At 37.7% G+C, this 72,089-nt stretch overlaps 1 protein-coding gene, 1 long non-coding RNA gene and 1 other non-coding gene across 5 annotated transcripts; 1 reads left to right on the plus strand and 2 right to left on the minus strand.

Moving 5' to 3' along the window:
• The first annotated feature begins 30,583 nt into the window (after positions 1-30,583).
• LOC145080631 (small nucleolar RNA R71) lies at positions 30,584-30,690 on the plus strand. Its single transcript, XR_013695226.1, has one exon. It is a non-coding gene; the product is annotated as a small nucleolar RNA R71 (small nucleolar RNA).
• Positions 30,691-47,131: 16,441 nt separating this feature from the next.
• LOC145067738 (uncharacterized) lies at positions 47,132-48,649 on the minus strand. Of its 3 annotated transcripts, XR_013688878.1 has the most exons (4): positions 48,282-48,649; positions 48,131-48,209; positions 47,709-47,781; positions 47,132-47,384 (listed from the first exon to the last, which is right to left on the minus strand). It is a non-coding gene; the product is annotated as an uncharacterized LOC145067738 (long non-coding RNA). The 3 variants fall into 3 exon arrangements; XR_013688877.1 differs by lacking the exon at positions 48,131-48,209; XR_013688876.1 differs by having other exon boundaries at positions 47,709-48,209.
• A 2,500-nt stretch (positions 48,650-51,149) lies between these two features.
• LOC145052329 (uncharacterized) lies at positions 51,150-51,926 on the minus strand. Its single transcript, XM_079000138.1, has one exon. The coding sequence runs from the start codon at positions 51,924-51,926 to the stop codon at positions 51,150-51,152; it is 777 nt and encodes a 258-aa protein (XP_078856264.1).
• Positions 51,927-72,089: the final 20,163 nt, after the last annotated feature.

A 72,089-nucleotide genomic window follows, 5' to 3' on the forward strand; every position in this document is an offset into this window, starting at 1 on the left:
GAATTGGGTATCAACATAGTCTTGAACTCCTTATCAGGTTGTTATGATCAGTTCATCTTGACCAGTCATTTCAACAACAATGAGACTACTTTGTCTCAATTAGACAACCTTCTACGAATAGCTAAAGCATGGATGCAAGGAAAAAGTGTTGCCTCCACTCTTGCTAGTGCTCCTGTTCTGGCCATTGGTCAAGGGAAATTGAAAAAGTTGAAAGTTCCTCCAAAACAGAACTGGAAAGGAAAGTCTCAAGATGGGTCGTCAAGCAATGGACCCAAACGTAAATCCTGTCCTAGTGCTCCCCTTATATCTGATCCCAAAGAGGCCACTTGTTTTTACTTCAATGACAAAGGGCATTGGAAACGAAGTTTCTCAAAGTATCTTCAAGACATTAAAGATGGCGATGTGAAGCCATCTTCTATAGGTATATACACTATCTTATCTAACAACTCATCATCTTCTCGTTCTTGGGTCTTTGATACAGGATGTGGATTTCACATTTGTTTTGATTTGAAGGGGATAAGAAGAAGTGAGGACATGGAGCATGGTAAAATAAACTTGATCATGGGAAATAGCCGATCTTCACCTGTCACCAAGATTGGATTTAATATTCTAGTGCTTACTGATAGAGTTAGTTTAGATTTATTAAATTGTTGCTACTCATCAGAAATGACACATAACATTATTTTTGTTCATGCATTATTCAAAAAAGGTTTTAGATATTCTTTTAATGATGAGAATGGTTCTATTTATGCTTATAAAAATGGTATTTTTTTTTTTATTTTGAAGCTTTACCTTGTGATGGTGTGTATGAAATTGTGTTGTGTGTAGACAATTTAGGAAATAGTGTATTTCAAATTGATTCATCTAATGGTATAGACAAAGCATGCTTGTGGCAATGTCAGCTTGGACACGTTAACAAGAAAAGCATCACCCAACTCTAGAAGGATGGAGTGTTGGGATCATTTGACCTAAGGTCAGATGATACATGTGAATCTTGTCTTTTGGGTACGATGACAAAATCACCTTTCACTGAATCTTGTGAAAGAGGTGAGAGTTTGTTGGACCTCATAAACACAAATGTGTGTGGGCCCTTTAGATCTACCACAAGGGATGCTAATCGATTCTATGCGACTTTTACTTATGATTATATAAGATATGGTTATATCTACTTAATCAAGCATAAGTCATAAACCTTTGAAACGTTCAAAAGGTTTAAACAAGAAGTCAAGAATCAATTGGGCAGGAAGATAAAGATGCTTAGATCTGATAGAGGTGGTGAGTATCTTAGTATCGAGTTCTAAGACTACCTCAAGGAATGTGGAATAGTTTCACAATTGACACCTCCTAGGACACCACAACTTAATGGTGTGGCTGAGAAGCGCAATCGAACCTTGTTGGACATGGTTCGTTCCATGATGATTCAAAATTCTCTTCCAATTTCGTTCTGGAGGTATGCCTTAGAGACTACCGCCCATATTCGTAATCTTGTCTCAACTAAGAAGGTTGCCAAAACACCTCACAAAATATGGACAGGTAAGGTTCCCTCGTTGGCACATATCAAGGTTTGGGGTTATGAAGCTTTTGTTAGACGATAGACTCACGAGATGCTTGAACCTCGAAGTAAGAGATGTACTTTCATCGACTACCCACATAAGTCCTTTGGATATTTGTTCTACAGACCTAGTGAGAATGTGGTCTTTGTAGCACAAAGGGGAGTCTTGAGAGAGAGAGAGAGAGAGAGAGAGAAAGAGAGAGAGAGAGAGATCATATGCAAAGAGGATAGTGGGAGTACCATTGATCTTGAAGAGATTCAAGAATCGAACGATGAAGAAACCTTTGAAGATGCTAGGGTTCAACCAGAGGAAGAAATTCCAGTTGAACCAGTTGACGATTCATTACCTCTTAGGTGTTCCAGTAGAGTTAGAATTGTTGGGTTTTGAGCATTCTAACACTCCTAAGTGTACATGCAACCCTAAATACCTTGGATCTATGTTTTCTCTATTATACATGCAAATAAGAACTTCCAAGGTATTATCCTAATCTAGCATACAAAACAATGACTATAGCAAGATAGAATACATACCTCTTTGGTGTAGAAAGTCTTCATGAAGCTTGAGTGCCTAGTGCCCCAAGTGTGACACCTCAAATGGTTCACACAACACCAAATACAAATGGAATGACTTGAGAGAATTCTACACTTCATGAAAATCGGCTAGCCCTTTCTTACTCTCTCTAGTGGCCGATTTTTCCCAAGAATGTGATCTTTATATAGTGTTACAATTAGGGTAAACCCTAATTGTCATGACTTTCCATTTCCTTGGATCCATGGGTTCAAATACACCATGGAGCATCCATGGACCATCCTATGGGTTTTAGCCCAACTTGATTATCCATGGAGCTTAGCCCACTATACAAGTATGGATGATTTACACAATCAACCCATATATTTAATTAGTCTTCTTTTGATCACTTAATTAATCCTAGATTAATTCTTGATCAATACTAATTAAATAATCTCATTATTCTTATTATTAATATACTAGAACTTATAATATATTAATAACTATGAGTGTCTTATTTCTCTCATTTAGTCTATCCAAGTGCATGATGCCATGCAACCCAAATGGACCATGCCGGGTCGAGTCAAGTCTTACCAATTATAGTTATGGACTTAGACATTAATCCAACAGTCTCCCACTTGGATAAGTCTAAAACTATTATTGCGTATGACTTCAGGAACCAACTGGCAATCGTAGCTCTCAAAAGCTTCTGTCGAACTCTGACCTTGTCGATGAACTCTGACCTTTGTCGATGACTTGTCCATTAGATAAGGGATCATATATTCCTCCATTCTAGATATCATATGGACTGAGACATGGATTATAATCATTCTCTCTGTCCATTTGTTGTTTCCCGATTTGCGATTTATGACGACTGACTAATTGAACAAATCAAATCAGTCCTGGCCCGGCCGAGCACTTCCATTTGTCATCATCAAATCATCGAGGGGCCCACAGATATCGCTTTTATCCCGAAGGTAAAAGGAATGGAGACACTTCGACTCATATGGCTTGTTCTACTACTTGTTGAATCATACACAAAGGCACGTTTTATAACACCGAGTTACCGTATGCGTTTTCGTGCAATCAATGTACAACTAACTCATAGTAACAACTCATATCTCTAGGTTTGAAGAATATAAGATATTATCGTCTCATGATCACTCGTGATAAAATCCATGAAGTGATTCCAATGAGCGCGGGTTGAATCCAATACTCAGAACTTATGAGCACTCATGATTGTTGTAGCCTTGTCCAACACCTTAGACCTCTACAACCCATCATGACAGTCTTAATTCATATCTACTTCCAACATATGACCGACTGTGGATGGTTTGAATAACTTAGTCATTCCAGAAGAATAACCTAGTTTATTCGGGAAGTCAAAACATGCAAAGTGAAACACAATAATAATTGAATCCAATATGGTATCAACCCTTTGAACATAAATAAAACACCTTTTATTTATCACCATATGATTACACATTATTCATTGTATACTGTTTCAACTATCAACTTTATTCTTGAATTTAAAACAGTAGTTGTCCCATGCTCCAAGCATGTACACTATGTTTTCTTAAACACTAGTCATGCCACACACCAAGTATGCATACTATGTTTGTCTATGATCTTTACTTTGTGAACTAGATCAATTGAACATAACTTCAATGATTCTCTTTTCACACTCCCAAATCCTTACCGCAAATACAAGAATTCCAAATTCATGCCATTTACTGAAATCTGTTAGATTCTAAACTTATATGCATTGATCCTCTTGTAATGATTATGCAGAAAGTCAGAAAGACTTGACAACAAACATTATAGAGCATTCAAAAGGAGATCAACTCCTTTGGAAACATCCTTCTTGCATTAAGTTTCCTTAATCTTACACAGATTGAAAATTCTAACTTTGAAACATTTCCAGAATCCATTTTGACTATCACTTCTGAACAAGAGTTGCCTCCTTCCAGATTATGTCAGTATGGTCCTTCCAGAATTATCACTATACTTCCAACTGTCCTTGAGCAACCAATCTTTGGTAAACGTTAGATTGTCCTCGACAATTGTTTAATCCTTTTAGTCATATCCAGTTCTAAACCTTTTCCCTTCTTAATGCCCTAGGCATTTGGAAAATTTTAGAAAGGATGAATATAGCACATGTAATCGATCTTATATCCGAAGCATATGGGAATCGATTAATGATGTCTCACATAAAGAGTAAACCAGTCTTTTGCTATAATATGTCCATTTCAATTTGCCAAGTTCTCATAATTCAGATTATGAAAAGGGATGCCGTAATCATAATCGAATTTTAGAACGCAAATAATGGATCCATATACAGAATTTCCTTATGTTGAGCCATTCCAACATGAAATTCATATATATCCTTGACTAAATGATTGAAACCTCACAATGGATCCATATACAGAATTTCCTTATGTTGAGCCATTCCAACATGAAATTCATATATATCCTTGACTAAATGATTGAAACCTCACGATCTAAGCTTATAGATTTGAGATGAAGTATAATTTCCTCTCCCTTAATTATAGCAAAACAACTTTTCCCAATTGAAACCTTTTGTTTTCTATAATTAACATTGCTAATCTTGCAATACTTATCATAATTATCATGCTCCCACTAACATGATGATTATTAGCATAACACTTATGCTCCCACTAGCTCTGACATGTATTCAGAAATCAGTTGACTTTCTTCCAAAGTTCAGATTTCGGATACTAGATTGTTTTGATAAGACTTTATCAAAAACATACACCTTCCCTTAGATAGCACACTTGTGTGTCTAATCAATTATGAAGAGGTATGCCGTAATCATAATGGTTAGACCTTTTTGCCACTTCTCACAAGTCCAGGTTAGTGTGCCGGTAAACCACACACGCTCCACTAACGACTTTGAGAATGCACATATCACAATTGCTATCTAGCTAAAATCTACTTAGTGAAAGTGTTTCCTCACCATCATTTTCATGAATCGGAGAGAAACCTTATGACACTTAGATTTGCTGGTGTATGTGTTCTTATCCATGTGAATTGTCATAACCATAGTCACAGGACAAGGGTAATGACAAATCCAAACTCATATGGACTGAACTCAATCTTAATTTCTTGCCACCTAGCAGCTCAAGGGCCTGCCATTGCTTCCAAGTTGTTGTGCAACAAATTGAGAACTCTAAGAACTCATATGCAAAGCCAACTTTAACTGGAATGGGCACAGAATATGTCAACATGATAGGTTATAAACCTCAAGTCGTGTGCTAGTAAGGAACTTCAGGTTTTATTCTTGATTAGTTCTTGAGACTTTCAAGACCTTTAAGACTCCCACTGTCCTCTTGACCTATAAGACTCCCTTGTCAAATATCCAAGAGATAGTGCAGATTCTAACCAAGACGAACACTTTACACAATTGGCCTTAGTTGGTCTTTGTTTTATCCAAAACATCACAACTTACCAATTTCAAATGTACAAGAGTAGAAAACTTTTACTCTTACATTTGACAAGTGTTTTAAACCTTCTTTAAGACATGTCACTCAAGTTACAATCTTGGAGTATGACTCTAAGACTTGTATTGGAACGAAGTATGACTCATCTTCTTGATTTAACCATTTCAACAATTCAAGATCCCTCTTCTTAGTCATAAGAATGCACTAAGATTTCCTTAGAGAACTAATTTTGATATGGTTTCTTAATCATTAAGATGATCACAAAACTGATACTAAAGTACTCTCCCATCTTTTCAGATTTGAGAAACTTTTATCCTTCTGCCTAATTTGATTATTCGCTCTGTCATACATTGGAACCTTTTTCCAATGTCTCAGAGTTACACTTAAGCTTGTAAGTATAATCATATTTACTGAGCTTTTGTAAACTATGACGAATAGTCTTATCAAACTTTTGTGGTGGACTTAATCAGTGCACAAGAATGTGTACTCGATCCTTTAGTCCTTTACTTGACTCACACATCCATGTGAACAAGTAATTAGTCTTAATTTTTCCAAAACTTGAAAGTTCTCATTCATCATGCTATACAACTTGCCTGATTCCAAGTTTCGGTCCAATTGAAACTTGGGTGATGAGAATCTTTCCTTATTTGGTAAATCTAGACATTACCACAAATGAAAGAATTAATTTCATATTTCCACTCTTGCTCTTAATGGAATCATATAAGCAACAATTTTTCCTCAAATGCCATTGTAAGGATATTTTAAAATAAATAAAATCAAAATTTTTTCTTTTATTTTAAAACTTTGCGGAAAAACTTATCCTTACAATCCATATGAAAACTTGTTGTTATCTATTCCTTAAGCAATATCTCGTAACTCCTAAGAAGTAGCTCAAGAATCCGATTTTTCAAACTATGCGATAGAAATCCATCTATGCGATCAGATTCAGCATATTCTTTCTTTAAGTTTCTTCACTTTTCTTTGATTCTTAAAACATCACCATGTGACCCAGTCACATCATGTATCAAGAATCTCAGAATAGAAACTTAACAGAGTTAGATAGTGGAATTTACCTAAAGTAGAGTCAAACTTATTGACTTTAACATCCTTAGGTAAATTTGGCAGCTTCGCAACCAATGCCCCTTTCTTTGGCAATACAAACATATGGACCCTTTGATAATGGTACACGGGACTATCACATACTTAGCTTTTCTCTTTACCATTTGGTCAACCGAGTTGACTATGGCCGATCCCTTTCCATTGGGAAGAGAATGCTTTTCTGGATTTCATGTGTCACTATTCTCAATGTCCATCAAGTTTTAAGGAAGTTGATCTTAATAAATAGATAAGATCATTAAGGGTCTTGTCATAGTCTGTTTCATAGGTGTCCCAAAGGAACTCACTATGTGACTTAGAAAGTGATTGAACCACCAACTTCCTCAAGACTTTGACACCCAACTCTCCCGGCTTGTCAATATGTGACTACATCTCCAAGATGTGTTCACACCTAGACCTTGCCTTGCCAATAGGGCTTGAGTGACCTTAAACTTTTCAAGAACTTGTGGGTTAGGGAGATTAGTTTGAGGAGGAGAAAGAAGTATGATATCCATGGGACATCATCTTCATTAGGAAACCTTGTTTCAAGAGATTTGGGAAGATCATAGGTGTCTAAACCAGACATCTTTTGGGAGATATTCAAGATAGTTGATTTTAAGTCCTTAATATGACACCCAATATGAAATATTAAGGCTAGGACCCAACAAACTATTTTATAACTTAGAAGAGGTATGTCGTAATCCAAGCTATAAAATATTTGAAGGTAGGTGAATGACGATTCACCAATTTCCACCAAGATAAACGAAATGTATTATTAGGTTTTAATTGGTTTTGAAACTCCTAGATCTTTGAGATTCATTGAACTGTTCAAAGGCATGTTTCAATCTCGAGTGTGCCCTTCAGGTTTTGTGACTGGGATGCCGAGGATCACAAAACAAGGTGTGAAGTAACCATGCAAATCACTTGGTACCCTTAATAAATTACCCCTCAATCGATGTGCCGGTTAACCACACACGCTCCATCGATACTATGATAAATATTAAGTCACCCTTTACCTACCTTGTTAAGTCCAAGTTAGTGTGCCGGTTAACCACACACGCTCCACTAACGACTTAGACAAAGTGTAAAGTGTAATTTCATGGATTAGCACCTTATTCACATTTTTCCTAAGTAACTAAGATTGGGTATTATTAAGAGTTTAGTTACTTAGTATTTATCATTAATACTTTTAATGAAGGGAGAGTTATAGTCTTGTCAAACCCGTTCGGCTAACGACCCTCCACCAGTCAAGCAAGCGGTGGGTGAGAGTGGACACCCATTAAGTTGCCATTTTATAGGCAACAACCTTATACCCACCTTATAGACCGGCTTCGTGAATGAGGCGTACTAGCGGTAAGACTGACTTTACTCTTATACATATATATATTATTAACTTATAATATTATAAAGTATAAGGGTTGGATTTTAACTTTTAAAATTCTAAGGGCTAACTTGGAATTAAAGTATACATAAGGAAAACTTTTCAAATTCCAAAACTTGAGGGCAAGTTTTGAAACTATTCAAAACTAATTAATTCCATAACTTATGTGTTTAAAGTAGTTTTAATCCAAAAACTCTTCAAGTTCCATAACTTGAGGACAAGTTATGGAAGACTTTAAACTAATAAAAGAATTAACTTTTTCTTTATTTTATAACTTATGGATTTAATTATGGTTACATATTTTTCTTTAATGAAGTGACTCTTGAACTTCCATAACTTGAGGACAAGTTATGGAGTCATAAAAAATTATTCAATGACACAAGACTCTTCATTTTGTAACCATTGCCAACTTTTATGAATTTTATGAGTCTTTAATGTGACTCTTCATGTAACTTGAGGACAAGTTACACAAACACATTTTATACTCAACTCTTAGATTAAAATGGATTGAAAACAACTATTTCAATTAACTTTTCTATTAATCTAAGCAACTCATAAGTACAAGATAATTCAAATCAAACTTTTTCATGTAATTAGTCTAAACCTTAAACTAATACAAAACATGAATCTATTGACAATTATCTTTGAAATTGGATTAGCATGAACATTACCACATCAAAAACAAGTTTATAAGTTCAAAAACAACTTAGGGTAATGTTCCTAGTCCATTTCTAGCCAAAAACGTCGAATATATGATGTCTGGGGCTCCTACTCGGCGAGTGCATGAACCTACTCGGCGAGTAGGATGATTTTACTCATGGACTCGGCGAGTTCATCAGTGGACTCGGCGAGTCCAGTGCCCAGAAAGCCAGAAAATCGAGTTTTTCAGCATTTTTCAGCAATTTGCATCAAGTATAAGAGAAAGCAAGCCTTGTCTCTGATACCACTGTTGGGTTTTGAGCATTCTAACACTCCTAAGTGTACATGCAACCCTAAATACCTTGGATCTATGTTTTCTCTATTATACATGCAAATAAGAACTTCCAAGGTATTATCCTAATCTAGCATACAAAACAATTACTATAGCAAGATAGAATACATACCTCTTTGGTGTAGAAAGTCTTCATGAAGCTTGAGTGCCTAGTGCCCCAAGTGTGACACCTCAAATGGTTCACACAACACCAAATACAAATGAAATGACTTGAGAGAATTCTACACTTCATGAAAATCGGCTAGCCCTTTCTTACTCTCTCTAGTGGCCGATTTTTCCCAAGAATGTGATCTTTATATAGTGTTACAATTAGGGTAAACCCTAATTGTCATGACTTTCCATTTCCTTGGATCCATGGGTTCAAATACACCATGGAGCATCCATGGACCATCCTATGGGTTTTAGCCCAACTTGATTATCCATGGAGCTTAGCCCACTATACAAGTATGGATGATTTACACAATCAACCCATATATTTAATTAGTCTTCTTTTGATCACTTAATTAATCCTAGATTAATTCTTGATCAATACTAATTAAATAATCTCATTATTCTTATTATTAATATACTAGAACTTATAATATATTAATAACTATGAGTGTCTTATTTCTCTCATTTAGTCTATCCAAGTGCATGATGCCATGCAACCCAAATGGACCATGCCGGGTCGGGTCAAGTCTTACCAATTATAGTTATGGACTTAGACATTAATCCAACAAGAATGCCACCTGAGCTTTATGGTTTCCATATTACTGTAGATGGTGATACATTTATCAGTGATAGTAAACTTGTGAATTTGGATGAACCTGCTAACTACAAGGAAGTAATGGCAGCCCCTAAGGTAGCCAAATGGAAAGAGGTAATGGACAGTGTAACATCCCGAAATTCAGGTAAAGCTATTTAACCCTTCTCCTTTTCCCAAGTTGTCAAGTTAAGCCCCTTAAGTAAATATTAGGCTTGTGAGTACGCTGGGTGTACTGAGGAGCACGTTGCGCATACTCGTGCGCTTATTTTGGATACGGACTCGCCTGGGTACGCTGGGCGTGCCCAGGGTTACGCTGGGCGTAGCGAGCCCAGGTGTAAACCCTAATTTGGGGCTTGTGCACTACAAAAGGAATGCTATGGCCTGGACCTCAGCCTCCATTCCAGACAGTGAAACCCTAAAAGAGTGCCCTCCTTCGTTTCTAGCTAGAGTGTTGATATTCTAAGCTTCTAAGTGTCATTTCAAGGTGATGGAAGAGAAGAAGAGGCTATTTTGGAGGCTAGAAGCTTGTGGGAAAGAATAGATTTGAGCTTTTCAGTGGTTGGAGCTTCTTCCTGAGGTAAAAAGCTCAAATCTTGTCTTGTTATTTGTGTTGTGTTCTTCTTGGACAATTTCTAGGGTTTTTGGTCCCAAGATGGAGACTTTATGAGCAAATGGTCTTCATTGGTCTAGATCTGTCATATTTCAGGACTATAAGTGTTGTATGCTCATAAAAATGCAATCTTGGACGTAAATATGGAGCCATGCATGAGATCTAGACCTTTAGAGGAAAAAGGAAAGGTGTTTGAGGGTGTAGGGACCTTTACAGCCATGCAAAGGCTTAAAGGTTCCGACTTTATGGAATAAGTGGTTGTAAGAGAGTCAGATCTGGAAGTTGAAGGAGTGTCTTAACCGTTTAAGACCAAAATCTATGAAATGGCTGGATTAGGACTTACGTTGGGCGTAACTCTCAATATGCGCAGTATAAGGGTTGGAAGCCCCGATTGTGGTTCGCTGGCGTATGCCCCGCGTACAGCCTTCTGTTGAACATCGTTGACTTTTAGGGTTTTGGTCAACCTTTGGACTTTTGGGTCAGGGAGGGGTAAAATGGTCTTTTACCCTTCTGTGGAAATTGTAGAATGGATTTGATCTAGCCTTTGAGAGCCGTTATTTATTTGAGAGTATTGTTATGTGTTTAGGCGGGGGCTAGACCAGTGTGATCGAGTGCGAGACTATCCGAGATACCGAGGTGAGTCTTCTCACTATACTGTACCTGGAAGGGTACCTATGTGTGACCGGAAGGTCTTGTATGTTATGAGATATATGTGTTATATGTTGATATGTGATATGTATGTGTTATGCTATGTATGATAAGGACCAGAAGGTCAAATTGATATGGACCAGAAGGTCAAGAGGACATGGACCGAAAGGTCATTAGGTTACGGACCAGAAGGTCGATACGGGTAGGACCGGAAGGTCTAACGGGATTCAGGACAGAAGTCCCCTGAGACACTTGGACCGGAAGGTTCCACAGAGTTATGGCCTGGAAAGGCGTATGTGTTGTATGTGGTATTTTGGGGAAATCACTAAGCATATGCTTACAGTTTTGTGTGATGTGTTTTAGGTACTAGTGATGATCGCGGGAAGGCGCCGGCTTGATCAGTACACACTTATGAGGACTTTTTATGTTATGATCTTGGGATGTAATGTTATGGATTGTTCTGTGATACATTAACATTTTTATAACGGTTAAATGAAGTGCATTTTTAAAATGTGAAAAGTTGTTTTGAAATTTATGTCGTTACAGACAGCGAGATTAAGTCCATGTATGACAACTGAGTTTGGAATTTGGTTGATAATCTACCAGGTCGTAATATAGTTATGTGCAAATGGATATTCAAGAAGAAGACTGACATGGATGGAACGATCCACACTTTCAAGGCTTAACTGGTTGCGAAGGGCTTTACTCAAACCCCAGGGTTGACTACGATGAGACCTTCTCACCAATGGCTAATATAAAATCTATTAGGATAGTGCTCGCCATAGCTTCATTTCATGATTATGAAATTTGGCAGATGGATGTCAAAACTGCTTCCTTAATGGGAACTTGGCTGAGGATGTTTACATGAGTCAGCCAGATGGTTTTGTTGATGCACATTTTCTCAATAGAGTATGTGAGCTTGAGAAATCGATCTATGGATTTAAACAAGCGACTCGCAAATGGAATCTTTGCTTCGATGAGAAAGTCAAGGAGTTTGGTTTCTCTGGAAATGTAGATGGTTCATGTATATATGTCAAAGCGATTGGGAGTATATTAACCTTCCTGGTACTATATGTTGATGACATACTTCTTATAGGAAACAACATTTCAACTTTAAAAGAGGTTAATTCGTGGCTTAAAAAGTGTTTTGCTATGAAGGACCTAGGAGATGTTGCTTATAGTCTAGAGATAAGGATTCTGAGAGATAGGAGTAAAAGACTATTTAGACTTAGTCACGTACATACTTGGAAAAGGTGCTAAAATGTTTTAGTATGGAAAATTCCAACAAAGGAGAATTGTCTATACGGAGTAATACCAAACTGAGTAACACTCATAGCTCGAATGCCAATGCAAAGATAGCAGAAATGAGTAAAGTTCCATATGCTTCCGTTGTTGGATCTATCATGTATGTTATGACATGTACTCGCCCTAATGGGGCCTTTGCTTTGAGCATGGTCAGTCGTTATCAGGGAAATCCAGGTAGAGCTCATTGGATAGCAATTAAGAATATTCTCAAGTATCTGTGAAGAACTAAGGACTCGGTCCTAGTACTTAGTGGAAGTGATACATTGAGAGGAACTAGGTATAGTGACACCAGCTTTCAAACAGATAGAGAAAACTTTCGTTCGTAATCTGGTTGGGTGTTTACCTTAAATGGAGGAGTGGTAGCCTACAAAAGTTCTGAACAAGAGACAGTGGCTGATTCTATTTGTAAATCAGAGTACATAGCGGTGAGTGAAACACCAAAGGAGGCAATTTGGTTGAAGAACTTCATCGATAACCTTGGAGTTGTGCCAGTCATCAAGGAGCCAATGGAGATTTTTTGTGATAACGAAGGAGCGGTTCCCTTGACAAAGAAACCAGAGATCATAGAAGATTAAGAAATATCAATGGAAATAACATATCATCAGACAAAGGATTGAAAAGGTCACCTCCTAGTAAAGAGGTGTAACGCCCTGATTCTCAAAGTATTGATTTATGGTTAATTTTCATGATTTCAAGGTCTACTCGACGAGTTGGGTGCCCTGACTCGTCGAGTAGCAGCGGGTGGTACACGTGTTTAAGTGACTTAATCGCCGAGTCCAAGAAGGGACTTAATGAGTAGCAGCTGGAGGATGAAACCCTAATTTACAGGGTTTTCCACCCTATTTAAGGTATCATTAGCCTCCTTTGGCCTCCTTGCAGTCCCTTGAGAGCTCAGCAAACCCTAATTCGTGTGAATGTGCTCCATTTGTGTGTTTTAAGCTTTCGAAGAGGATTTTTGTTGAGGAAAAGATTGAAGATCAAGTGACTATTAGCAAGGAACGTCTGGGAATCAGTTATCTACCTCAGTTAGCATCAATTGAAGGTATCAAGTCGTTATCTTGACCTCATTTCCTTCTAGATCTCATTTGAGTGAAGATTAGGGCTTTTCTAGGATATTATGAAGCCATTCTTGGGTATGAGCTCAGATATGAAGTTGTAACTTCAGATATGAACTCTCTTTTGTCTCTAAGTCCATAAAGCTCTCAGCTTTGGCAAGTATGAACTCCTCCTTAAGTGTAAAACTCCATTGCAAGCTTGGTTTTGTCATTATAAGACTTTAGAGCCATGCATGCACGTAACGTTTGCAACTTTACATGATAACCATGCATTGGGAAGCTGGATTTGCAATATGGAATCTTAAGATGGCTTAATAAGCACATGTTTGGATATGGACTAAATGGATTCGACGAGTTGCATGGTTAACTCGGCGAGTCCGATGAAGATTGTTATGAACTCGGCGAGTCAATTAGGGTTTTCCTAGCTTTTGGCACGCATGAACTCGTCGAGTTGCAGGGAAACTATATGAGTCGGACAAGGAGTTTACAGCCGCAAACATTCGGAACTCAGCGAGTGGCTGGTTGTACTCGATGAGTTGAGGTCAACATGGACTGTTGACCTTGACCATTGACTTGGACTTTGAGCAAGGTTAGAATATTTGACTTCTAGGAGCATTTTGGGAAATTGGAAATTATGAGTATGGTTCTATGGTGAATATAGGTGGTGGAGTTGTGACAGTGATCCGAGAGTGGAGCTTATCATTTCATCGCGTCAGTTGCAAGGTGAGTTATCCTCACTGTACCCAAGGGTCTAAGGCACCAAGGCCGGCCCCTTGTTTTGTTATTGGGATTATTATTTTTGTGATATGTTAGTTCGGTATCCTGGTAGATGGGATGGTTATATGCTAGTATGATTTGTTAGATCAGTATCATGGTAGATCGGATGTGGTTATGCTTAGTGACCTATAGTTGGTCTGATTATCTGCATGGTAGTTGTTATGCCAGGTAGGTAGATCTATAGGACTACCTGTAGTATTATGTGATTATCTGTATGTGAATTAGTTGTGTTATATGCCGACATATTATGGGGGATGGATTGAGGCGAAATTGCTCCGTGCGGTAACCAATAAACCCAGGAGCATTCTAGATATGAGTTGAGGGAGACTCGTACTGTGGGCTCGATGGCAATCCAGATGTGAGTTGTGGACCCGGAAGGCAATCCAGACTCACATTGTGGGCCCAGGGGTAATCCAATCTTTAAGGTTGTGGACCCAGTACATGTTGTTAGTTGTATATGTGTTATGTGAAGTGTATCTGTATGTTGGCATTCAACCCCAATGGTTGAGGGCATGGGGTATTCCATCCTGATGGATGATTGGACCCATAGTATGTTGTTTGTTATTGTATGTGTATTATTGTGTATATGGGTATTTTGGGGGTAATTCACTAAGCTTTCGGGCTTACAATTTTGGTTTATTGTTTCAGGTTCAGCGGATGACCGCGGAAAGGCGAAGGTGTGACCGTACACTTCCTCGATTGATGATTATGATTTCTGGGAACTCTGATGTTTAAACTATTTTGAAAAAAAAATGTAATAATTGAATGGTTTTAAATGATTTAAAAAGTTTTAAATTGGCTCGGATTTTATAGATGTTACAAGTTTGTATCAGAGCCTTGGTTTGAGTGAATTGGAAGAACATTCGTGTGAATCCAGTCTCAAATCAAGGAAAGATTTTCAAAATGATTTTAATTGGTTTTCAAAATAAGTAAAAGATGATGTAAAGTATACGGTTAGCCGGAGCCAGTAAGTAGACCCCAAAATACCATACGGTTATTTAATATTGTGATATGATTGAACAGTATGCTAGTACTAGGCTAGGGATCTTCAGGAATTGCATGATAGAATTGCCTGATTACATGATGCCTGCTAGCCTAGGGTTTTCCTTATATGAGATTGATATCATTACTGTAGTTTTTTGTGTATGCATCACAGTTATACATAGTTAAGATCTTATAGCCTGAGAATATTTGATTTGGCCTTGTGTTCTGTTCTGATTGGGGGCTTAGGGTAGGATTGGATATTCGAAAGTCTATAGGGTACAACGTTATGTATGGCTAGCATACACTAGTGCTACAAGGTTAGTGGAAGTTTCATGGATTGGTGGGTTGTGTGGGACCGGTAGGACAGTTATGAGACAGTTAGCCTTCCCCTAGGAGTGATGTTGAGCGACCATCAGGGGTATGTATATTGTTATGGTGTTGTGGTGATACTTGAGACAAATATGGGTAGGTGTGGAAGGTAGTATGGGTGCGTACTACTGAAAGTATAGGACCCATACGCGTAGCAAGGAACTCATAACCCCTGGGGTTTAGTTGGAAGTTGGTTCCCTGTTATGTTATAGATTATTCGAGACATCTTGAGACCGGATCCGGGTTAGGATCGGAAGCTGGCAGCCAGGATAGGCCATTATTGTCAGAGGATCGTGTCAGGGAGATCATCCGGGAGGAGGTGATCGAGATCATTTGGGGGACAGATTCTAGAGATGATTGTGTCTTTCAAGACTGCCATGGTTGAGTATTTTGACAAGAGCCATGTAGCCATTGTTGAGATGGCTACCACAGCAGCTTCAACAGCTGTAACGAGGGTAGGGGAGCTGGTCGAGCTTTCTAGTATCGGGACTTGTTGTTGGGACATATTCTGATGAGCAAAGGACTGCAGTTACTTGAGATCAGGGAGATGATCTGTAGTCGTTATATTCTGCGGGTTGAGAAGGAGAGACTAGCACATGAGTCCCTAGATTTGAGGCTCGGGGGTTTGCTCGAGGCCGGAATGTGAGTTGCAGGAACTGCGGTAAGGAGTGATGATTATGTTCAGCTAGGGTTTTGTAGCTGGAAGTGGAATGGTTGATTGATGGATTGGATTGTTGTTTTATAGGGCAAGAATTGTGCCCTTTCAGTTTTTTCTGATCTCGAAGCATTGAGCGGGCTTGTGACCCAGGATTAGGTTGTATTCCAGCTCGAGTTAGTTGGTTACAACAATTGGCAACATTATTTTAGCGCCGGTGAGCGCAGATGGGTCGATGTGGCATAAGAAATTATAAGGTCCAGTTTGCCTTGGATCTCTTGTATCAGGCGGTAAGGATTGATTATGCGACCTATTGCACTTTTGGGATTGTAGACTATGTCTTCGGAGTAGTTTGTAGCCCGATTTAGGGCATAGGTTGTTTCAGCTACTGCAGTTCAGCTGTGGACGTTTGAGCGGGTAAGTGAGTTAGGGTGCGAACCTAAACAGAATGATTTCTAGAGCCCGAGAGCAGGTAGCTTGTTTGGAAAACCTTGGGAAAAAGGTGTATTATGTAGGAGGTCCGCGGATAGGGCCCCGCAGAAGGGTTATTAAGCATTGTCAGTATTCAGTGGTTTTAGCAACCGTTAGTGATTGACGGACTAAAACGCCAAGGGAAGTAGCTCGTCACAGAGGTATTAGATAGAGCATCTATCTTGTGGTCTTCAGGACTTGAGTGTGAGGTCATTCAAGCATTAGTGATTTTCGGTTTCACTGGGGTTCAGGAAGTGTTCATATGGTTCTTAGAAGTGTGTGATCAATTGGGATTGACTAGTAATGGAGCACTAGTGGGAAAAAGTTGGTTGTCATCGGATCGATCGTTGAGAAGTGAGAAGGATTGGGAATCCTCCAATTTTCATGTATTATGAAGGCTTAGTCGAATCTAAGTGGGGGAGAGTTACCCTGGGATGCGGAAGCGGGAGAGGTTTTGAAACGGGGATAAGTTTCACAACCCGGCAGGGAGAATGGAGGCCTTAGTGGCTGCTTGGTTTGAGGTTTGTGTTGATTGGGGGTTTGGTAAAAATCCCCCGCATAAGAAAAACATATTCTTGGTGCCTGATAGTAGAAGTTGGGGAACCAGGTTGGAGTTTTAGTAAGGAATTGAGTCAGTTCGAGTATTCGGTCAAGGGTGTGCTTGACTCTGAAGGTTTTTGGATTGATAGATTGAGGGTTTGGTTAGCTGCCAGGGCTCGGCAGTACTTTCAGCACGGGTGTGCAAGTTATTTAGTGTATGTGGTAGACACGCAGGGCAGGGAACATACCACAAATTTTTGAGGGGGTGGACAATAAACATGAGGCCTAGGGTTAGGTCGGGATTAGAGTCCATAGAATGGATTAGGAGTTCGGAACCCCAAGTAGGTGAGAACAGTCTGCATGGGAAGGATCACCGGGAGGGGTGGTCCAAGGAGATGCTCAATAGTTTAGAGCGGTCCAGGCAGACTGAAGGCCTGGTGAGGCAGTCCAGTCATGCTGAAAACTTTGTATGTGTTTGTAGATCTAAGTGCGGGAATTGAGTATGATGCTATGCTATAGTAATCAGCAGGTCTGTCCCCAAGTATTTAACAAGCTGTTGGAGTAGGAGGAAGACTCCAGTGTATTTTTTTTGGTTGATCGGAAGTTGTTATTAGATATCGGATAGAGTATAGAGGATCTTGGTGATCTCATTAGTTTGGAGTGCCTCAAAGGATTAATCTTCTTGGATCGGGTAATACTCCATTTGGGGACTAGGAAGTAGATCCGATTGGGTATTCGTCAGCCTTAGGAAGGCTTGGGATTTGAATATCCTATCATTTAGGTTCTAAGAACCGGGTTAGATCTTTCTCATGATCGTCTATGGCATTTGGATCGGGTTGAGGCAGTCATGCTTTATGCAGTAGGCCAAGATACCCGGTGCGGGCCGACTGAATGTCGTAGGCACGGAGGCTCAAAGGGAGCGGTAGGTTTGAGGCGGTAGGCCAACAAACCCTGAGAATTTCAACTCGATAGTTAAATTGATTAGACATGTTGGTATTCCAACCTGTAGGGGTGATATGGGTTAGATATGAGTGTCGTACTGGTTGTAAGGTAGTGGTAGGCATGTTGATGATGGTTTGAGTTATTGTGAAGTGTCTTGGGTTGGTTTCATCTGTGAAAGAGCAATAGCGTGTCTAAAGTAAAGAGAAGATGGGTCACTGAAGACTGGGTAGGAGGTGAGGCTGACGTGGGTTATGTAACGTTCATTATGTTGGCAGAAGTGGATGGCAAGGCAGGGAAGCAAGTCCAGCCAGTCGGTTTTCTTTACGGGAGACGAGTGGGACTGTTGTTTGTGTGTGTCTTTTGGTTCAGTAATTGTTGAGGTGTCCGATGTTTCGGGTAGTGGGCACACTAGTTGGGACCAGGGAGGTTTCGACTTCGCCTGAGAAACATCATATGGTAGCAGGAAGAGTTGAAGTGGGTTTATGACTTGGGATTCATGTGTAGTAGAACTGTTTGTATCGTTATGTTGTTAGTTGATGAGAAGAGTGTCGATTAGACCCTTCGAGTGGCAAAGGAAAGTGAATATGTACAGGATCAGAGTGTTGGGCAACTAAAGTGACGACAGTAGTGTCGATCGGTCATCAAGAGCATTCCAGTCATGAGCTGAGGGCCGGAGGGGGCATACCAGACTCATGTTGTGGGCTCGGAGGCAATGCAGACCTATGTTGAGGACCACGTAAGGGTATTCCAGTCATAGGCTATGTGCATAGAGATTGTGTTGGTTATGTCTTTAGTAGGAGCGCGTTCGGATTGGATGTATTGTTGAATATTAGGGGGATTTGCACTCAATTGTGACGAATCTGAGGATGGTGGATGAGACGCAAGGATAGATCCTTGGATCTGAAGTTATGAGTAGACCCGAGTTATGTTCATAAAGGTATTCAAATCTAGGGTATTCCATCCTGAGGATGACCGGACCCTATGATTGATTGGACCTGATATGTTTGGTATTCCAGCCCAGGGCTAATTAGGCTAGGCATGAGTGTTCGTGTGTATTGGTGGATTGATTTTGTATAATAGGTTCGCTTCAGGAAGAGGGAAAGTTGGGTTTCCGATACTTTGGATCATCAGGATTTTGTCAAGTTGGAAAAGTGGCTTGTAGGATATACCTTTTGAAAATGTTGGTTAGGATTCACATAACCTTTCACGTTTCGCAATTGCGAAAGTGCATCATGGTTTAGGAGGCGGTAGTATCGATGGATGAAATTTAGGTTGATGAGCACTTGAATTATGTTGAGAGGCTTGTGTCCCTTCTGGAGAGAAGGGTGAAGGTTATGTGGAACAAGGAGGTACCTTAGGTAAAGGTACAGTGGGAGCACCAAAGAGGGTCCGAGTGGACGTGGGAGCCGAGGCAGAGATGCGGGAACACTATCTGAAGTTGTTCACCACAGCGGACTTCATCGAGGTCGAAGTCTAGTTCAAGTGGGGGAGAATTGTAACGCCCTGATTCTCTAAGTATTGATTTATGGTTAATTTTCATGATTTCAAGGTCTACTCGACGATTTGGGTGCCCTGACTCGATGAGTAGCAGCGGTTTGTTACACGTGTTTAAGTGACCTACTCGCCGAGTCCAAGAAGGGACTCGACGAGTAGGAGTTGGAGGATGAAACCCTAATTTTCGGGGTTTTGCACCCTATTTAAGGGATCATTAGCCTCCTTTGGCCTTCTTGTAGTTCCTTGAGAGCTTAGCAAACACTAATTTGTGTGAGTGTGCTCCATTTGTGTGTTTTAAGCTTTGGAAGAGGATTTTTGGTGAGGAAAAGCTTGAAGATCAAGTGACTATTAGCAAGGAACGTGTGGGAATCAGGAATCTACCTCAGTTAGCATCAATTGAAGGTATCAAGTCTTTATCTTGACCTTATTTCCTTCTAGATATTATTTGGGTGAAGATTAGGGCTTTTCTAGCATATTATGAAGCCATTCTTGGGTATGAGCTCAGATATGAGGTTGTAACTTCAGATCTGAAGTCTCTTCGGTCTCTATGTCCATAAAGCTCTCAGCTTTGGCAAGTATAAACTCCTCCTTAAGTGTAAAACTCCATTGCAAGCTTGGTTTTGTCATTAAAAGACTTTAGAGCCTTACATGCACGTAAAGTTTGCAACTTTACATGATAACCATGCCTTGGGAAGCTGGATCTGCAATATGGAACCTTAAGGTGGCTTAATAAGCACCTGTTTGGATATGGACTGAAGGGACTCGGCGAGTTGCATGGTCAACTCGGCGAGTCCGATGAAGATTGTCGTGAACTCGGCGAGTCAGTAGGGTGACTCGGCGAGTCAGTTAGGGTTATCCCGGCTTTTGGCACGCATGAACTCGACGAGTTGCAGGGAAACTCGATGAGTTGGCCAAGGATTTTATGGCTGAAAACATTAGGAACTCGACGAGTCACTCATCTGACTCGGTGAGTTGGCGAGTTATGCAAGGAACTCGGCAAGGTTGGTTGTAATCAACGAGTTGAGGTCAACATGGACTGTTGACCTTGACCATTGACTTGGACTTTGACCAAGGGTAGACTATTTGACTTATGGGAACATTTTTTGAAATTGGAAATTATGAGTATGGTTCTATGGTGAATATATGTGGTGGAGTTGTGACAGTGATCCGAGAGTGGAGCTTATCACTTCAGCGCGTCAGTTGCGAGGTGAGTTATCCTCACTGTACTCAAGGGTCTAAGGCACCAAGGTTGGCCCTTTGTTTTGTTATTGGGATTATTACTGTTGTGATATGCTAGTTTGGTATCCTGGTAGATAGGATGGTTATATGATAATATGATCTGTTAGATCGGTATCATGGTAAATTGGATGTGGTTATGCTTAGTGACCTATAGTTGGTTTGGCTATCTGCATGCTAGTTGTTATGCCTGTTAGGTAGATCTATAGGACTACATGTAGTATTATGTGATTATTTATATGTGCATTAGTTGTGTTATATGTCAATGTATTATGGGGGATGGGTTGAGGTGAAACTGCTCCATGCGGTAACCAATAAAACCGAGAGCATTCCAGATACGAGCTGAGGGAGACTCATATTGTAGGCTCGATGGCAATGCAGATGTGAGATATGGGCCCGAAAGGCAATCCAGACTCACATTGTGGTCCATGGGTAATCCAATCTGTAAAGCTGTGGACCTAGTACATGCTATTAGTTGTATATGTGTTATATGAAGTGTATCGATATGTTGGCATTCCAACCCAATGGTTAAGGGCCTAGGGTATTCTATCCTGATCGATGATTGGACCCATAGTATGTTGTTTGTCATTGTATGTGTATTATTGTGTGTATGGTTATTTTGGGGGTAATTCACTAAGCTTTCGGGCATACAGTTTCGGTTTATTGTTTTAGTTTCAGCGGATGACCGCGAAAAGGCGAAGGCGTGACCGTACACTTCCTCAATTGATGATTATGATTTTTGGGGACTCTGATTTTTAAACTATTTTGAAAAAAATTTGTAATACTTGAATGGTTTTAAGTGATTTAAAAAGTTTTAAATTGGCTCGGATTTTATGGAGGTTACAAGAGGGTATCATCGGAAGAGACTCCTGCAGATCCCCCCTCACAAAGGGTCTGAGTAGCGTCAGACACATTCAGCATGCTCCGAGATGATATTAGTTTTACTAGCTAGATAGTTAGTCTGAAACTTGTAACAAGTAAATGTAATTGACGTTTGGTGATTAAATAATAGAGAATTATTTATGAGTTTGTTTACTACCTTTTGTCAATTGTTTATTCTTGTGTATCATTTGCATGTTTTACTTCCCGAATAATATGATTATTCAAACTCCACTGTCGATCATACTTTTAGAAGTAAGTAGTGAATTAAGACTATCATGAATTAGATTGTAAATTGTCTAAAGAGTTTTAGAAATAGCAATAGTATTGCTACAATGTTCATGAGTACTTTGAAATGGAGATTTAAGTATTGGATTAACCCGCGCTCAGAGAATTACTTTATGGAATTTATCATGAGTAATTCTGAGACTATAACATCTTATAATCTTGAAACGAAGATATATGACTTATGGTTTACAAGTCATTTGTATATTCATGATACGTAAACACATCAGTAACTTGATGTTATAAAATGTATTGTTGTGCATGATCTGATGATTAAATTGTAACACTCGGATTCAGGTATGCTATCTTTAGTCCTTCGATCCTTTTTTATTTTGCAAAAGAGGTCCTCTGTATGCTAGGTATACATATATGTACGCTTTGCATACATGGGTGGAGGGATCGCGGACTTGAACCACACACACGGGACGTACGAAGATGTAGACGGGGCGTATGTGGCCAAAAGCAAAACCTTAATTTTTCGGGCATGAGCCCTATTTAAGATCATTTTCTGAACGTGTCGAGGGATCTGATGGTGCTAGCAAGGGTTTTATGATCATTCTATATGGTGTGTATCATGGAATCAACCTTGACTATGGGTCGAATCTCTGGGCACAATTGATTCAAAGTTTGAATTATTCATCTCGTCACACTGAGATTGCTTGTGGGAGATTCTGGACAATTATCACTCAACGAGCAATGGAGAAGTTCCAAGTTCCAGTTATGGCAGATTCCTTAAAATCTAAGATCACTAAGTTTCACACCACAAAAATCACTGTGGCTGATTTCACAAAATTTTCTTTTATTGGTTCAATTCCAGAGTCCATGTATCAGTGCGTTTCAAAGGCCAGCAAGCTGATTAGTGAGTACAAAAAGCTTCTAGCCATGGGGCCGAGACAGTTAACCCCAGAGATGCAACAATCACTTGATATGGTTGATAAACCAGCCAAACGGGGCAAAAAAGGGGATGCGAGGAAGGAAATTCAAGAAGGGCCCTATTCTAAACCTGTCACACCAAAGAAGCAAAAGGGTTCCACTGCAGACCCTTTAGCTCCTAAGAAGCGAAAGATGAAAAAGATGGTGCATAGGGAGAAAGCTTCATCATCTAGTGACAGTGACTATGTTCCTTCAGATCAAGATGTTTAAGTTGAACCAGAACCGGAGCAAGATAACTCTGATGATTCGGTCCGAGAAGTCTCTCCAGAGGTAATCCCTACTAACACTGTTTTATCTCCACCCCCTTCTCCTTATCATACTACCGTCCTGATTTCAATCGCTCCATGCCCTCCTCCAACTTCAACTCAAATTCCTACTTCTACACCTATACCACCACCATTATTCACTGATGTGCACAAAAGTACCCAGTAATTTTAATATTTATAACCTAACAAACTTAAACTAACTATACACTTATAGGCAGTGTACCTAGTCGGATTACAGTATAGCTTGGGTAAGTCGGGTGTCGATCACAGGGAACAGTGTTACTAATTAATCTACTTACTATTAAATTAACCTAATTATTAACAAGTTTAAAAGGGGTTTTATCTGATTTTACAAGACAAGACAAACTTAACTAAAATTCAATAAGTAAAAACACACTCTTGTCTAGTTTGAATCCACTTCTTCCTTATGGCTAGCTAATTATTATGGATTATCTAGTTGGTTTTAATTATATTAGTAATTTAGTTCTAACTTTACCAATAATTAACTAATTCATGTCAAACTATGTATGTTCACACACAATTAAACACAAAACTAATTATGAATGTAAATATGCTATGTAAGATTTGTTATATAAACGTAATTATAGTCACAATACACGTTCTCTAGCACAACTAAGTTTATTTACTCTAATTACTAACTAATATTGGTCAATCCTAGCTCTAACAATTCAATGTTCACTAAATCATTAGGTAAACAAGTTCATGCAGTTAATGGTCACTAAGCTACACAGAACATGCAATCAAGCAATTAGAGAAACAAACACAAGCATGCTAGGTAATGCAAATCAAACACAAGCAATTTTACCAACTAAATAAATCCATAAAAATTAAGCTATTCATAAGTTAGAAGCTTCATCTAGCTAAACAAGAGTAGCTAGATTCAGCTGCTCATCATAGCAACTAACATACTAACACAAATCAAAGTGTAATAAAACATGTTCCTAATTATCAATTAAATAATCTAAATATGGACCTTCACTCTTTTGGTGTTGAAAGCCTCTTCTCAGAACTTTTCTCTGCTCAAAATCGTCTTCTGGAACTCCTCTCTCTTGCCAAAAGTTCTCCCTATTCGTAATGGTCAAGGGTTTATATAGTTGCTGATTTTCACAAATTCACGTCGTGAATAATAAGATATTCACGTCGTGAATTTCAGATAACTGTGCCCGTCAAGGATTCCTTCACCCGCGTACATATCTTCTAGAACCAACTCTCACGTCGTGAATCTTCAAGTTCCCACGACGTGAGAACGCTTTTTCCAGATTTTTCTTCTCTTTTAATCTTTTAATTCCCAAAGTTTATTTCTTTAACGTTTTTAGTCCCTTTTCTTCAAAATGTCTTCTTTTTGGCTGCAAATAACATTTAAGCTCATAAGTACCATTATTCTAAACAAATTACCAACTTATTAATAAAAATGTACTTAAATATTGCCTAAAAATAGGTATAAATATGGCAATATCAAAATACCCCACACTTAGACTTTGCTTGCCCTCAAGCAAATTTAAACTTAACCCTTGATTACTAACATCACATAGAACAATCCGACTCCAGCTCAGCCATTATGCCAAGACCTCAACGCATGCATTTGTGTCTAAAATTTTCCTAAAGTACCCCCCCATACTTTAAATACTCACAATCTTCATAAACACTCGCCCACTTTTTCCGGACAATGCTCATTTTATGCAATCCTCCAAATCCATCCGTAGAAAACCTCCTATCCTCAAGGTATTTTTAGTTGAGCAACCTAAGCATACATAATCTAGAATTACAATCTATGATACCACTATGGAGCTCTTTTGGAATTCTTCACTTCCTTGATAATTTGATCTTTGATTTCTTTGAATTCACCACCTTGTTTGATTTGATTTCTGGTATCTTCAACTTTTTGAATTTCTTGGAATTTTGATCTTTTGATCTTCACTTTAATTGCTCCAAAATTCTTCAAACTTTTCTTGCAATTCTCTTTTTTTTTCACATGTAACACACTTTTTTTTCACTCAAAACCTACATGCTTAAACAGAGGCGCTCAACCTCAACCTTTATTGGTTATGATAATAATTTTCCTGGATACATTTCAGGTTTAGGCTGCTAAACATATTGCATCCCTCAAACCAAGCGGGGTTATGTTTTTGTTCCATGATTTCACTAAAATAAGGGAGGCCACAAATACACTATAATGTGTATTGGCTCAACTAAACATTTGAACTTTTATCGGATCATCCCACATAACACTAGCAACTACAGTTCAAACTATTATTACTAGATTCAATTATTAAAAATTTCAATTTTCAAATTTTAAATTTTTACTATCAAATTCTATCATTATCTAGCAATTTACATTTTCTAACCCTACCCCACTCTTATTTCATACAATGCCCTCATTGTATGCATAAAATAAATAAAAATTAAAGAAAAAGGAGAAAAAGGAATAGACTCCCCTGGGATAGTGGCGTAAACATATCCAAAAGTGTGGAAAACGTGCATCTTGAATATGGACTCCGAAAATAGAAACTTGGATCTGGAACTCGCGTAATAAGGAATGTACCGGCAAAACATGAAATCGAGCCTTCAATCATCTTCAAATGTGGTGTAACTCTCCAAAATAGAACAAACAATGTGGGAAAGCATACGCCATATTGTATGGTAGTAAAAATGAGCCAAAATAATCTCCAGAATAATGACAAGAAGAATAGTATCAACCCATGGAATACTAATATGTCAAGGGTCTTGAACTTGAAAAAAATCTCAGATTCATGACGTGAGAGTAAGACAATTCACGACGTGAAATCATAATTATGCGTATTCTAAGAACCTCTTGATAATTGACTCACGACGTGAATAAGAAAAGTTCACATCGTGAAAACTGGGCAGGCAGAAAAATATTGCCAAATCTTCTACTCATGTCTTACTGTATTAAGACTCTTCTAAATGCATCAGTTTTTGACTCTTTCGCTGACTTTCCACTCTCTTGACTCGCCCCACACTTATTTTGAAAATATGGGTCTCGACTCTCGGCTTTAAACACTCCCGGCTAAAGACGTACGCATTTATACCTCGCTATCCTTTCTGGGCGCTCCTAGCAATTTCTGAGAAACAACCACCAACGAAGAATAAAAGTAACATAATATTCAAAATAGTTCTTACAATCCCATAAAAATAAAAACAAACTAAAAACAAATCAAACAAAATAAAAAATAAATATCAATCATCCTCCTCGTCATCATGTGCTCCACTGGTTCCAGCTCCATCACCTCCGCGTCCGCCAATCTCCGACCATCGTGGGCAAACCGGGTAATGATACCCTAAATGAGGCGGCTGCTCCACCCCAAGATGTCGGACAACATTCTCTATAGTGCCACCTATCCAATTGACACTCAACGATAACTGGTCAAAGTAACTAGCCATATCACTCCTAAAAAGGCGTACCAACCATGGAAGCATGTGGGTGTATTGGCTGGCCGCGGTCTCCCCTTCCTCTCACGTTCCTGCGCCTCGGTCTCGGTTCTGGCGTAGGTTGGTCGGTCGGCTCCTCGTCATCATCATGATCATCGCCAAGGATTCTCCAATGTGTGCCATAATTTTTTACCACCCTCATTGTTTCCAGATACCCCATGCTAAACTCATTCCCCTCAATACATGTTAGGGAACGAGTAATTGCATGAATAAGAAGATCATAAGAGTGGGCCAATCGGGTAACAAAATGCCCTCCACAAATGGGGCTTCCCGGACGAGCGCTTGTCGCATAGTCCGCCAAATACCGGGCCAAGAAATATGGGATATTGCAGCAAACACCCGGTTGCAGGATGCACCATAAAAAGAACAAGTTACTTTTAGTAACTTTATCACCGTGGCATTTGTGATGGATGGAGAAAGTGATTAAACGATGGATGAGGCGGTGTATCGGGCTTTTGATGCTACTCTAAGGCGATACACCAAAATTAAACACTCCAGTGGCAATGTCACTCCAAAACCCTGGCCCCGAAACTCCATCAGCATAAACCCGCATGGCATCCCTCAAAAACAAAATAAACTCATGAGTGATGGTCTCATGAGCTTCATATAGCCCCATACGGCGAGAAAACTCCACTAGACTGCACTCCGGATACTCCCCGCCTAACCGAAACACCAAAGCACGGGGAAAAGTAGGATCTCTGACATTCTCATGAAATGTGACCATGGAAAAGAACTCCACGCATAGCTCCTTGTACACACGTTCCTGGATGTTAAAAAGGTTGAACCACCCTTTGCATACGAGTTGGAATCCGTTCCCCAAAAAGATTTTCGTGAGATATTGGGACATCCTGTCAACCAAGCCGACCTCCCTCAACCTCGCCCACTGAATAGTGGGAGCAACAACAAATTCTCGATTGTAGAGCCATCCCAACCGGGTATTCCATCGCGTGTAAATTTCACGGGGGGTAGTGGTTGGAAACTCATAAAATGGGTGTAAGCTTGCAATTCCAAGAGGTACGTCTCGTCTTGGTGCCATTTCTGCAAAAACAAAGAAAAACCACAGCCAAAACAACAATTCACAATTTAAACATAAAAGGAAAATAATTATGTTCAGCCCCAGGATTCACGTCGTGAATTCGCATTCTCAGCAAGCAAAATCGCAAAAATGGGGGTAAATCCAGTCAAAATATCAATGGGTTTTACTCCTATACCTCTTCCAAACACCTAGCATAAACATTCAAAGGTTATTACGAAGTTTGAAGAATTAATTTCGTCATTTCACTCAATTAACAAACCCTAACCCCAAGTTCATCTACTAGAGCAAAAACTAAACTTAATAATCAATAATTATTACCTTTGTTGGAAGTATTACGTAAGCACAAGAAGATTAGTAGAGTTGTCGGCTAAAATCGCAGCAATGGGGACCAAGGGGGACCAAACTTCCGCTTCCACTTCGTGTAGAATAAAGAAAATGAAGGTTTACTGGTTTCTAGGGCTTTATTATGTGGTCCTGTGTTTTCAAAAATTCACGTCGTGAATTCTGAATGATTCAGGTCGTGAATATTCACGACGTGAATTGCATCTGGGCTAAAATTGGGCCATGTACTCACGGGCTGATCTTGGGCCTGTTAGTCTAATGGGCTAAACTATATCATGGAGTATTTATCCGGTCCATTCACGATTCACGTCGTGAATTGCTAAACTTCACATCGTGAATAAAGACTGGAAGAGAAAAATCAATTTTGACTTTAAACTAAGTTCTCAATTATTACTACTTCCATTTTAAGGTCCCTATATTTAGTGCTTAATTATGTTCTAATAAATTTGGATGACATGATCTAAGTTTTTAAAACTAAAATGCAAAAAGAAAAAGAAAAAAAATTGCAAACCAAACTCGGGTTGCCTCCCGAGAAGCGCTTCTTTTTCTTGGAGTCTTGAGCTGGACTCCGTGCCTCCTACGTTGAGTCCTCGGAAGAATCCACCACTAGGATCTTCTGTTCCTTGAATCGCCTCTTGTAAGCTTGAACTCGCCTTTTGTATGCCTTCTTTGAATTCTCTTTTTTAGTTTTGACCTCTTCTTCAAGCTTGCGTTTGGTCCCTTTAGTTTCTTCCTTGCACTCCATAGCATCCTCCTCCTCTTTCACCACCGGCTTTGTCACTCTTGAAGTGACCTCCTCTTCATCACTTGTCATCTCCTCATCCTTGCTTACCCAAGAAGGTGGACTCTTATAAGCTATGACTTCAACCAAAAATGGAACAGATGCTCTTGGTTTTGTTCTTTTGACTTGATGAACTGCCATGATCTCTTCTTCCATAAGCTTTTCCAGTTCTTCTAGTTCATTATCTTCATTGATTGTGAACACCTCTTCTTGAACATGTTCCTTTGGAAAGCCATCTTATATCCCAAAAACTTCTTTTTCTTCACCAACCCTCAAGGTGAGCTTCGACTCGCGAATATCAACCAAAGCTCCAACAGTGTTAAGCAATGGACGACCAAGGATAATTGGAACATCGGGATCTTCCTTCATATCCAAAACTACAAAATCAATTGGAAAAACAAATTTTCCAATTTTCACCAAAATATCCTCCACGATGCCCCGGGGTTGTGTCACTGAACAGTTCGCCATGTGAATAGTCATTTTTGTAGCCTTCATCTTCTGAATTTCTAACTTCTGATAAAATGAATAAGGCATCAAATTAATGCTAGCCCCAGAATCGGCTAAACACGGAAGAGTGAGGCGTCCAGGATCTCCCATCTTCTTCAGTGTCTCTCCCAACATAGCTTTTGAGCTTTGTTCACTTAGAACCACCTTAGAATGCTTCTTTAATTGCTTGCGAGTGTCTATCAGATCTTACAGTAATTTCTGATGCTCGGGAATTTTGGATAAGGACTCGACAAAGGGAGTATTAATCGGGATCCCCTTCACATGCTTAACAAACTCTTTATGCTCTCTTTCCAGTGGACTAAGGGTAGCTTGGGAAGGAAAAGGCAAAGGTGGCTGATAAACCGAACCAACTACATAATTTTTTTGTTAATGACGGGCCCACGTCGTGAACTTATATGGTTCACGTCGTGAATTCTGGAATTCAACAGCTTCATGATTTTCGAGCTTGGTCTTCTTCAGCTTTGGATCGGGCTGCTGTGGTTCTTCTTCCAATGCCTCCAGGAACTCAGAGATGGCTTCTTGTTCAGTGTCTATGGCCATTACATGAGATTGGGTCTTCGTTTCGGGATTTTTCGGGGATAACATCTCATGAACTAGAGTGGCTAGTTGACCAACTTGTACTTCAAGGTTATGGATGGAGGCTTGCTGATTCTTTATTAAAGTTTGATGTTCCATAATAGCAGAATTAGTGGCATCGTGTCTCTTTTCCGAAGCTTCCATAAACTTCATCAACATAGTCTCTAGATCGAGTTTCTTCTCGGCTGGTGGCTGCTCCTTTTGATAGAAGCCTTGACCTGTCTGCCTATATTTTTCTTCTTTTTGCTTCTTATACTCTTCATATGGCAGCCACTCCTTGTTCGGTTTCCTCCAGTCCTCATCAAACTTATCCCCACTCGAGTAGCACACTTGAGCTTTTCTGTTCCCAAACTCATCTAAATTGCAGTCCTTGGTCAAGTGTGGACCACTACATCTCTCGCAACCCACTCTTATGGCATGTATTGACTGGTCCATTTGTGATATCCTTCGATCCAAATTATTCAGCATAGCCATTACAGCTGTTATTTCTTTAGTTTGGGCCCCTCCACCGCTTTTGATTCCATCTTGCCTAGGGTTATGGTATTCGCGAGAGTGCTTTGCAAATTCTTCAATCAGCTCCTTGACCTCCCTTGGATTTTTCTTTGTCAAAGGTCCTTGAGAGTCAAAGAGTTGTCTCGTCATAACGTTGACCCCATCATAGAAGATTGACATCTCTTGTTGCACATTTAGATCATGCTGAGGGCAATTTCTGAGCAAGCCCTTGTACCGCTCCCATGCTTCGTATAATGATTCCCCCGGCTATTGCTCAAATTTGGCTATTACCTTCTTGAGTTTGGCTATCTTGGATGGCGGGCAAAACTGGTCCAGGAATTGCTCACGCATTTGAGCCCAAGTGGTAATTGTACCCGGTGGAAGTGAATTTAACCACTCCTTAGCAGCTCCTTTGAAAGTGATGGTAAGCATCCTAAGCAAGACGGTGTTTCTGTTGACATTTTGGACATTGAAGTAATCCACAATGTCGTTGACTTCATCTAGATGCTTAAAAGCATCCTCATGATCTTTCCCAAAAAATGGGATATCCTTCAGTGCAGTCAAGATGTGCCCCTTCAACTAAATTGTGGCAGTGGCAGGTATTGCGGGTTAGACTAAACCGGGACCCACATCTTCTCGGATCCGCTTCCTGTAAGCTCCCATGGACATCTCTTCAATTGCTGCCATCTCGTTCCTTGGCTCGTTCTCGGGTTTGCTCGTATGTTCTTCAAATTCAGGCTCGGTATCGTATTCGGATTTGGTTTGGATGGGTAGTTGATCCAAGTGCTCAAAATTGCTCTTGTGCCTCGAGGATGAACTTGATTCTCCTGTCTTCTTTCCCGACTTCCTTGAAAAAGCTGACTTTAATTCTTGTAAGGGCGTCTTTTTCTTGTGAATTGGAGACTTGGGATCTTCAAGTGGTGGCACCAAGGGTGTGTTTGAGCCTCTGGTCAAGAACTCCTGCAACTCGCAAAACTAAAAACGTAAAACTGAACTAAAATAAGAAAATACTAAAAACTGAAAATTGCAGCTTTCACGTCATGAGTTTATAAAACTCACATCGTGAATTCTGTGACAGTAACAAAATTTTTGTTATATGCTAACCAACTAAGCTAACAAAAATAAAAAATAAATAACTAATTAACTTTTTGCATATTTTATTCCACAAAAAGGGTCGATTAATCTAATGCAACTAAATAAACTAATAAACCAAGCCGTTCCCCGGCAACGGCGCCAAAAACTTGATGTGCACAAAAGTACCCACTAATTTTAATATTTATAACCTAACAAACTTAAACTAACTATGCACTTATAGGCAGTGTACCTAGTCGGATTACAGTATAGCTTGGGTAAGTCGGGTGTCGATCACAGGGAACGGTGTTACTAATTAATCTACTTACTATTAAATTAACCTAATTATTAACAAGTTTAAAAGGGGTTTTATCTGATTTTACAAGACCAGACAAACTTAACTCAAATTCAATAAGTAAAAACACACTCTTGTCTAGTTTGAATCCACTTCTTCCTTATGGCTAGCTAATTATTATGGATTATCTAGTTGGTTTTAATTATATTAGTAATTTAGTTCTAACTTTACCAATAATTAACTAATTCATGTCAAACTATGTATGTTCACACACAATTAAACACAGAACTAATTATGAATGTAAATATGCTATGTAAGATTTGTTATATAAATGCAATTATAGTCACAATACACGTTCTCTAGCACAGCTATGTTTATTTACTCTAATTACTAACTAAGATTGGTCAATCCTAGCTCTAACAATTCAATGTTCACTAAATCATTAGGTAAACAAGTTCATGCAGTTAATGGTCACTAAGCTACACAGAACATGCAATCAAGCAATTAGAGAAACAAACACAAGCATGCTAGGTAATGCAAATCAAACACAAGCAATTTTACCAACTAAATAAATCCATAAAAATTAAGCTATTCATAAATTAGAAGCTTCATCTAGCTAAACAAATTACCAACTTATTCATCTGCAAATAACATTTAAGCTCATAAGTACCATTATTCTAAACAAATTACCAACTTATTAATAAAAATATACTTAAATATTGCCTAAAAATAGGTATAAATATGGCAATATCATTCACCGAAGCAACCACCACCACTACTTCTGTTGTACCTACATCTCCTGTCAACGCATCTGATGCGGGGGCACAAACTATAGGTGTTTAAACCCCTATTACCTCATAAACTTTGTCACTAATCAACTCAGAAGAATCAGATACTATTCTCGGTGGCACTAATATGGATTTTGTTACCTTTCACTACAGTCCCTACATTGTTCAAAGTGATGACAATGATGATGCCCCTGTCACCAAGAGGCATCTCAAGGAGTTAAGTGAGAAGCTTGATACTTTGCTTGCCTCTTCGTCGCAATCCTCAACTTCGGTATATTTTGATGCTGCTATTAAAGCTTTAGTAGCCACTTTGGTTCAGCAGCATGAAATTTCAATCGAGAATGCAACCAAACCCGTTGATGAATCCACTAAGACAACGACCGGAAATGTCGAAAAACTAATGGCCAATGCTAAAGAATTTTTACAGTCTCTACAAGCTGAGTTGCAACAACATGTAAACTCAGTGAATTCTTCTATCGACAAGCTTATTTCTTCTTTCCAAGTCGAACTAGTAAAGCGTGAAACTATTCGCTCTGACATCCAATCTGATCACTTGGCGCCCAATAAGTCAATCAACTCTCGTCTAGACAAACTCCAGGCTGATCTAGCTATGGAAAATCAAGTGACGGATGAGCTCGCTCGACAAGCCACTTTGCTCAAAACTAAGTCTATCAAGCTCACCCAAGCTCAGAAGGAGATTGATGATCTTAAAACTGAACGAGCAGCTGTGGAATCTTGTGTTGCTGATGTTTATGCTCTTCTAGTTGATCTCCTAGATTCCTATGATACCGTTCTCACAATCACCATCAGGAGGCGTTTGGCTGAAAAACTGCGTCCAACTCTTGCACTTCTGAGCATAATCGAGGGTGTTTCGGGGGCGGACGTCCCTCCAAAACAAGGGGGAGAATGAAGTCAAGCTCCACCAAAACAAAACCCCAAAAGCCAAACTCCAACAACCGAAAATCCTCCGCCTCGTCCTGTTAAACCAAGTGTCACCACAGAACCGAAGGATAATGACGCTTCGGGTTCAACTGTTCTTGATAAAGAAAAAGAATTGTTGGTGAAAGTGGAGAAGAAGAAGATGTGAATCAAGAAGGGTCATTAAAGCAAACCCATGAAACCGAAGAGAGGGAAAGAAAAGCTAAAGAGGCCCATGACATTTTGGAACGAAGTAAAACTATTTTTCCACTATGGACATTGGAAAACCTGCTGAAGGAAGCGAGTGAATCCCCAAGTACTCATTTGATTGAACCAGTCATTTCCTTTGACTTGGTTAATTCTAAAGACATGCAATTTGATATGTCGATCACCCGAATGGCATTCGTTTTTCATTGTTTTGAGCAAATTGCTTATGTTCCCTCATCGGACCCGAAGGTTGATAGAGAACTAAACGATTACTACCTTGCTTTCTCGCAGCCTTAGTATTTAACCTGGAATGCAAATAAGATTACCACGGTCAAGGTCTTGAAGCCAGTTGCTGCGGGAAAATTTATCAATGTGAAGTTCCGGGTTACTCATGGTTCAGATGATTTAGTTCATGAATTTTCTCTTGTTGATTTTTCGAATCTCAACTCTCACGACTGGATTCTGTTGACTAACATTTTGTTGTCAAATGAGCAGAAGTACGAACCCATTCTTGATCACATAAAGAGAATGTTGGTTTCATATTTACATGAAGTAGCGAAGCTTGATCAGGCGATTGCTTCGGCTTTGAGGAAGAAGCCCACTGTCAGACCCATTGGCAAGGTTAGTGATGTGAACAAGGTGAGTATGGGAAATATTGACACCAAACATTTGACGGTTATGTTTACTAAAGATGCTGGAGGTTTGACTCCTCCATTAAAGTGCTTGTTCGCTTTGTCTAACAAGCATCTGTTTTCCACTGTTGCTCTTGAACATATTTTGGATATAGTCAACAGATGTAAATCCAATGATGATGCTGCAAAGAAGATCTTCAATGACATGATTCTGTGGTATATCAACTTTCGTCTTACTATTCTAGCTATTATGTCGAAGTTGTTCAAAACAGTAAAGAAGACTACTCAGGTTCTCCAGCAGTAATCTTTCGCCTCAATTGATGCAAAGGAGGACATTGTTGAGTTATGAAGTGTTACGTCATTGGGATTTTGTCTAGGTCTATTGTATTCTCGGTTATGTTCCTGTCTAGTCGTATTACATTTATCAGGGTTTACTTTATATAGTGCTTGCATGCATCTTAGTATGTACAATTTTTATAGTTTTCTCTTTGATCGTATTGTAACCCTAGAACACCTGTACAGTAGCAATTCTTCATAGAGTTCTTCTGAGGTCGTGACTTATTAATCATTCGACATAAGCATTGATTCATTTGGTGTTCTTGTTTACATTGTGTTCTTGATTTATTTGTTTAAGAATCTTATCGATCTAAACATTTTATTCTCATCAATTGTCAATATCACATAACCATGCACCATCTCCGTCTTCCTCTGTCGGTCCTCAGTCTGGGACCCTAAATCATAAACTCGATTTGAATCAGAATCGCCCGTTTTTCTCAAAAATGGGTCAAAGATTCGACCCGTGATCTGGTCTCCACTACGACCACTGAACCGAAAGAACAATCCAATATCTAACAACCCTTGGTTCTATCCAACTACTAATAAGTGTCTGGTCTATTCTTCCTCAAACTCAAGAGACTAGAAAAGTATAACTTGGCCGTTGCAAATGACAATACAACTTCTTAGCCGATTGTCCATAACAAAAACTAGTGTCCTTTTGTCGAACATCATGATCACTTTCTCCTAAAGATTCACGACTCAAGCAGATATGACCTTGAACTAGGTTTACACAACCTCATACTTAGATGACTTATGTATGCCTACAATACTCGGACCCACGATATTATGTCCACTTAGGTCTGAACCAGGATCATACTCATCTACATCATCATAACCATAAGCTCGATGGAGACATGAACATGCTATAAACAACATGTAACACCATACCATACTATTTATCTCCTACCAGTTCCTCAGTAACCCCTTCAAATCTTTTTATACAGATCTTGTGCTTTCAGTAGTATAGGCCCATACTACCTTCCACACCTATCTGTACTCATCCCAAGAATTTTCCCAAGGTTCCCAATTCACTACTCACTACCAATACTTAGCGTTTTAATCATATATACACATGCTTAGGCGAGCACACACCACTAATCTTCCTAAAATTTCCTTCCGGGATTTTTCTATCCATATATTCCACCTCACCTTGCTATCCTACTAGGAAGAAACTTCTATCAATATCAATTAACTATCTAACGAATACTAATTACATGCATCTAGAATTAAGCCTCCCTTCAACTAAAAGATCCACCCTACAACGGTTGGACTCAAACAAGAGCTGTGCAATAGGTCTAAACCAAGTAGTCTGAGACTATTTAATTCTAGGGGCATGCAATCCTAACGCATTTGTTTAACAGTTATTTAATATCGATATATATATTTCAAGAAAATCAGCAGTCAAGCAACTAATCTAATAGGTTATTCAAGTATACAAGCCCAGAAAGGGTTCTCAGTCTATCTACTAACATGCATAATCATGGCAGGCAAACTACAAGCTGCCTAGGAGGAACTAATCCGATCATAACATATAAGAACATATTTATTAAACATAATCATCACATAAATGATAGAAGCCAGTTTCATCACATAAATCATCACATATCATATCACTTAGACAAACTGACTAACCGTGGAGATCGGATGATTGGACAATCTGCATTCTCTCCGTAGAGGTGTATGGCATTTTTTTCACTTATATTTTTAAAACTGGTCCCTTTTACTTTGTTTTCCTTATAAAACAATTATTTTCAAAAAAAAAAATCGTAGCGGTTTGAGTCTAAACACACTAAGAGTATGTTTAATTCTCTCAAACCATTGCTCTAATACCAACTTGTAACATTCCAAAAATCTAAACTTTTTTTTGAGATCAGAGTATATGTTTACCAAAAGGTTTTATTCATAATCATTAGTAAAATATTAAGTTGTCTTTTCACGTCATATTAATACAAACATAATGAAATTATGGAAGCTATGTCGTGTTTTGAAAACCATAACACAGTAAAGAACATGTAGCTAAATGGCATGCCCCTTTGAGAATGTCTAGATATCCCAATGATACCAGCTCCTTGTCCTTCGAACCTGAAGTACCTACAACTAAAAATATAAAATAGCAACTGTAATCCTAAGGATTAGTGAGTAATCACAACACTAACCCATTATACAAATCATATGCAATACACACAACACATATAAACATTAAGTAATAAATCACATATTACTTACTTTCTATCACATATAACTAAACACATACAAATGATATCATACATACTCTAGATGGTATCACTAGATTCCCATCCTGATCACCTACCTACACTGGGACCTTCAATGGTCTGAATATTACACCACCTACCCATACTGGGACCTTCAGTGGTATAACATACACATGCATACATACTCTAGATGGTACCACTAGATTCTCATCCTGACCACCTACCCACACTAGGACCTTCAGTGGCGTAACATTCACATTTAACTTCACATATTCCATATAATAAGTAAGTTCATGAGAACTCACCTGAAATAGTAAACAAATACTAAAATCACTGAAGTGGTTAAGATGGATGTCGAGCTCTCAATACACCTACAAGTATATGAATAAATCTTACTTAGCTCATTATAAATTAAACTTGTCACAAGGAATTAACCTATTACTACATCCTTCAAATTAGCGATGTCAAACTGTAACTAAGACACTTGATTTGATTAAAAGTCGATTAACATTAGAACCTCATTATAGATATTTTATATAATGTGTTTTTTTTTTCGACCCATAATTAATCTAAATCATTTTAAATTTAACCATAACTAAATGATTTTAAATTTAACTATATCTACAACTCTTCCTTTGACTCCATTGGCTAATTCTCGACTGATTTTAAATTTAACAGTATGAGAAGATTACACTGTTTAACGACCGTGTAAAATTCATAACTTCTACATACGGACTCCATTTTTGACTGTCTTTTTATCGTTGAACTCCTATTAATGAGATATTCAATTCTCATTTAGGTTATGTTGGCTAAAAATCGATCAATCTTAAATTCGATTTTCGTGTTGTGCACTACTATGCTAAATCTTAGAAAAATCATAATTTCCTCACACGAAGTCAGATTCAGACGTTCTTTTTATGTATGCTCCCCGGTTAACATATACTACGACTTTTGCTTAGATCGCTAAGGCTAAAAAGTAATTTATCAAAAATTCACTTTTTACGTTACACGGAGTCGTGCCAGTTTTGCCGTAAATTTTCGACAGGTCATAACTTTTTCGTTATAACTCGGATTTTAGCGTTGTTTATATGTACAGAATCCTTGTGAAATATACTATAACTTAGTTAATATTATTTATTCTAAATAATATTATATCAAAAAGTCATTTTTGATACTTATTGTCTCTAAATTGACTAGCCCGAACCTGCGGGCATTACAATTATCTCCCTCTTAGGATGATTATGTCTCGGAATCATCTACGAAACATGGCTTGTATTATGACTCCATACATTATATTTTCATCCTAGGTAATAATCGTAACTTTTATGTTCCTTTGAATGGGTATCCAACTCTTAGACTTCTTGACTGCTTGCGGTGCTCAATCTTGCACCCCTTTTACCCTATATTGGACTTTCAATCGTAACTTATTGGTGACTCCAACTTCTTCTTAAAAAGACTTAACTTAAGAGAAGTTATTTACTTCGATTATCATTACAGATCGATGGGCCATGTTCTAATAACCTCACGACGTATGATGCAATGCTTAGACTTAGGTCTTTTAGAGTCAAATTCCAGAATGCAATATACCTTTCTTCATGTTCTAGTGTGGTATAATCACATTCTAGCATGCAACACTTCTAGATACAAGCTTGTTTACTTTAACGGTGATCGCGATACTTCTATTGATCACTTCGATTATCTTTTACTTCAATTTTTTGGCTTAAGTCGGATGTTACATCGATCTTAGTTCTATGAACCACGTAACATACTCCTCTTAGTCGGACTTGATTTGATATGAACACTAGGTTCGAAATAACAATCATCTTCTTAGTCATTAACAAAACGATGGTAACGACATACTTGAACAAAATGGAATCAATTGCTAGCTTCTTGGTAACCTTGTGACTTTCCGTGATCCAAGTGTGAGTCATGTGCTTCCGATAGTATAGGCCTCTAATACCATTCACACCTACTCATACTCATCCCAAGTATTGTCTCGTAGTTTTCCAAGTCACCATAAAAGAATTTCATGTAGTTATTTAACACATCGGATAACATAACTAAGGTTTATATAATTTTTCGAAACAATTACATAGGTATTCAAGTTCACCCTATATTATGCCTCTTATAATAGACTACACCATATGATACCATCTATATGGCTATTTTATTGATCCTTACTCCTAATCCTTTGTGTCCTCACCTACTTCATTAAGGATCATATGGAATGCTCTTACCTTTGGATTCGGCGGTATGTTTGGCTTTGTAGCTCATTCCTTCTTTGGCATTCTTGGTTGAAGTTCTCTTCTTCATTACATTCGTAACACACCCTTTTGTTGAATGTACACTCATTGGCGTAATGACCAGACTTTCCACACTTGAAACATGTCACCTCCTAGCCACATTTTCCAAAGTGTTTCTTCTTGCACTTATCACGCCATCTTGCTTCACCTCCTCCTCTTCCTCCCCCAGACTTCAAGAATTTGCTCTTCTTGTTGGACCTTGAAGATCCGTCAAACTTCCTTATCTCGCCAACCTCATCTCTCTCCAGGCCCTTTTCTCTTATTTGGGTCTCAACATTCTTAGCTGCTCTAATGGCTGTCTTCAAAGTAGTTGCCATTTTGACCGTTGGGCCAAAGTCCGTTAGCAAATCTATCTATCTTGGAAATTTCAATAGGAACCAAGTAGGGGAATAGCTTCATCCTCTTGTTGAATGCGGTGGAATACTCATCAGCACCCATTTTCCCTTTCTTTAGGTTCTAAAACTCGTTTTTTAGGTCTATCAGATCTATCTCTGAGCAATATTGCATTTTTAACTGCTCCATGAATGTTTCCCAAGACATTCGCATGGCTTCTCCCCATGGTATTGTATCTGCCAACAACTTCCACCAACTCAAAACTCCGGTCTTTAGTTGTCTGACTGCAAATACGGTCTTTTGCTTATCGCTGCTGTTGCAACTTTCAAACACAGTTTCCATCTCGAAGATCCAGTCCATAATTTCCACAGGCGTTGGGCTTCTAGAAAGACTCGGTAGTTTGGATGCCATGAAATCCTTGTACTTGCACCCACGTACATCATTTCCTCTATTAGGGTGGTTTCTTCTATCCACTTGTGGCTCAGCTTGACTGACATTCTGACTATAGTTTCCTTCATCTGATAGTTTAGGTTGTACGATGGGTACAGTAGGTTCATCCATATTAAGCAACATTTGCCTCATCTCCTCCCTTTGTTCGACCATCATAGTGCAAATCATTGCTTGGACTCTTGCCATCGTGATTGGCTCGGGTGCAGCTGCTACCTCTAGCGTACGCTCAATCACAGGCCACTCATTAGCATTACCATTTCCATTGCTGTTTCCGAATCCGCTTCGAGTTCCCACCATGTGGATCTATACACCAAATCAGATGTTCGATGTGCAGTGATGCTAATTTTGATAGGGGAATCAGACGTATAAATCTCCTTATCTTTTCAAAAAGTTACATGTCAGTTCTAATACCGTAATTAAACGTTTAGAAATCTGAACACATAAAGTTTCTAGATCTGGTCGGAAACAAACCATAGATCCGGTCAAACGATAGCATCATGAAGATCACAAATCATTTACCACATAAAAGCAATTTAGGCATCTTCCTTAAATAAGCTAGTATATGTGTCTATTCAGGTGTACTACCTAAAATATATTAGACACACTCCTCACGATCATCGTTTAGCATTCTAAGTTTAAGTCTAGAAATAAATCCTTATACATAGTTCACTTAAACTAATGCTCTGATAGCAACTGTGACATCCCCAAATTCATGGTAATATTAAAAAATTTATTTTTGCTTATTTGAAAATCAAAGTATTCATTTTTAAAGAATAATATTGCAGAATTTGTTCTCAAAAAAACATGATAAGCATATTATCAAAGCATTTCCGAAGAAATGTATTTTTTTTATATTAAAACTTTGGGATGTCATCGTCAAAACATAAACACAAGCATAAACAGACCTTACATTCATTTATACTAGTGATCTACATCTTCTTTAAACTCTCGGTGTAATGTAACTTCGTATCGACACCTATGATACAAATAAACTGAGTGGGTTAGGTTGGGAATGCCGGTGAGTACATAGGGACCCACAATAATAAAGTTATTATGTTTCATCAGCAAACAATTAACCCAATTACCCATCCCCATTACCTTCTTTATTTCTTAAGGATCTACCCTGAGAATCATGTATCATTCACTCATTCATTCTTAAAGATTGTCCTAAGTAATAGGCATGAAGTCCATCACTGCCAAGGTTTATTTGACAGGCACTAAGTCCATAGTTATTGATGTTATTTATTAGGCACTAAGTCCATAGCTGCCAATATCCATTTATAAGGCACAAAATCCATAGCTGCCAACGCTCATTTGTAAGGCACTAAGTACATAGCTGCCGATGTTCATTTGTAAGGCACTAAGTCCATAGCTGTCGGGGTTTATCTATTTGGCACTAAGTCCATAGTTGCAAGGGTTTATCTATTAGACACTAAGTCCATAGCTTCCAATGTTCATCTATATCATCTTTCATCTCTCATCATTCATCTACCCACATTTACCCAATATTTTTATAAGTATAAAATACACATATAGTTTAAATCAAATAAAACATGTATATTTTGTTCGTGCAACATAGATATCAAGAACACAGATAATAAGCACACATAGCACGTAATTTATATTAAATACTTCATATCTATGTGTAAGATGAAAGTAAATATGCACTCACTTGTTAAAGTGATGATTCTAAACTCGGACAGCGCTTTCCTTCTAACAATTCTATTTTCCTTCGACGAAACCTAGCATCATTACTGCTATATTTTAGTCTAATATTTATTGTGACTATTTACGAGCGATAGTGTTAAACAATACTTTTCAACCACTATGTATAGACAGAGGCCAGATATGAAACACCGGAGGGCGGGGCCATTTTGGCATTATAGAACTTCTGAAATCGAACAACCCTATGCGGCCCTTCAAACCAGATTCCCCGTACCGCAAGTAGTTAAAATATATTATAGTAACACTTTGTATATTATATTATAATATATATATATATATATGTGTGTGTGTGTGTATGTATGTATGTATGTATGTATGTATGTATGTATGTATGTATGTATGTATATATATATATATATATATATATATATATATATATATATATATAGTTCATAAGTTCATAATAACGATATTGAACTTAAACATAAGCTATACTTAAAGTAGGGTAAGCATAACTCACTTACTAGGAGGTTTGGCTAGGAACCGGCTCTGCAGGGACAGAACTTCCAAGCCGAAAGCTCTTCTTCTCGGAGCTGTCCGGTGCTCTGGTGCACGCTTCTAACACTTAGAAGATGCTAGGGAAAAACCTTGAGGGTTTGGGAGTAATTGGGTGAAGAGAATTGAAAATGAGTGAAGAAAATGGGTGATTTGCACATCTATTTATAGGTTGGGTTCGGTCTGAACGTTGGGCGTTCCCATGCAACGAGTCACCGTCTGGTGGCAAGGCATGGGGAGGAAGCAAGGGTTAGGATTGGGCTACGTGTCACCCACAGATTACTACAAAAACTAATTATCTTCTAAAATCCATAACTTTCGTATACGAGCTCCGTTTTTGACGTTCTTTATATCCACACGTAGGTATTGACAAGATCTACAACTCTCCCTTGAATCTATCGGCTAATTCTCGATCGATTTTAAATTTAACAGTATGAGAAAATTACATTGTTTAACGACCGTGTAAAATTCATAACTTCTACATACGGACTCTGTTTTCGACTGTTTTTTTATCATTGAACTCCTATTAATGAGATCATCAATTCTTATTTAGATTGTGTTGGCTAAAAATCGATCAATCTAAAATTCAATTTCCAGGTTGTGCACTGCTTTGCTAAATCTTAGAAAAATCATAACTTCCTCATACGAAGTCAGATTTGGACGTTCTTTTTTTGTACGCTCTCGGTTTATTATGTACGCTCTCGGTTTAACATATACTATGAATTTCGTTTAGATCACTAAGGCTAAAAATTTAATTTATCAAAAATTCACTTTTTACGTTACGTGGAGCCGTGTCAGTTTTACTGGAAAATTTCAACAGGTCATAACTTCTTCGTTAAAACTCGGATTTCAGCATTCTTTATGTGAACGAAACCCTTGTGACATATACTATAACTTAGTTAATATTATTTATTCTAAATAATCTTCTTTCAAAAATTCATTTTTGACTCTTATTGTATCTAAATTTACTAGCCCAAACCTGTGGACGTTACAAACGCTAGGATCTATATTTTCAATCCGATCTTTAAGAGGGATATCATAATGAAATTACGTATCTATTTTAGGTAGGTAATACTTTTACCAATTTGAATCTCAATCAAAATCCTAGATATTTTGAGATCCATTAAATCTTATTAATGACATGTTTTATCTGGATTAAGGTCCACTTTTATGGTTAGGATGCCGATAATCTCACACAAGATGTGAATAACCATGCAAACCCGCTTGACACCCTCAATTTTATTTATGATCTCACATTGACGTTTCGGTTAACCACACACGCTCCATTAACAACCATAAACTCGATTTTGTACCATCATTTCAACTTTGTAGTCCCAAATTAGCATGTCGGTTAACCATACATGCTCTACTAACTACTTATAAAGAAACAATGTTGTGACATCCCCAATTTCACGGCCAGAAAAGACCGGTTTGTTTATGCTTTGTTTTAAAATCAGAGTTATTTTTTAAGGAAAACAGTTGTGAAATTTGTCCCAAAAACAAAACGTGATAACCATTTATCAAAACATTTCTCAGAGAGAATATATTTTTATTAAATAATAAAACCTCGGGATGTCATGTTTTGATAAAGACCAAAAGCATAAACAGTATAAAATAGACCTTACAACAGTTATTTATAACTACTTATCTATAATCCAAAATCTATCGTCAAGTCTACTAACTTATACTCTTGTGCCATTACCTGTAATGCAAAGAAAACTGAGTAGGTCAGGCTTGGGAGCCTGGTGAGCATATAGGGTTTTCAACCCACAATAATACATTTATTATTCAATCATCAAACAATCAACCCAAATACCCATCCCCATATCACCTTTATTTCTTAAGGGTTTACCCTAAGAACCAATTATCCTTCATTCATTCATTCCTAAGGATTTACCTAAGGAATTGGCACCAAGTCCGTTGCTACCAAAGTTTATCTATCAGATATTAAATCCATAGCTATCAGGCGCTAACTCCATAGTCACCAAGGTTTACTCAACAGGAACGAAGTCACATCGTCACCAAGGTTTATCAAATAGGCACGAAGTCGCATCGACGCCAAAGCTTACTCAATAGGCACGAAGTCGCATCGTCACCAAAGCTTACTCAATATGCACGAAGTCACATCATCACCAAGGCTTACTCAATAGGCATGAAGTCACATCGTCACCAAGGCTTACTCAATGGGCACTACGTCTCATAGTCGCCACTATTTCATCTACCCATGTTCTACCCAACATATTTGTAAAATAAAATACATATACAGTTTAAATCATTTAACACCCGTATAAAAACATCAATTCCAAGTCCATCTCAAATAGACAAATAATATATAACACATAACACGTATTTCATAGCTAATACTTTATATTTATGTGTTAGAAGAAAGTAACTATACACTCACTTGATCAGAAGATGATCGGACAGCACTACGGTTTGTAGAATGTAGAAGTTGTATTCTTCGGTAGATCTAGAAGATCTTCACAAAAATTGGCTTCTCGCGGGCAGAGCTTCGGCTCGGGAATTGCACTTCTCGGGATCTTCAGGGCTTCGGGATATTTCTTACACGAAAAAGAGGTAAAACGGGAGAGAGAGAAGAGGAAAGGAGCAAAGAACTCGGCTGCCCTCGCATCCCTTTTATAGGGGCTGAATCAATGCATTACGCTGGGCGTAATGCTCAGCTACGCTGGGCGTAACCTGGATAAGTCCGGTGACTCCCCCCCACCTTCGGATAATATAAGATTTTATATTTAACTTTAATATTTTAATTATTTAATAAACTTCAAAAATTCATATCTTCCTCATACGAACTCTGTTTTCGACGTTCTTTATATCCACGCGTAGGTCAGACTATGCTCTACAACTTTCGTTCAGACTTCGTCGGCTAATTTTGAATTTATTTTTATTATATTATTTTGGTAGGCCGGGACAGGAAAACTCCGTTATAAATTCATAACTTCTTCATCTGACCACCGTTTTCATCTGTCTTTTTATCGCTGCACTACTAATAACGAGATCTTCGATTATTGTTTAGATTGTTTCGGCTAAAAACCGCTCGATCTCAACTCGGGTATTCGGTTGCATACTGCTAAGTCGAAACTTCGGAAAATCATAACTTCCTCATACGAAGTCAGATTTGGGCGTTCTTTACGCACACTCTCAGTTTATTGTATCCTATGACTTTCATTTAGATCGCTAAGGCCAAATATCGCTTTAATGTAAATTCACTATTTACGTCGCGTTGTGTCGTGCCGGTTTTGTCGCGAAACTTCGACAGGTCATAACTTCTTCGTTATAACTCGGATTTCGGCGTTCTTTATATGTACGGAATCCTTGTAACATATACTACAACTTAGTTAAGATTAATCATTCTAGATAATCTTCCATCAAAAATTCATTTTTGATGTTTATCGTCTCTAAATTGACTAGCCATGATCTACGGACGTTACAAATGTGTATTATTATGGATTAGCATACTACTTCACGTTTTTTCCCTAAGTCACTAGAGTGTGATTTTAATGTACGTTCTAGTACTTATAAGTTATAATTTTAACGTGATTAATATTTTATCAAATCTCTTTCGGATAACGATAATCTACCATACAAAAAAACGGTGGATGAAAATGTCACCCATTCAATGGTCATTTTTTAGGTCGTTTTCTTATACCTCTCTCGTAACATGACTTCATGATCGAAGCTTACTCATGGATTGATTGATATATTATTAATCTTATACGTATAGTATGATAACTCTTTTATATATATATATATATATATATATATATATATATATATATATATATATATATATATATATATATATGGAAAAGTTCAATAGAGAACCATTATTATTCAAGGAACCAAGGAACCAATCCAAAGCGTCGGAATATAAAGCGATCAACGGCAAAAGGAAGGGTTGTAAATTTTTATAATGGACGCACATGTACCGGATTATACACACTGTGAATCTGAGGAGGTTCACAATGTGAATCTGAACAGGTTTACAATATGAATCTGAACAAGTTCACAATGTGAATCTGAACTGAAATATCGTTTTTATTTTATTTATTTTATTATTATTATTTTTTAATATGAATATGAAACTATGTTTAAAAAGTACAAAAAATATGAATTTTGATATATTCTATAAAAAATAGACCTTGACTTTTTTCATTAAAGAAAATGAAGTGGGTTTTTTTTCGAAAAAAAAAAGTTCGTTTTTTATATATCATAATGGATATCTATGGAAAAATGACGAAAAATCGTGAACAATGGTATATTCGGTTTCTTTTATGATAAAAAACATGGCCTAAAAAAATTTTAAACGAAAAAAATGGTGGGTTTTTTTGTAAAGGGTGGATTTTTCGGTATAATCCGGTGTGTGTGCGTCCAATGTAAAAGTGTGCATCTGTTTTCTTGGCCGTTGATCGTTATGATTTCCGATGGTCACAATTGGTTCCTTGTTTAATTATGATTCTCTATTGAACCTCACCATATATATATATATATATATATATATATATATATATATATATATATATATATGTGTGTGTGTGTGTGTGTGTGTGTGTGTGTGTGTTTTAAACATTTTAATAACACAACGCTTTGAATTTAATTAATTGATTTAACTTTTAAATAATTAATACTCAAATAATTAAGATTAATAATATTTTATGAATTATAATTATCTTAATTAATCTATTAATTACATAATATTAATTCTATATTTCGCTAGGGATGAGCATAACCGGGTACCCGCCTATTTTTGCTGGAACCGGAACTGCTCCCGGAACCGGCGGTTCTTAAGTTTTTGGAATTGGAACCGGAACCACCTACACCGGTTCCTAAAAAATTGGAACCACTCCCGGAACCGCCGGAACCGGTTCCGAGTACCCGACTTCTTAAATATAAATTTTTTTATTTATAAATTTCAGAGTAAATGACATGGATATTAACATTTATAAATACTTCACACAATAAAAAACATCGTAGAAAATATTTCCCATCAAGAGAAATTTAACAAGTATAGATGACAAAAAATAAAAAATTACAAACAATAAACATAAAACAGCAAAAGGAAAAAACAACACAACAAAAACAACATAGCCTTGACAAATTACAAACAATAGGGTTACAAAATAAATAATCCTCATTAAGAATAAAAAATTAGGGAACACTTTTTTCTTCCCAGTTGGTTGTTCAGAGATTGTAACTTCTTCCATCTCCTTGAGCTGCATCAATAAAAGAAGAACCATTAATATGCAAAAAAGAAATTATGAATCATAGAGAATATTAAAGCATAGTAGTATTCCAGAACCTGAATGCTTGCGGCAGCAACCATGACAACACAAGTGATTATCTTTCATTTTTTGTTTGTTTTTTTATGTAACAGATATAGAAATGCAAGAGATTCAGACAAGTTTCACAAGTGATTATCTTTCATTTTAACAGAAAGCAGTAACAGGTTCAACCTTCTCAAAGCTTTTATTTTTTTTATGTGGGAATATAGAAATTATGAAGATAGAAATGATGCATTAGAACTAAAATATATGTACCTGAGGTTGTTTACCAGCTCCTAGAAGTGCAAGTTACATCAAATTCGTCTCCTCACCAAATTCGTTATGCTAGCTAACAAGGAACAAAATGAAACAAACCACAACCAACATCAGTGTAAATAAAAGCGGATGACATTAATAAAGAGTTCAGTGGTCTGATTTGTTATGCCAACAAACAGATGAACCAAATCTGAAGCACATTTGATTAAACACACACACACACACAAATCAATGTCGCATAGCCCTAGCAGATAGCCAATTATAGATTTAAGTCAAGGTAAAACATAAGCTAATATCAGGACCTGAACCCCTAAATAAATTCAAGCAACCCATGGAGCATTGGCTATGCTCTGAACCCAAAAAAATATTGAATTAAATTGAGTAAAGAAGAAACTTGAGCAAGAAAGATTTAGGGTCAATACCTGGTTTGCGAATATAACCTTAAGCACAAGTAACTTGATGAAATTGGCAATTAAAGAAGAGCAATACGCCTCTTGGCAACTATGTAACATCAACCATATTTAGCGATATTCACAATGAAAAGGGCAAAATAACGATTCTGCTAGAAATTACCTGATTTGGTGGAAATTATTGGGAGTCAGAGAGATGGCCTGAGCGGGCCACTAAGATCATAAAGATTGAATGATGGAATCAAGCGATGTGAGAGACGAGGGAGAACCTAAGTAGGGATGATCGGAGCGACGTGGTACTCACGATGGTCTACTCCAGCGAATCAATCGACGTGGTCCACCGTCGTCTTCTACCCTTCTTTAATCGATGTGGTATTTTCCTATTTGGGGCAAACTGGTAATGTGAGAGACAGAGAGACGAAGGAGACGAGTGAGTTTCAAGTCCTGGACGATGACTGGTTTAAGAGGGGAGAGAGGAGATTGAGAGGGGAGAGAGGAGAGTGACGAGAAGAAGAAGGTGTTTTTTTAAGAACGAAAATCTAAAACCCTAAAACGAATTTGGTCTAAGTAACGTAATCAGTATAACCTTGTATTTTTTAAAAGCAAACCAAAATTTAAAAATTTAATTTTTTTTAGAAAAATGCGGGCACCCGTCGGTACCGGTTCCGGTTAACCGCCGGTTCCGGGTACCCGCCATTGGAACCGGAACCTGTGGGTATCCAGCGGGTATCGGTTTCGTAAAAATGAGAATTGGAACCGGAACCGGAACCGCTTATGGCAGTTCCTAAACTTTAGGAACCGGAACCGAAACCGCCTAAAGCAGTTTCGGTTCCGGAACCGGCAGTTCCGAGGCGGTTCCGGTTCTGAAAGCAGGTACCCGCTTCCGCTGCTCATCCCTATATTTCGCTCCCTCCATTTTCAAATTAGGATTTGTCCCATTACATAATTAAAAGTTCAAATTTAACCATTTAAAATAACTACTAATTATCAAGTAATTATCCTAAAACCAAAAAAGGGAACAAAATCTTGGAGCTAATAGAATAGAGGGCACGTCGTGCCAAACAGAAGGGCGCGGGGGGGGGGGGGGGGGGGGGTGTTGGGGCGTTGAGGAACATAAGGATTTTTCAAAATTTTGTTATTGATTCTAATTTCAATTATGCACATAATAGAAAGAACCCTAGGCTCTGATACCAGTAATAGGTTTTCTAGGTTACATTAACCTTAATTGCATGACAGAAATATCATAAAATCTAATTGTAGGCATATTCAACCTAAAGATCTATGATTTTTCTAATTATAGCAACATACTATTGAAACTATCACAAACCCTAACAATAATCTAAATTCATAGATAGAATTACATACCTTTAGTATTACGATCGTATGTATCACTCTTGAGTCCTCAGTTACTCTTCAAAAAGCTAGCACCAAAATTATGGTTGGCTCTAATAGCTCACACCCAAACCCTAAAAAACCTGGAACGACTTAGTGGAGAGAGGAGGAAAGAGAATTTTTGGCTATAGCTTCCCAAGGGATAATTGGCCAAAAATCCTTAGGTATAAGGTCAGCTTTAGTATTACAATCGTATGTATCACTGTTGAATCCTCAGTCGCTCTTCAAAAAGCTAACACTAAAATTATGGTTGCATCTAATGGCTCGAACCCAAACCATAGAAACCCTATAACGATTTAGAGAAGTAAAAGAGAATCTTCGGCTATAACTTCACAAGGGATACTTGGTCGAAAATCCTTAGGTATACGGTCCTATTTATAAATACTAGGATATCAGGATAAACCATAATTTGAATATTAAAATATTCAAATTTAATAAAATATCTCTATTGACTAAAGGAGGCTTTCAGAACCCTTTTGGAGGAGCCTCAAAATAAGTCCATCGCATGAAGGTTTTGGAATCTCTTCATTGCTCAACTATTGAATAATTGCAATTGAACCTTTGTATCTCTAATTAATTTTAGTTAATCCAAAATCAATTCCCAATAGATTCTAATTAATTCTAATCAATTTCTAGTTAATTTACCAATCAAATAATAAATTAATAAATCATTTCCTTTTTTTTTCTAATATCATTCCAAATTATTTATGGATATGAGGGTAATAAAAAAAAACTTTGTTTTTATTAATAAAAATATATAAATTTAGTTAAGAACTTAAACACCTTAATTCAGTAATAACTCATATAACTCATATACAAAGATCATTGTGGATGCTCTTCCTTTACCTTATGAATATGAAACCTACTTAACCATCTTTAGATTCAAAATCATTGAAGAGACACATGAATTCATGAAGTCCAATAAATGCGAAAAATGCTTATAAATTTGAAACCAACTCCATCGGGTCCGTGGGTTTTTTTGTCCCACAACTCCAAACTTCTTTCATCTCTAACATCGAAAATGTGAATCAAGGAATGAACCATGCGAATTTGTATATAGAAAATAATTAACAACGGAAATAAAGTGAAAAAGGGCAAATTTGTATATATCAATTGTTCATGAAAAAGAATTCGTAATGAAAATTTAATAACGCATGATAGTTCTCAAGCTTCAAACCCCACAATTGAGGAAAACAATAAAGAATTTGAATCCAAATTACCATCATAGCCTTCTTCTCTCAAGCTCAAGCCTCAATGTGAATCTAAAATCTTGGCTACCAAATTCAGTAATAATAAGCTATCATTCATCCACAATTACACTTTTTGGTTTTTTTGGTTCGACAACGAAATGAGTTTACGTTTACAAGACCATTCTTTCCCAAAAGTTATGAAAACATAAAAATAAAAATAATATTTTAATGATTTGAAACCTAAAACCATATAAAATCAGATAATTAACATGGTGTTCTTCTTGAATCATGGCAGTATTAAAGGAAGGATGTTGTAGTTACTGCTAAAATTTGATACACTTGTATTAGAATCGTGGAGTTTTACATTGAAATAATATTCAAGAACCATGTTCAACCATGGTGGAGTAGTAATTACTGCTAAAACTTTCATTACCATGTCCATTTTGAATTCATGATCTGCCATCATCAACCATGCTCTGTTGCTTGAGAAAGCTCTGTTGTTTTGAAATGAATGCCTCAACGGCAATCCGGAATTCTTCGTTGCTCAGTCTGTCCACCGCTTCAAATGATGTCACCGCCGACTCATCGGCGGCGGAGGTAGCGGCAATGCTAGTCACTGACCGCCGTAATTCACGACGAGGCTTCATAGAATTCTGGATCTTCAACTTATCCGATTGAGTTCTCTGAAATCTCTCTATCTGCTTCGCCGCCTGCTTGATTACCATTACAGTTGTCACTTCTGACTCCGTTTTGACGATTGCTTTCTCATTTTGAATCTTCCGATCACGACTTTCCGCCTCTACCGCTTTCTTTGTGATCGGTGATTCAATCAAGGGCGACGGCGCCGGTTTAAGATTTGGAGTGTCTACGGTTGTTTTCAGATGATTTAACTGGTTGTATTTACCGTCGTCGTTGTCAATTCCAGAACCACCGGATTCGTTTCCGGCTTCCGTATGACGAGAAAGAACATAACAAAGAACGACAATTACATTTCCGAGTAGAAAAACAACGTGTTGATTCATCAAGTAAGACGAAAATGCCAACAGATACTCGCCGGAGACTTTTAGAACTGTAGGAAGACGAGTAGACGACCACGAAATCAAAGCAACCGCGAAGAAAACTTCAATTAACTGAAAAAACTTCGCCATATTTGTAAACCGTTTGTATCTCGCAAGCGCATTGGCCTTCTCCGCTTTAACAATGTCAACAAAATCATAAGAATCCATATCTTCTTCCTTCTCAATGAACGAAAATCAGATGTAATCAAAAAGCAAAGAACAGATTACAATTTACAAGTAGGAAATTAGGGCAGTGAGATTGAAGGAGAAAGAAAAAACACATAGACAGAGATGGAAGTGTGTGTTTCAGAATTCAGAGGGTTGAGTGGGCCGATGGAAAGGTTCAAAATGATGGTACGAATTTATAAAGACCGAGCCACGCGTGTGAGGGTGCCGCCGTGCTGGGGTGGTGGTGGTGGTCGCACAACTGACAACCCTACCAATACCAATTACAATTTAAATAATTTTACCTACCCCACCTCATACATTTTTATGTTTTATATTTCTATTTGATAGTTATTTTCTTATATAATGGATTAAACAATGTATCAATATGTATAAACATTTATGACAATTTAATATCTGTGTGTATCCTACAACCTTTGAATTATTGTGTATATCATGTAAGACCGGAGGGAATTGTTTTGGTAACGGATTGAAAATGTTGAGTTTGTTTAGCAAACAACTTTTCAAAGAGTTTGACATGTCTAGTTCGAGCATCCACTTTGATTGAAAATTTTCATAGTCTCTTTTTTCTTTACTCAAGTTTTGACCATTTTTAATATCTAAATTTCAAAAATTTATATGGCTTTTCTCCTATTTAAATACCAACAACTACTATCGATCCCTATCATTTTCAAATCTTTATATCTCAAACCTTCTAACACTAATTAAACCTCTCTTGATACCATCTTAGCAAAATGGATGCTAAAAAAATTAGAAAATCCATGACGAAACCATGAAACCCGATAGAAAAGATGACTTTAGTCCGTGCATGGTCTTGAATCAGAGGACAATGTCGTTGACAACGCACTCGATGTGTGAAGTTCAAATGTACGCAAATTGGAAATCCACGAAAAAAGTGGTATCAAAATTTTAACATTTTGTTTAATAATTTGAGACATAATTTGCAAAATCATGAAGATCATGAAAATGATATAGATCACACCATTTTAAGCAAAACCCTTCAAAATTTTCGTTTAGAAAACATAAAAGTTTTAAAGTATCTAGAATTTTGAAATGTTGTTAAGGAGTCCGAAAATAGATTGCAAAGCAAGAGTAGGTGTTGTTTTATTATTATTTTTTTTATCAAAAGCTCTTCCTGACTTTTTTGTCTGCGTCCCGCAAACGACGTACAAATGTTTGATCTTACAGATTGATTGTTTTTTTAGAAGACACATACCTAACAAAGTTTATATGTGCTCTTCTTGGAGCATACATTTGATTAACATATTCTCACCTCTTTACACATCTTCTAGCTAAAAACAAGCTAATGTCTCTTTTAATAAAATAAGGAATACCAAAGTACTTCGTCCTATTACAAATGTAATACGTAGGATTTAATTATGATTAAGGATCAAAGGAACTAAAACAATTATTTTGAGGGTTCCCTTCTTTCTACGTGTTTCTGAAATATCCTTATTGTTTAAATAAATAATGATAATAGTTTTATAATTATCAACCATGAACATTGTCCTTTTTCTTTTCAAACCATTGTTTTTTTTTTTTTTTTTTTTTTTTTTTTTTGCACACACTCATTTAAATAAGGAGAAAAAAATAACTAAATCAAGAGCAACAAAACTAATAACTTACGAAAAAAATAATACCTAACTTTTTTGTATACAATAATTTCATTATTTAGAATGTTCATTTTAATTTCTTATAAAAAAATTGCACATCTATTGTTTGCATAAAAGTGTCGATGCTAGTTTTTTTTTCTTTTTTTTTTTTCTAAATCTTAGTTGCAATTTATGTTTTAATTTCATATAATTTTTTATTTTTAGTCCTCAATCATAATTAGATGCTATAAATTCCAGATAAGAAAGCCAAAAATCAGATTATTTTAGTAGTTTGCAGACCTTAAAAAAATAAATATTATTCTTTTTATAAACTACATATGTTTGGTCCATCTTTTCTTCTTCTGTAGATGTCTACGGATATAATAGATATACTGCAAACATTTTATATCTTAAAAAATGAACAATACCTAATTGTTATTTTAGTGTTTGGTTTTATTTTAATATTATGTTTTAATTTAATGTTATGTTTTAGTTTCATGTAATATTTTAATTTAATGTAATTTTAATGTTATGTTGTTTTAATTTTATTTTAAATAGTTACTTGTCGTGACAAACCAATCCTTTCAAATGACATAAAATTAGAAAGATCTAACAAATCTAATATAACGCTCATGATATAAAAAACATGTCATTGCTCATACTACACCCTCAAGCTAAAAAAATTAAGGTTATTTGATAAAGCGTAAAAATTAAGGCTATTTGATAAATCATGATGCATATCTAGAAAAAACATAATAAATGGTTCCTCTGGATTCCGAAAATCTAAAGTTTAGTCCTCGTAGTTTAAAAACGTCATAGATCGTCTCTGTGCTTTCAAAAATTTTGACGATTGGTTCTTATTGCTAACTCTGTTAACTTTTGTCCGTTAACTGAAGGGCATTTTCATCATTTCACTATCACAAGGACCATTTATGATGTTTTTTTTTATTTAAAAAAAAGAAATAATTAAATAAAAGGTCCCTCTCTCTCTCTCTCTCTCTCTCTCTCTCTCTCTCTCTCTCTCTCTCTCTCTCTCTCTCTCTCTCTCTCTCGGAAAAACACCCCTTTTAGACTCCCCCACCCTATTCTTCATATTCTCGTGTCTATTCACCAACAACCTCCATTCCCTTATGTCCATCATTTTTCGATTACTCGACAGTTATTTCAGGGAGCTAGTGGGTTTCTTGGTGAGGTTACTGAGTGAGAAAGAGAATCAAATGAGAGAGGGGAGAAATTTAGAACCAGAAAATAGAGCAGTGTTTGTGATTCGATTTAGCCACCGCTAGTGCCAATGTTTGATCAGATCGATTCAGACTCTTTTCTGTTCGCTTTCGTTCATCATTCTAATTTCATGTTCCTTTTTATAATTTGTCGCCTGTAGATTGGATTTGGTTATAAGGAGGCTGTGATGATTTTGTTTTTTTGTAGTTGATGTGAGCATCAAATTGGGGAAATGGTGAAATTTCATCTTGTATCTTGGCAGGGCAACCGTTGTTGCAGCCATGGTGGTGTGGCCCATTTTTCCGATCAAAACAACAGATTTAAGCCTCAAATGTTAATGTTACCGTTGATTTCTTGACTCCAATGAGGATTATCAGAGAAGTCATTGCTAGTTTAGGTAGTCCTGCTCCTATATTGGTTTCATAAGGGACTAACACCATGGATGTGGGTCGATTCGTTTTGGTCCAAATGGAACCCAGAACATGTTTAGATGCAGGAACATAGGGGACAAAGGGTGTTGGTTTAGGGTATTGTATTGCAGCAGTAATAGCTTCGCTTGATCGGCTTGTGGTTGAAAAACTTACTGTTGAATCAAATGGTGCTTGAAAAACTTCCTAAATCTCTGATTCTACATGGGATCAAAGATTCCAATGGATTGAACTGAAATGCTTTGTCAAGATATTAGGGGGCATATGTCGCCTTCGTCGCCTCTAATGTGTATGGGAAGTGTTTTTCCTTCAAGTGCAATTTTATGGGTGTGTTTGTGTGTTTTTCCTTTAATTGCAGGTTGAGAAGAAGGGACAGAGAACGAGATGGCCACCTACAGATCTAAAATGGAAATAGAAATTGGGGAAGGTAAATTAGGTGATGTATCTAGGTGATGACGAGAGAGAGAGAGAGAGAGAGACCTTTTATTTAATTATTTTCTTTTAAAAAAAAAGCATCATATATGGTCTCTGTGATAGTGAAATGACGAAAATGTCCTTCAGTTAATGGAGTTAGCAATAAGGACCAATCGTTAAAAGTTTTGAAAACATATGGACCATCTATGATGTTTTTAAACCACGGGGACTAAACTTCAGATTTTGAGAACCCACAGGGACTATTTATGAACATGTAGTGTATAGTTTAATTTCACGATTGAGTAAATCACAATGTTTTAAAAACCGGTTAGAATCGGCCGGTCAAATCGGTTGGACCGGGAACCGGGGGAATGAGCGGTTCAACTATCACCGGTTTTATATTGATTTTTGAACCGGATTAAACCGGCCGGTTTTTAGAAAAAACCGGTTGAACCGAATAAAAACACATGAAAAAGAATAATTTACATAATAAACTTTAGTGAATATTTTTTCATATCTATTTAGTTTTCTCTAAATAAAAATATATGGTAAATATTATAAAGTTTTTTGATCTGTTTGTATTTATTTAAAACTATATTGCGGTACGGTATTATATTTTATTTTCTTTTTGACGCATATGGATTGATGTAAAACACTAAAACTTATGGTTATGTGTTATTTTAATGTATTTGGATTCACCTACAACTTTTATGTGTATTTTGAATGTTTGAATTTGTAAACATCAAATTCATGGTTTATATATGTATCTATGTGTAGGAAAATAGAAAAAAATATGAAAACTATAGAAACTGATTGACCCGGCAGTCGAATCAGTTGAACTGGGAACCGGTCACCATACCAGTTCAACTAAAAAACTGGTTTTGAAAACATTGATAAATAAAACCATCAAAAAGTACGAATTGAGTATTAATGCATCCCGTAAGGCTGTAACACTTTGGATTTAGATAATATCTGATTCAGGGGAGGAGTTTATTTGGGGTTAGAGGGGGGGGGGGGGGGGGGGGGGGTTGCAAAATAAATATCCATATTGTTTTTTTTTTTTTTTGTTTTTTTTTCCTACCATTTTATTTGGCGAATAACCTATATTTTTTTGACATACATTTCACATAAAAACAAAAAACAATTTAACAAATACGGTGTTTTCATGAAATTTAAAATTTTACAAAATTAACTAATATAATCATTTTAAGAAATATAACCTAAATTTGTGTAGTTTTTTCTATAATGACAACCTTTTTTTTTGTTTAAATAAAATCCAACATGTAAACTTGTGAGAGCTTAAAACCATAACACAAATTGTTATAAATTCACGCAAATATTACTTTCGTAAAAAAATATCGAAAATAGTGTGGAAATCAAGTTCGTAAATTTGCAATATTATTTCGGGAAGTAAAATATTAAATTATAATAAAAATAATGGAAAATGATTATTTAACCTACATAAAATGATCATTATATGCAAAATAAATATCCAAGAAAAGTTTTTTCTAGCATTATATTTGACGAATAACCTACATTTTTTCGCATACATCTCACATAAAAACAAAAAACAATTTAATAAATAACGGTGTTTTCATGAAATTTAAAATTTTACAAAATTAACCAATGTAATCCTTTTTAGTAAATATAACCAAAATTTATGTACTTTTTCTATAATGACAATTAGAGAAAAAAAAATTAATAAAATCCAACATAGAAACTTGTAAGAACTTCAAACCATAACATAAATTGTTATAAATTCACGCAATTGTCACTTTCGTAAAAGATATTGAAAATATTGTTCGTAAATTTGCAATATTATTTCGAGAAGTAAAAGATCAAATTGTAATAAAAATAAAGGAAAATGATTGTTTAATCTACTATTTTTTTAAGAGGTCTTTTTATTTAAAAGAGACACTCTTAAAGATGATGTATCATTTTGATGAAGATACGGAGACATATTGATTTGATTTGTCTACTAATTAAGGTTGAGGGGAGTCGTACTCGTATCGAAATAACCGAGCTCCACCTAAGCTCCTAGTGTCGCCGGATTACCTTTTGCCATCAGAAAGGAATGGAGAGAGAGAGAGAGAGAGAGAGAGAGAGAGAGAGCATCTTCCTGTCGAGTTCAGATGCGCTGATGTCAGCATACCGAGGAGACGGCCCGGTGTTTGCCGAGCCACGTAGACGTTGCCGAGGAGGGTGCCGAACCCACTCCGTCGAGCCTTAGTGACGTTGTGTTATCCGGTTCCAGCCGTCGCTCATTGAAAACCGAAGGATATCTTTGTCCCTTATGAAGAGGAGTTTATCACGTCTTAGTTCTTACTAAGTAAGCCACCAAGTGATGCTTTATTTGATCTACTATAGCTTCAATAGTTTTTTTGGGTTGATATTCATTTTGTTACCATTATGAAAAATCATGTACATCCTACAACTGCCATTGTCATTTGTGTTTTAACCCTTGGCAAGTAAGTGGTATGGGTTATTGGAGCTAATATGGAAAGAGTACAAGCTCAAGGTGTAAAAAAATATTTGTTTGGTTGCATTTGGTAATGAATGTAACTTAACATCATTTCACCGATATAGCCCATTCTTCCTTCTAGTTTTGTTCTCCATGCTTTGATTTCCATCAATTTTTTTGGAATCAACTTGCTTCTGTTTATTTATTTATTTATTATTATTATTTTTATCTTTATAGTCAGATTATGCATGAGAGATAATTAGCCAGAAAGTAGGATATCATTGCTCTAATTAAAAGTGGGAAAGTGAACCATTCAAAATTTGACCATAAATAGAATTTTATGGGAGTATTTGAACTCGGCAGGAAGGGGAGTATTTCTAAGAAAAAGTGTTCGATACTCGATCAAGTGGGATATTATTTGTGCATGTATCTAAAATCTCAATTAGATATAAGTGTTTAAATAAATATCAAACTTGTCATACCAACATGCAACTATGGTCTCAATATGTTTTCTTTAACATTAAGGATGTGGGGATTTATATAACAAGTGATGTAAAGTAGGGAATTAACATAGTCTTTCTTTTTACCATAAATGGAATTTAAATAACACAACTACACAAATCAATGTAAAATGTTTTAGCACCATACAAATTTGGACCACTTCCGTCAATTGCCCATCTTTCTAGCATTAATTTATGCCCCCCTTCATAGCTTTGCCTAAGAGGGTCCATTATTTGACAAAATAGCTAAAATTGCACTTTTACAACTGACAATGACCATGAAATATGGATAATATTTCTTAGTTTCATATATCGTTTATCTTATTTCAAACTTCTGAAACTGTAACACATTTATACACAAAAGCTAGTAAGATATCAGTGCCAAAATGGCAAAATTCTTGTAGTATATCCACAAAGTTTTTCAAATTATCTAACATAAATCAATAACTGATATAAGTTTATTTGCTCATAAATAAATGAAAATAATGTAATTTATATGACTACGAACACATATAAAGATGTAATTGACAATTATGTTACAATGTTTTTTGCATACGTCTTTTTTCTGAGAAATATATCGAATTTCAACTCCAATGCCTTATTGGGTTTTGATGGGTTGGCGACAATCTAGTCGACGCATTCGGAAGATTGATGGCGCAACAGAAGTGATGGTCGGAGGTGGATGCCTTTCCCATATGGTGCCACTCCATCAATGTTGGACCACGACTATTATATATATATATATATATATATATATATATATATATATATATATATATATATATATATATATATATATATATATATATATATATATATATATATATATATATATATATATATATAGAGAGAGAGAGAGAGAGAGAGAGAGAGAGAGAGAGAGGTAAGTTCAATTGAGAAAATAAAAAAAGTTGAAAATGAGGGAATTATTATCAGTCACTCATTTATTTTTGTCGCAAAAGTCTCCGTCGTACCAGCGGAAATGGGAAAAGAATACACCTATGTTTTTCAACAAAACATGTTTCCTTAAACTATGTTAATCATTACCATAATATATACAAAAACATAGTCTTTTCGTTTTTTTAGTTTTTAAGAAGCTATTTTTATCGAAAAATGTTTTTTTACATACGTCCAAATAGGCTGAACACGCCCCAGGAGACGTTCCACTCTTGCTAAATATTTTGTGAGTGTTCCAGATAGTTTGTAGGTCGGTGTGGCGTTCCAGACAGGTTGACGGCTCTATATGCATGTTGTTTGTTATTATGTTATGTGGTGGTATTATTTTGAAAAACTCACTAAGCTTTATGCTTACCCAGTTGTTTATGGTTTCAGGTATCATCGGTGATTATTGGAAGGCGAAGGCGGGACAATACACATTCATCGGTAACATTGAAAATTCTTTGTTTTCTACATTACTTTGATTTTAATAAATGTAATTTGGAATAAATGGTTTTCATAAATAATGGATTAATAAATTGGGAAGTTTTACCTTAATTAAAAAAAATGTAGTGGAAATGGGACGTTACATCTTTATAATTAGGCCAATTCTACCTTGTTTTTGCTAGAAACTGTGATGTGATTGATGTCCATGTTTTTTACTAGAAACTGTATGTTATGTGGTGGTATTATTTTGAAAAACTCACTAAGCTTTATGCTTACCCAGTTGTTTATGGTTTCAGGTATCATCGGTGATTATTGGAAGGCGAAGGCGGGACAATACACATTCATCGGTAACATTGAAAATTCTTTGTTTTCTACATTACTTTGATTTTAATAAATGTAATTTGGAATAAATGGTTTTCATAAATAATGGATTAATAAATTGGGAAGTTTTACCTTAATTAAAAAAAAATGTAGTGGAAATGGGACGTTACATCTTTATAATTAGGCCAATTCTACCTTGTTTTTGCTAGAAACTGTGATGTGATTGATGCCCATGTTTTTTACTAGAAACTGTGATGTCTATGCTTTAAACAACCGTTTTATATATATATATATATATATATATATATATATATATATATATATATATATATATATATAAAACATGATTACCCTTTTTGCTAGAAACTGTGATGTGATTGATGTCCATGTTTTTTACTAGAAATTGTGATGTCTATGCTTTAAACAACCGTTATATATATATATATATATATATATATATATATATATATATATATATATATATATATATATATATATATATATATATATATATATATATAACATGATTACCCTTTTTGCTAGAAACTATGATGAACATGAGTAATCTTTCTCCAAACCAGACCATTCATCAACATAATGCATCTAAAATAACCCACAATAGGTAAGTTAGCTTAATAAATAATGAAATTGTTATAGTATAAGTGAAAATCTAAAAAGGGGAAAAATTAGCCCTGCAAGTTTTCAAAGAGATAAAATATGAAATTATTTAACAACATTTCCATCCGATAACGAATAGTATCATATCTTAAGGAAACTTGGAATGAAAAGAAAACCATTTACGATTTATTCACATAAGCGCCTGACCTGATCATCAATAATACTGCAAAAAAGCTCAAGAGTAATTTTTTAATTTGTATTATCATATGATGAATATTGGGACCCTTGTTGCTCGTTCTTTGATAGTATGTGTACAAGATAATATGGGCTAGGATTGGGGGTGTGGTGTTCCTCATGGGAATGTACAGATTAGACATAAAGTTCCACCCAAAAATAAGCATATATGCATGGTAGAACAACATATTAGTAAAAGCACAAAAAAATACCAATTATTTGATACATTTATTGTAAAGTTTTTGAATGCTTAACAACAGAGGTCAGAGAGGTTATGATGTTCAATATATTATATTTTAGTTCTTTCAGGTAATATGACATACACCTTGTGTGCATGAAATACTAGAGTGATCATCAAATCTCTAATAGACTCCAATCCAACCCATTGAGATTACTCTTTTCATTTAGCATTGACACCAATATTTTGCATAAAGAAACGATCAGTGATTGTAATTATAAATAGATCCAAAATAAATTGTAGGTAGACCCAAGTTAAATTATTAACCAAGACTAATAAACGCTAAAAATAACTTTGAGGGTCATTTCCTTTCTGTAAATGATTCATGATAGGGGTCCTTGTCTAATATTCTAGTTTCAGAGTGTAAATCTATAGTAATTGGAGTCAAGAGAGGAAGAGGTTTGACAATATCATGAATTCAACCCATAATCAGACCAGGTCCATTATTTTCCTTATCAGAGTGATAATTAGCTTAAAAATTAGCTCGATTCTTATCAGGAGGATCAGTAATTTTCAATTCAAAAGCGTTATCCTTAATAGCAAGGAATAACTGTGATCCAGAATTCTATGGTTATACCTTTAACAGATTTCACTATCTGACATCGCTATTGTTATGCTCACCCTCCTTCGACGTTCTAGTTTGCATCCTAGCTTTTTGCAACGCCCGTAGATCCGGACTAGTCAATTTAGAGACCATAAGCATCAAAAATGACTTTTTGATGGAAGATTATTTAGAAGGAGTAAACTTAACTAAGTTGTAGCATATGTTACAAGGATTCCGTACATATAAAGGACGCCGAAATCCGAGTTACAAGGAAGAAGTTATGACCTGTCGAAGTTTCGCGACAGAACCAGCACGACACAGCGCGACGTAAATAGTGAATTTACGTTAGAGCGATATTTAGCCTTAGCGACCTAAATGAAAGTCGTAGAATATGTTAAATCGAGAGTGTGCATAAAAAGAACGTCTAAATCTGACTTCGTATGAGGAAGTTATGATTTTTCGAAGTTTCGACTTAGGAGTATGCTGCCCGAATCCTCGATTTGAGATCGAATGATTTGTAGCCAGAACAATCTAAATGAGACTCTAAGATCTCATCGATAGTAGTAAAACGATAAAAAGATAGGCGAAAACGGACGTCAGATGAAGAAGTTTTGAATTTATAACGAAGTTTTCCTATCCCGGCCTACTAAAAATAATATAAAAGTAATATATTTATAATATATTAAAATTAAATTCAAAATTAGCCAATGGAGTCTAAACAAGAGTTTTAGAGCATAATCTCACCTTCGCGTGGATATAAAGAACGTCGAAAACAGAGTTCGTATGCAAAAGTTATGAATTTTTGAAGTTCGGGGCGCGAAACCCCAAAACTATCAGAGTTCACGACGCGAATATAGTGTTCACGACGTGAACTCAATATTTATGACTTCTAGAGTCTGACAAACGCAACTTGAGATGACGCATGCAGTGACGACTGAACTCACGATGTGAATATTTAAGATTCACGACTTGAGACCTGAAAAATGGCCCGATAAATATAAATCGAGGGTCAGCTGAGTTTGGGTTGCTCCAGCTCATCTCTCTCACTCCCGATACTCTCTCTAAGCCCTATTTTAACCCCCCGAAGCCCCGGTATCATCCCGAGACCCGAAGCAAGCCCCGAAGATCCCGAGAAGTGCGATTCCCGAGCCGAAGCTCTGCCCGCGAGAAGCCAATTTTTGTGAAGATCTTCCAGATCTATCGAAACTACTTATATAAGCTGTAGTGTTGTCCGATCTTCTTCTAATCACGTGAGTGTGTGGTTACTTTCTTCTAACACACAAGTATGAAGTATTTTCTACGAAATACGTGCTATGTGTTTATATATTGTTGTTTATTTGAGATGTTGGTGGAATGGATGAACTATATAGGTTTTAATGAGTTAAATTGTATATGTATTTTATATCTACAAATATGTTGGGCAGGGCATGGGTAGATGAGATCCGTGAGTATGGATCAGATCAAGAGGTTAGTTTTAGATATGTGAGTATGGATCAGATCAAGAGGTTAGTTTTAGATCCGTGAGTATGGATTAGATCAAGAGGTTAGTTTTAGGTCCGGGAGTATGGATCAGGTAAAGAGATAAAACTTGTTATTAGTCCGGGAGTATGGATTAAGACTAAGTTAATTGTCCCTAGTCCGGGAGTATGGATTGGGCACAATTATTGATTTGGGAGTATGGATCAGATCAGGATTAAGGTATAGTTAATCGTCTCTAATTCCGGGAGTATGGATTGGGTACAATTATTGATCCGGGAGTATGGATCAAATCAGGAGGTTAGTTTTAGATCCGTGAGTATGGATCAAGTGAAAAGGTTAGTTTTAGATCTGTGAGTATGGATCAGGTGAAAAGGTTAGTTTTAGATCCGTGAGTATGGATCGGGTGAAGAGGATAGTTTTAGATCCGTGAGTAGGGATCAGGTAAAGAGGAAAATTTTAGATACGAGAGTTTAGATCGTGTCGTTGTGAGGATCGATGGGGTGGGATAAGAGTTGCTTGTATATAGTGAAATTGTATATGTTTGTGAGTTCTAATATATATATATATATATATATATATATATATATATATATATATATATATATATATGATATAACATTGTGGGTTGAAAACCCTATATGCTCACCAGGCTCCCAAGCCTGACCCACTCAGTTTTCTTTGTATCACAGGTATCGATACGAAGACATATTTCACAGAGAGATTTAAAGGAGATATAAATCATTAGTATAATTGAATGTAAGTTCTGTTTATACTTATATGTCTATATCGGAACATGACATCCCGAGATTTTATTATTAAATGAAAATACATTCTCTTTGAGAAATGTTTTGATAAGTTATTATCATATCTTGTTTTGGGAACAAATTCCGCAACCGTTTTCTTTAAAAGATTACTCTGATTTTAAAAACAAAGCATAAAAAAATCAGTATTTTATGGCCGTGAAATTGGGGATGTCACACTTTTGGCGGTGGTCGTTAATGGAATTGCCATGTAGATGGTGTTAAGTTGCTTAATTTAGGTACGATCCTCTCTAATCCTTCTGAACTATTGTTCATCTTTGGCTACTTGAAGCAATATCATCTATAAAATGCTGCCAATTTCTTCAAAGCACCACTCCACTTGAGTTTCCTTAAATTGACTCCAATTTGGAGTCAAATCGATTTCGATTCAACTAGATAATACCAATTTTGATTTCAATTTCTTCTATTTGGTTGTTTCTTATCCATTTCTGATGATGAATGTTGAAATCCATGTTGCTAAGCAATTGAAGGAACGAGCATCGTACCAAATTTTACAAACAAAATTGTTAAGAGAAAGAGATCATGACAAACCTCGACAACTAAACAATTAACCTTCCAGTTGAATTGATCCAATCATCCATATCTTTCTCTGAATATACAATGAAGTGTATCAGATAGGATCGAGAGCTCGAACGTAAACTAAATGTGCTGATGGAAACTTCTATCCGATGAGGGGACCAGTGAGGCAGGGGGAGGCGGTGGACAGAAAATCGAGAAGCATGAAGAGATGGAGGTAGATAGGTGGTTTCCAACGTGGGGATAAGTGTAGGCGGTTCGTGCTTATGAGATTCCGATAGTTTTCCGGTGGTTTTAATATTTAAAAATTAGTGATCCAAATTTGTTCTCAATCTAATAAATGTTCTCATTTGAACTTATATATATATATATATATATATATATATATATATATGTGTGTGTGTGTGTGTGTGTGTGTGTGTGTGTGTGTGTGTTTTGTGACATGTTCGCAGATGGTTTGGATACTGAAGGACGGATCTGATTTGGATGCTTCCTTGAGAACACAATCACAAAAGAATCGTTAAAGGACGACCGTGTGTTCTCCCAGGATGTTGCTCCGACGATCAAGTTAGTTTTCTTTTCGAGAGAGAAATTTATGAGATTCCTTGTTACTAACGGATCGTGGGGACCATGCATCGTGAGAGTGAAACGTGGCCTCCTCTTACTAGGAGAGCTATTCACGCTAACTAACTACCATGTGACATTAGTTATGGGTGTCACCCGAGCTATTCATTGCCTTCTCATTAGTTGTGAGTGAATAAAGAGATCACATGGAATGTTCTTCCCTTGTGATGAGAAATGAGCTGCCGCTCCGGATTTGGCTCTCTTAGGCCAAGACCGAGTCTTAGCCCAGGTAGTAATGTCCCTGTTACATTTTCTGTTATATTTAACGTGTCCATTAGGTAACGTTAACAAGTCCCTTAGACTAGTAGGCATATGCGTTCGTGATGTAGCAGAGTTGTTCTGGTCTACTCATAGATACGTGGCGAGCTGATATTAATAACCTATGCTGATGGCAGAGCGAAATCGTCGTTGTTCGGCGGTTTCATCATGAAGATGGTTTGCTGCCCCTTTCTTTGTATGTAAGCTTCTGCCTTCCCTAGCACATCCTCCTCACCTGTTACCTTGCTTCTTTTTTACGCTTCTTTTCGAAAGAAACCTTTTCGTTTTTTCCTCCAAACTTCTTGATGGCTACTTCTTAGTCTTTAGGAAGAAATCTCACTGCTGAAGAGTGGGAATATTTTTAATTCCGGTTCGGGTTTGTTCCTGAAGATGGGGTGCAAATCTCCTTGCTTTATGCCTCTTTTTACATTCCTCCTGAGGGCAAAGTCGGGATCCCAATTGCCTTTTTCGAGGCAGGTCTGCGCTTGCCTACCACCGATTTCTTCAACTTGATCATCCTAGAGTACGAGTTTTCAGTAAGAGAGTTGACGCCTATCACTATAAACAAGATACTCAGGTTTGAACTCCTTTGTCATGCCCTAGGTCGTTTACCGACCGTTCCTTCTTTCAAGCACTTCTTTAATGCCACCACTCAGTCGGGGACTCGAACCCTTTCTCGTTGACGGGGAGTCCCTATTCTTACCCACAATAAGAATTATAAGAAGAACTGGCAAGAGAAGTTCTTATGGGTGAACAACGATGTTGTGGTACTTAGTTACCCGAGGACTAAGGTGTACATCAACCGTGACCGCACATTGTTTGGCGCTGACATGGAATTAGATGATGCCCTGGAGGAGATCAGCATCACCGATGAAGATTGGCTTGACTGTTTCTTGGCCGTCGATGGGATGAGTGTTGCTTAGAGGGCTCGTGGGAAGATTCCTGAATTCTTTGTTGAGAAAGAAGGTATCTCTTTTGCTTCTCCTCCCCCCCCCCCCCTCATATGGAAAAATTGGCAAGACATGTTTAAAGTGGTGCTTTGGCTTAACCGAAATTGTTTCTTGTTTTTACCAGGTGTGGAGGAGACTGTTTCTTTGGAGAGAGCTTCTTCGCGACGTTGACTTGGTGGAGGCTCTTCCACCTCCTTTTTTTAGCCAAGGACTCACGGAAACTGTCGGTTCTGACAGTGTTACCGGCATTTATGAGGATCCGGATCTACAGGATGTTGTCGTCACTGGTGCTTCTCAGAAGGATGCTACGCCGTCGGGTCCCCGAGGAGTCTTCGCCGGGTTAAGAGGCATTTTTTTGCATTCTTGGAAGCCTCTTCCGGTGGTTGAACTAAGGCAGCTAGCATCGGGCCCCCTCTTCATAAGAAGCACAATTTGAGTCTCTTACTAGGGGGGTTCTAAGGATTCCAACCGTACCCCCGATGAAGGTCTTCCAAAACTATTGGAAGGGGCACAAACGGGGGTAACTGAACCGCCCTATCATTCGGGAGAAGGAAGCACCGAGAAAACCAGCCCTATTCCCACTATCAAAGGGATCGGGACAAAGACTGGGTATTCGCCTCCTCATGGTCTTTCCTCCACCTCTTCTGGTAAAACCAAAACCACCCCCCCCCCCGCCCCGCCCCCCGTTGATGGGTTCTCATCCGGAGGCTTATAAGCCAGCTTGGAGACTAACTGCTCAGGATGTTGTCTCCGATCATGAACCCGCTCTCGAGTGGTGTCAGCACACATTTCCGCCTTCCACGATTGAGGCCCTAGGTGTCCTATCCGACGAGCATATGGTTGATGGCTTGTGTTACGCTGCCACCCAAGTTGCGTCTTATTTAGTCATAGTCATCAAACGCATCTCCGATATGGAGACCCTCCAGTCCGATTCAGACAGGAGGGGCATTGAATGCGAAGAACTAAAGGCCCAAGTGGCGAAGTTAGAAGCTGAGAAGAGCAACTTGGAGGGTATACAGGAGGCAGTGTTACTTGAGAGGGCAGGCTTAGCAGGTCAAGCGGCAAAGCTGGGGAAAGAGGTGGAGGACAAGAAGACTCGTGTGGGGGTCCTGACATTGGAAAACACCGGTCTGACCAAGCGGATGGTGGAGCTAGAGGTTGATCTAGTGACGGAGAACGCCACAAGGGGAGCACTGGAAAAAGGATATTTCTTGGATCCTTAGCGACGGGCTTAGTCGGGTTGTGGATAGATTTATTGAAAGTCCACAATTCCTCCAAGGCTTGGTTCTTGTGAAAGAAGCTTGTGTCACTGCTGGTGTAGAACATGGGAAAAGGATTTTCTGGGAGCAGGTATCTGCCGGGGAGGTTGACCCAAAGTCTGAGGAGAATGTGGTGGCCAGGACTCAAGAGATGGAAGATGCCCTGGTGGCCTTCACGGAGACAGAATTTGTTGGCCATCTTCGCTTGGGTGCCCTGGACATAGTTGGGCTTCATAATCTCTTTCAGGAGTCTCGGAGTGAGGAATCGGTCCCTGGTTCAAACCTTCCTTCTGGTGATGAGAACACTCATGTTGATAAGTAGTTTTGTGTTTGGCTTGTTTTGATGTAACCCCCTTTGATAATATTTTCCTTATTTGTTTGTTGTCTTTACTGCTCTTTATGGCCATCTTTTAAGTCCAGGAGTCCAACAGTTTGAACAATGTTTGCTTTTTATGGGTGTGAATGTTTCTCTTTATGCATATACTCTTTCGCCTGGTTATTCTGTGTATGGTTTATGTTGTCCATCACATGATATGTACACAGGGTTTGTGTTGCACCCCTGGTCGAAGTTCTCTTGCTAGTGAACTCTTTGTACTTTACTAAAGCCGGTCTTTGAGAGATTTGTTCTAATCTACTGCTTAAAGACCTTGGGTGTAGCCAAGATCGTCATCTTGAGGCTCACCCAGTTTTGTTTACTTTGTTTTTTTATATTCGTGGAAGGTTATGACCCTTTGACACTCATGTCACATGTTCTTTAATTGATGAACATGTTTTGGGAGGAAGGTTATGAGCCTTTCTATTGTAAACTCCCTAGCTTCCTTCTTGTAACGATTTTGCTCGTGTGATGTTTGCTGATCAGTCCTTGTAGCTACATGATAAATGTACACAACCTCTTTGTTTCTTATATTTGGATATAAGGAGCATCTGAATTGCCCTTTCTATTTACTCTGTTTTGTTTAGAGCATAATATGACTGAAAATAATAACGTAATTTATGTTGATTACATTTACATATTAAAATTAACACATAATGCATTAGCTAGCATTGGTTCTAACTTTAACACTTGTTTTAAGACTAGAAGTGGCATAGGCTCTGTGCATTCCATGTTCTTGCAATGGCGCGCATGTCTTGAGCTTCTAGGACATATGCACCATTCTTATGTGCTTCTACGATTTTGTATGGTCCTTCCCACATGACACTAAGTTTCCCCAATGGTTCAGCATGGCTAGACTCGTTCTTTCTTAGTACCCATTCTCCAACTTTGAAGGTCTTGGCACGGAGTTGGCGGTTGTAATAGTTCTCAGTCCGTGATTTATACAGTGCTTGGCGCATCTGTGCCACCTCACATTTCTTGTTGAGCATGTCCAGGTCTTGGTGTAGCCCTTCTTCGTTGGCTACCTCCTCAAAACTCTCTAATCTCAAGGAGCCAGCAACTATATCCATTGGGAGGACCACCTCCGTCCCATAGGTTAGACCGAAAGGCGTTTCTCCCGTGCTTGACCTTGTTGTGGTGTGATAGGACCATACCACTATCGGGAGCTCATCCACCCAGGCGGACTTTGATCTGAGTAGCTGTTTCTTCAAACCATTGACTATGGTTTTGTTGGATATCTCTGTCTGTCCGTTAGCTTGATGATGTGCTACTGATGTGAACCTGCGGTGGATTTTCTTGTCTTCACACAATTCCTTGAAGGGACTTCCTTAAAATTGAGTGTCGTTATCACTTATGAGGATCCTAGGAGTTCCAAAGCGGGCCAAGATGTTCTTTGTCATAAACTTTATCATCTGCTTTCCAGTGACAGTGGCCAGTGGTTCTACCTCTATCCACTTGGTGAAATAGTCCACGACTACTAGCAAAAACTTTACGCCTCTCGTTGCCGGTCGAAATGGTCCCACTATATCGATCCCCCATTGGTGGAAAGGCTAGGGGCTAATGATGCTTGTCAATGGCATGGACGGTTGATTTTGGAAAGGGGAGAATGCTTGGCATTCCTTGCATTTATTGGTTAAGGTTGCGGCGTCGTATATGTCCGACCGGTATACTCCTAGGTGAAGTATCTTTCATGTGAGTGCGCGAGCCCCTTAATGTGAAGATGTGTCCCTGGAATGAATTTCTTCAAGAAAAGTCTGCCCATCTATCTTAGAAATGCACCTGAGCCATGGACTTAAACATCCTTTTCGGTACAACTGATTGTCCCATATTGCAAAATGCGGTGCTCTGACTTTGACTTTCCTCGCCTCTTGTGGATCATCCGGAAGCATGCCGTGGCAAAAGTAATCAACAAATGATTTTGTCCATTCTGGGGGGCTGATATGGTATTGAGTTTTTGGTTATCAATACTCCTTTCCGGGAGTACTTCAACCAACACTTTCTTTGTGAGATGATCATACGAGGTAGAGGCCATCTTGCTGAGGGCATCTGCCCTTGCATTTTTCCCCTCAGGAGATTTGTTTTATTGATAAAATTTTGAACGTGTTGGCTAAATTACAGACCGCGTCTAGTTATTTCTGCCTCCTAGGCTCCTTTGCATCGTATACTCTGTTTATTTGGTTTTTGATAAGCAATGAGTCACTAAGAGCTGCTAGTTGTTTTGCGCCAACCTCCTTGGCCAGCCTTAGTCCTGCCAGGAGTGCCTCACAATCTGCTTCGTTGTTAGATACTTGGAAGTCAAACCGTAGAGCGTAGGCGATCTCTTGGAATTTAGGGCTTTGGAGGATCAGGCATGCGCCTTGGCCTTCTTTGCTTGCTGCGCCATCGGTATACAACTTCCAAAGTCCCCTACTGGCTTTAGGCTCTAATAGTTCGACAGAGATTATCGTTGACACTCCCTTGATGGTATTTGGGATTTCAACCAGGAAGTCAGAGAGGGCCTGGGATTTGATGGTAGTTCTAGGGTGGTACTGGATGTCGTGTTCACCCAACTCTATGGCCCACTTGGCTAGGCGTTTGGACTTTTCCGACCTTAGCAACACTTGTTTTATTGGGTAACTGGTTAGAACATCCACATTGTGGGCTTGGAAATACCTCCGTAAATGTCTCACTGCGTAGACCAGGGCAAGGACCAGTTTTACAAGGCCGGGTAATTTACTTCTGGCCCTTGTAGGGCCTTACTAACAAAATGAATGGGGATTTGCTTGCCTTCCCTTTCCACTGCTAACACAGAGGAGATAACCTCCTCAGACGCTACTATGTACATCTTTAGCGTCTTCCCTGGAAGTGGGCAGGCGAGAGTCGGGAGTTGTTGCAGTGCATCTTTCAATTTTTGCAAGGCCACGTCCGCTTCCTCTTTCAAGTTGAATTTCTTTTTGTCTAAGCATCCTTTGAGTGTTTGGTCTAGAGGAAGCGCCTTCTCTGGGGATTTGGAAATGAACCTCCCATGAGCCGTTAACCTACCGTTTATGTCCTGTATTCCCTTAAGGTTGTGGGGAGTTTTCGACACGAGGAACTCTTGTATTTGGTGGGATTGGGTAGGAACCCTTCCCTGGTCACTTGATAGCCATGGAATTGCCCATCCTTTACTTCAAAAGTACTCTTATCCGGATTTAACTTCATCTGCGCTTTGACTAGCGTTTTGAAGGTTTCTTCCACATTTTGGAGTAACATATCTTCATTGCGACTTTTACTTACCATATTGTCGACGTAGACTTCGATATTCCGTCCAATTTGGTCGGCGAATACATTGTCCAGCAGCCTTTAGTAAGTAGCACTCGTGCTTTTTAGCCCAAATGACATTTTCTGATAGCAGAAGGTGCCCTTTTCGGTATGTAGGGTTGTTTTTGCTTCATCTTCTCGCTTCATCTGCACCTGGAGATAGCCCTTATATGCGTCGAGGAAACATTTGAATCGGAAGCCTTCAAGCGATTGGACTTTCTGATCGATCTCCAGGAGAGGATAATAATCCTTTGGGTGGACGTTATTAAGATCTGAATCATCTATGCACATTCTCTATGCCCCATTGGCTTTCCTTACCATGACCGGGTTTGCTATCCATGTTGGGAAAATTACTTCCCTAAGTATGCCAGCACTCACCAGATCCGCCACTTCAGCGTTAATAGCCCTATTACAGTCTGCCACTTGTCCTTGCTTATTTTTCTTTATGGGGTTACTCTTAGGTGCGATGTTGAGGCTGTGTTCTATGACCTGTCGATCGACGCCTGTCATATCCGTTGGCTTCCTGACGAAGACGGTGGAGTATTGCCTCAGGAGCGCTACCAATCGTGCCTTGGTTTCTTCTGTTAAGTGGGCACTGATTTGCACGAGCTGCTCTGGATACTCCATGTTTA

The sequence above is a fragment of the Lactuca serriola genome, chromosome 1 (assembly GCF_051521515.1).
Source record: "Lactuca serriola cultivar US96UC23 chromosome 1, Lser_US96UC23_V15, whole genome shotgun sequence".
Taxonomy (NCBI): domain Eukaryota; kingdom Viridiplantae; phylum Streptophyta; class Magnoliopsida; order Asterales; family Asteraceae; genus Lactuca; species Lactuca serriola.

What these genes read in the sequence shown, in the direction of transcription:
- LOC145052329 (XM_079000138.1), bottom strand. Translation starts at nt 51,926, where the DNA reads ATGGATTCTTATGATTTTGTTGACATTGTTAAAGCGGAGAAGGCCAAT.